Source organism: Lolium perenne, chromosome 5, assembly GCF_019359855.2.
Source record: "Lolium perenne isolate Kyuss_39 chromosome 5, Kyuss_2.0, whole genome shotgun sequence".
Taxonomy (NCBI): Eukaryota; Viridiplantae; Streptophyta; class Magnoliopsida; order Poales; family Poaceae; genus Lolium; species Lolium perenne.
Window position 1 is genome coordinate 63,095,856 of NC_067248.2, and position 72,089 is coordinate 63,167,944.

Consider the following 72,089-nt stretch of genomic DNA (forward strand, 5'->3'; position numbering starts at 1 on the left):
CTTTACTGTTCTCCGCAAACAAACATCATCATCCACACTATACATCTAATCCTTTGTTTACAGCAAGCCGGTGAGATTGACAACCTCGCTGTTACGTTGGGGCAAAGTTCTGTGATTGTGTTGTGCAGGTTCCACGTTGGCGCCGGAATCCCTGGTGTTGCGCCGCACTACACTCCGCCACCAACAACCTTCAACGTGCTTCTTGGCTCCTACTGGTTCGATAACCTTGGTTTCTTACTGAGGGAAAACTTGCTGCTGTGCGCATCACACCTTCCTCTTGGGGTTCCCAACGGACGTGTCATCTACGCGCATCAAGACTGTTTTCTGGCGCCGTTGCCGGGGAGATCAAGACACGCTGCAAGGGGAGTCTCCACTTCCAATCTCTTTACTTTGTTTTTGTCTTGCTTTGTTTTACTTTATTTACTACTTTGTTTGCTGCACTTAAACAAAACACACAAAAAATAGTTGCTAGTTTTACTTTATTTACTGTCTTGTTCAGTTGTTCTCTATATTGAAAACACACAAAAAATTAGTTACTTGCATTTACTTTATTTAGTTTGCTTTATTTACTACTGCTAAAATGGGTACTGTTGAGAATACTAAGTTGTGTGACTTCACTAGCACAATAAATAATGATTTCTTATGCACACCTATTGCTCCACCTGCTACTACAGTAGAATTCTTTGAAATTAAACCTGCTTTACTGAATCTTGTTATGAGAGAGCAATTTTCTGGTTTTAGTTCTGATGACGCTGCTGCCCATCTTAATAATTTTGTTGAACTATGTTAAATGCAAAAGTATAAGGATGTAGATGGTGACGTTATAAAATAAAATTGTTTCCTTTCTCCTGAAGAGGAAGAGCTAAAGATTGGTTGCTATCTCTGCCTAGAAATAGTATTGATTCTTGGACTAAATGTAAGGATGCTTTTATTGGTAGATATTATCCTCCCGCTAAAATTATATCTTTGAGAAGTAGCATAATGAATTTCAAGCAATTAGATAATGAACATGTTGCTCAAGCATGGTAGAGAATGAAATCCTTGGTAAAGAATTGCCCAACCCATGGACTGACTACTTGGATGATCATCCAAACCTTTTATGCAGGATTGAATTTTTCTTCGCGGAACCTATTGGATTCAGCTGCTGGAGGTACCTTTATGTCCATCACTTTGGGGGCGGCAACAAAGCTTCTTGATGATATGATGACAAATTACTCTGAATGGCACACGGAAAGAGCTCCACAAGGTAAGAAGGTAAATTCTGTTGAAGAAACCTCCTCCTTGAGTGATAAGATTGATGCTATTATGTCTATGATTGTGAATGGTAGATCTAATGTTGATCCTAATAATGTTCCTTTAGCTTCATTGGTTTCCCAAGAAGAACATGTTGATGTGAACTTCATTAAAAATAATAATTTCAACAACAATACTTATAGGAACAATTCTAGTAACAACTATACGCCATATCCTTCTGCTAATGGTAATAGTTATGGTAATTCTTATGGGAATTCTTACAACAATAATAGGAGTGTACCCCCTGGTCTTGAAGCCATGCTTAAAGAATTTATTAGTACACAAACTGCTTTTAACAAATCTGTTGAGGAAAAGCTCGATAAAATTGATATTCTCGCTTCTAAGGTTGATAGTCTTTCCTTTGATAATGATCTTTTAAAACTGAAAGTTATGCCTAATAGGGATATTTATAATAAGATTGTTACTACAGCAAATTCCATCCAAGTTCGAATTAATGAGAATATTAGATTGATGGCCGAATTGCATGCTAGGTGGGAAAGAGAAGAAAATGAAAAACTAGCTAAAGAGAATAATGTAGCTAAAGTTTGGACTATTACCACCACTAGTAATGTTAATGATTCACATGTTGCTACACCTCCTACTATCAATGGTAAAATAATTGGTGTTGGCAATGTTTCTTCTCCTAGTGCAAAGCGTGCAAAATTGCCTGAAACTGCTAAAACTGCTGAAATTGATAAAACTGCTGAAATTTTTCAAAATATTGGGGATAATGATCCCATTGCTGTAGATCATAATGGTTTATACTTTGATGATTGTCACATCTCTGAAGTTATAAAGTTCTTACAAAAGCTTGCTAAAAGTCCCAATGCTAGTGCTATAAATTTGGCCTTCACAAAACACATTACAAATGCTCTCATAAAAGCTAGAGAAGAGAAACTAAAACTTGAAACCTCTATTCCTAGGAAGTTGGAAGATGGTTGGGAGCCCATCATTAAGATGAGGGTCAATGATTTTGATTGTAATGCTTTATGTGATCTTGGTGCAAGTATTTCTGTTATGCCTAAGAAAATTTATGATATGCTTGACTTGCCACCATTGAAGAATTGTTATTTGGATGTTAATCTTGTTGATAATGCTATAAAAAAACCTTTGGGGAGGATTGATAATGTTCGTATTATGGTTAACAATAACCTTGTCCCCGTTGATTTTGTTGTCTTGGATATTGAATGCAATGCATCTTGTCCCATTATATTGGGAAGACCTTTTCTTCGAACTGTTGGTGCCACCATTGATATGAAGGAAGGTAATATTAAATATCAATTTCCTCTCAAGAAAGGTATGGAACACTTCCCTAGAAAGAGAATGAAGTTACCTTATGATTCTATTATTAGAACAAATTATGATGTTGATGCTTCGTCTCTTGATGTTACTTGATACACACTTTCTGCGCCTAACTGAAAGACGTTAAAGAAAAGCGCTTATGGGAGACAACCCATTATTTTACTTCTGCACTTTATTTTATATTTGAGTCTTGGAAGTTGTTTAATACTGTAGCAACCTCTCCTTATCTTTATTTTATTGCATTGTTGTGCCAAGTAAAGTCTTTGATAGTAAAGCCAATACTAGATTTGGATTACTGCGTAGGAACAGATTTCTTGCTGTCACGAATTTGGGCAGTAGTCCCTGTAGAAAAATAAAAAAAATCTGCCAATTTACGTGTGTGATCCTCAGATATGTACGCAACTTTCATTCAATTTGGGCATTTTCATCTGAGCAGGTCTGGTGCCACTTTAAAATTCGTCTTTACGAACTGTTCTGTTTTGACAGATTCTGCCTTTTATTTCACATTGCCTGTTTTGCTATGTTAGATGGATTTCTTTGCTCCATTAACTTTCAGTAGCTTTGTGCAATGTTCAGAAGTGTTAAGAATGATTATGTCACCTCTGAATATATGAATTATGCACTGACACTCTAATGAGTTTGTTTCGAGTTTGGTGTGGAGGAAGTTTTCAAGGGTCAAGAGAGGAGGATGATACAATATGATCAAGAAGAGTGAAAAGTCAAAGCTTGGGGATGCCCCCGTGGTTCATCCCTGCATATTTTAAGAAGACTCAAGCATCTAAGCTTGGGGATGCCCAAGGCATCCCTTCTTCATCGACAACTTATCAGGTTCCTCTAGTGAAACTATATTTTTATTCCGTCACATCTTATGTGCTTTACTTGGAGCGTATGTATGTTTGTTTTTTTTTTGTTTGAATAAAATCGGATCCTAGCATTATTTGTTTGGAAGAGAGACACGCTCCGCTGTTTCGTATGAACACATATGTTCTTAGCTTCATCTTTAATGTTCATTGCGAAATTTGAACTACTTCGTTCATTGTTATATGGTTGGAAACGGAAAATGCCGCATGTGGTAAATGGTATAATGTCTTGAATAATGTGATACTTGGCAATTTTTGTGCTCATATAGATCATGTTTAAGCTCTTGCATCATGTACCTTGTACCCATTAATGAAGAACTACATAGAGCTTGTTAAAATTTGGTTTGCATGATTAGTTTCTCTAGAGTCTAGATATTTTCTGGTTGAGGTGTTTGAACAACAAGGAGACAATGTAAAGTCTTATAATAGTTACAATATGTTCATATGTGAGCTTTGCTGCACCTTTTATACTTGAGTTTGCTTCAAACAACCTTGCTAGCCTAGCCTTGTATTGAGAGGAATTCTTCTCGTGCATCCAAATCCTTGAGCCAATAACCATGCCATTTGTGTCCACCATACCTACCTACTACATGGTATTTCTCCGCCATTCCAAAGTACATTACTTGAGTGCTACCTTTAAATTTCTATTCTTTGCCTTTGCAGTATATAGCTCATGGGACAAATAGCTTAAAAACTATTGTGGTGAAGAATATGTACTTATGTGTCTTATTTCTTAATAAGTTGCTTGTTGAGCGGTAACTATGTTTCTGGGGACGCCATCAACTTTACCTTTGTTGAATATCATGTGAGTTGCTATGCATGTTCGTCTTGTCTGAAGTAAGAGCGATTTTCATGATCAAATGGTTTGAGTATGCATAATGTTAGAGAAGAACATTGGGCCGCTAACTAAAGCCATGAATCATGGTGGAAGTTTCAGTTTGGACAATTAATCCTCAATCTCGTATGAGAATATTAATTGTTGTTGAATGCTTATGCATTAAAGAGGAGTCCGTTATCTGTTGTCTATGTTGTCCCGGTATGGATGTCTAAGTTGAGAATAATCAAAAGCGAGAAATCCAATGTGAGCTTTCTCCTTAGATCTTTGTACAGGCGGCATAGAGGTACCCCTTTGTGACACTTGGTTGAAACATATGCTATTCAATGATAATCCGTGTTAATCCAAGCTAATTAGGACAAGGTGCGAGCACTATTAGTATACTATGCATGAGGCTTGCAACTTATAAGATATCTTACACATAACACATATGCTTTATTACTACCGTTGACAAAATTGTTTCTTGCTTTCAAAATGAAAAGCTCTAGCACAAATATAGTAATCAATGCTTCCCTCTGCGAAGGGCCTATCTTTTACTTTATTGTTGAGTCAGTTTGCCTATTCTTTCTATCCCAGAAGCAAACACTTGTATCAATTGTGTGCATTGATTCTTACATGTTTACTTATTGCACTTGTTATATTGCTTTGTGTTGACAATTATCCATGAGATATATATGTTGAAGTTGAAAGCAACCGCTGAAACTTAATCATCCTTTGTGTTGCTTCAATGCCTTTACTTTGAATCTATTGCTTTATGAGTAACTCTTATGCAAGTCTTATTGATGCTTGTCTTGAAAGTATTATTCATGAAAAGTCTTTGCTATATGATTCAATTGTTTAGTCATTATCTTTATCATTGCTTCGAATCGTTGCATTCATCTCATATGCTTTACAATTGTATGATCATGATTATGATAGCATGTCACTTCAGAAATTATCCTTGTTATCGTTTACCTACTCGAGGGCGAGTAGGAACTAAGCTTGGGGATGCTTGATACATCTCAAACGTATCTATAATTTCTTATGTTCCATGCTACTTTTATGATGATACTCACATGTTTTATACACATTATATGTCATATTTATGCGTTTTCCGGAACTAACCTATTGACGAGATGTCGAAGGGCCAGTTGCTGTTTTCTGCTGTTTTTGGTTCCAGAAATCCTAGTAAGGAAATATTCTCGGAATCGGACGAAATCAATGCCCAGCATCCTATTTTTCCACGAAGCTTCCAGAACACCCGAGAGCCACCGGAGGGGAGCCCTGGTGGGCCCAGATGATAGGGCGGCGCGACCAGGGCCTGGGCCGCGCCCCCCTGTTGTGTCATCGCCCCGTCAGCCCTCCGACTCCGCCCTTCCGCCTACTTAAAGCCTTCGTCGCGAAAACCCCAGTACCGAGAGCCACGATACGGAAAACCTTCCAGAGACGCCGCCGCCAATCCCATCTCGGGGGATCCAGGAGATCGCCTCCGGCACCCTGCCGGAGAGAGGAATCATCTCCCGGAGGTCTCTTCATCGCCATGATCGCCTCCGGATCGATGTGTGAGTAGTTCACCCCTGGACTATGGGTCCATAGCAGTAGCTAGATGGTCGTCTTCTCCTCATTGTGCTATCATGTTAGATCTTGTGAGCTGCCTATCATGATCAAGATCATCTATTTGTAATCCTACATGTTGTGTTTGTTGGGATCCGATGAATATTGAATACTGTGTCAAGTTGATTATCAATCTATCATATATGTTATTTATGTTCTTGCATGCTCTCTGTTGCTAGTAGAGGCTCTGTCCAAGTTGATACTTGTGACTCCAAGAGGGAGTATTTATGCTCGATAGTGGGTTCATGCCTCCATTAAATCTGGGACAGTGACAGAAAGTCCTAAGGTTGTGGATGTGATGTTGCCACTAGGGATAAAACATCGATGCCTTTTCTAAGGATATTTGTGTTGATTACATTACGCACCATACTTAATGCAATTGTCTGTTGTTTACAACTTAATACTGGAGGGGGTTCGGATGATAACCTGAAAGTGGACTTTTTAGGCATAGATGCATGCTGGATAGCGGTCTATGTACTTTGTCGTAATGCCCTGATTAAATCTCATAGTACTCATCATGATATATGTATGTGCATTGTTATGCCTTCTTTATTTGTCAATTGCCCAACTGTAATTTGTTCACCCAACATCTGCTATCTTATGGGAGAGACACCACTAGTGATCTGTGGACCCCGGTCCTATTCTTTACATCTGAAATACAAACTGCTGCAATTGTTCTTTACTGTTCTCCGCAAACAAACATCATCATCCACACTATACATCTAATCCTTTGTTTACAGCAAGCCGGTGAGATTGACAACCTCGCTGTTACGTTGGGGCAAAGTTCTGTGATTGTGTTGTGCAGGTTCCACGTTGGCGCCGGAATCCCTGGTGTTGCGCCGCACTACACTCCGCCACCAACAACCTTCAACATGCTTCTTGGCTCCTACTGGTTCGATAACCTTGGTTTCTTACTGAGGGAAAACTTGCTGCTGTGCGCATCACACCTTCCTCTTGGAGTTCCCAACGGACGTGTCATCTACGCGCATCAGGCCCTCACCACAGGGTGGCGCGCCCCCCTTGCTGGCCGCACCGGCACATAGGGTGCAGCCCTGGGGTGCCCCACTGGTCAGCCCCAGGCACTCCCAGGTTGCAATTTGAAAAATAGGACCAGTGATATAATTTTTTAAATTTTTGAAAACTTCAAAAAATGCACATTTCTGGGTGTTAAAATAACTGTTTCAGGGCAGAAAAAGATTTTCAAACTTCTAAACAACTAAAGCATCTTGCAAAACAAGTAGTACTACAACAAGTAAAACAAGTGGAAAAAGAAAGAAATGTTGTTTAGCTCTTCCATGCATTTAAAATATACTTGTTGACAAGGTTGATCAAGTATTGCCACCAAATAAATTTTACATGTCATAAGAAGAAATAAACCTCAAATCAATCATGTTACCTTATATTGTATTGATATGGATCCAATCACGATAGTTTGATATCCTTCTTTAGGCTCATATATAGGACAATCAATAACTCCCACTTTGATAGTTCTCAAATTAGAAATTGTATTAACTCCATATACATTATCAATCCTCTTGGGAAAATAAACAGTATGTTCCTTGTCATCAACATTGAAAGTGACTTTTCCTTTATTGCAATCAATAACAGCCCCTGCAGTGTTAAGAAAAGGTCTTCCAAGAATAATGGACATATTATCATCTTCAGGCATTTCCAACACAACAAAATCAGTTAATATTAATCAATTATGAGCAACTTGAACAGGAACATCCTCACATATACCAACAGGAACATCAGTAGATTTATCAGCCATTTGCAAAGATATATCGGTTGGTATCAACTTATCTAGATCAAGTCTCTTGTAAAGAGAAAAAGGCATAACACTAACTCCTGCTCCCAAATCACATAGAGCAGTTCTAACATAATTATTCTTGATGGAACAAGGGATAGTTGGTATACCTGGGTCTCCTAGCTTCTTTGGAACCTTGCCATTGAAAGAATAATTAGCAAGCATAGTGGAAATATCCTCATTAGGAATTTTCCTTTTGTTAGAGACAATATCTTTCATATACTTTGAATAAGGATGCAATTTAATAGCATCAGTCAAAGGGATTTGCAAAAACAAAGGTTTCATCCAATCACAAAATTTATTATAGTGTTCTTCCTCCTTTGATTTTAGTTTCTTAACAGGAAAAGGCATTTGCTTTTGAACCCAAGGTTCTCTTTCATTACCATGTTTCTTAGCAATAAAATCTTCTTTAGTGTACTTTTTATTTTTAGCATGCTTTTCAGGTTCATTTTCAATCTCTTCTTTATCAGAAACATCATTCTTATCATTATCTTTATCATGTTCATTACCACTTTCAGTTTCAGCATCAGAAATAGAAGTACTATTAGGATCATTAACAGGTTCAGAAGATTCTACAACAGTTTTATGTTTCTTCTTCTTTTTCTTAGAAGGACCACTAGTTTCTTTAGTTCGTTGAGAATCTTGTTCAACTCTTTTGGGATGCCCCTCAGGATAAAGAGGATCCTGAGTAGAAACACCACCTCTAGTTGTTACTTCATAAGCATGTTTTTCTTTATGAGCATTTTTTAACAAGTCATTTTGCACTTTAGTGAGTTGATCAATTTGAGTTTGAACCATATGAAAATGTTTAACAAGCATCTTAACATCATTGGAGGTTCTCTCCACAATATCATGAAATTTACTAATAGCTTGAGAATTTTCCATTAAATGATTCTCTACTCTCATATTAAAGTTATCTTGCTTAGCAACATAATTATCAAATTCATCTAAACATTGATCAGGAGGTTTTGAATAAGGAATGTCTCCTTTATCAAAGCGCTGAAGAGAATGTACCTCAATCGTGGATGAAGGGGGAGTTATCTTACATAAATCTTCTATGGGAGGAAAATTCTTCACATCTTCAGATTTAATACCTCTCTCTTTAAGAGATTTCTTGGCTTCCCTCATATCTTCATCATTTAATTCAATCATACCCCTCTTCTTCAATACTGGTGTTGGGGTTGGTTCAGGTGTAGTCCAATCATCATGATTTTGGCTTATTCTAGCCAACAATTCCTCAGCTTCGTCTGGAGTTCTTTTCCTGAAAACACAACTAGCACAACTATCCAGGTATGCCCTAGACTCAATGGTTAGTCCACTATAAAATATATCAAGTAAGTCATGCTTTTCCAAATCATGTCCAGGCCGAGCTCTAATAAGAGAGCAAAACCTTGCCCAAGCTTCAGGCAATTTCTCCCCATCTTCCTAGTCAAAACTATAAATTTTCTGCAAAGCAATATGTTGAGCACTAGCAGTAAAATATTTTCGAAAGAAGACATCAAGCAAACAACTTGGACTATCAATAGAATCAGGAGGCAAACTATTATACCAAATTTTAGCATCATCCTTTAATGAGAAAGGAAAAAATTTAGCAACAAAATAAGTACGCTTCTTGGTATCATCAGAAAACAAGCTACTCAAAGTAGAAAGCTCAATCATGTGCTCTACAACACTTTCTTATTCAGTACCACAAAAAGGTGTTTTCTCAACAATAGATATATGAGAAAAATCAAGAGAAAAATCATAGTCCTTATCCTTAATGTTTATAGGAGATGTGGCAAAATTAGGATCAGGAGACAGTTTATATCTAACAGCATGTTGTGCAAGAAGCTTTTTAATGTTACTTGCATCAATAGTAGCATTACATTTATCAATAAAATCATCATCAAGTTCCACAATCTTCATCAAGATCATCACTAGAGTGTTCAACAAACTCAGGTGAATTAACAGGTGTAACAGTATTTTCATTAGGAATTTCTGTATTTTCAATTTTTCTAGACCTAGCAATTGTAGCATCTAGAAAAGGACCTAATGAACCATTATCATCAAGCACAGTAGAAGCATCAAAATTATCAGAGGAATTTTCAGATTCAGCAGAAGTACCAACACGTGAAGCTTGTGTTGCTGAAACAAGTTGACTTATCACAGATGGTGAATCAAGAGCAGCAGAGGTACTCAGAGTTGTACCTTTTCTTGTAGTGGATGGTAATATGGCGACTTTAGTATCGCGAGGTTTACCCATGATGGAGGATTTGCAGCGAACAATATCAATTCAGGTGAACTTGCAAATAAAGCTATGCTCCCCGGCAACGGCGCCAGAAAATAGTCTTGATGACCCACAAGTATAGGGGATCGCAACAGTCTTCGAGGGAAGTAAAACCCAATTTATTGATTCGATACAAGGGGAGCCAAAGAATATTTGTAAGCCTTAACAGCGGAGTTGTCAATTCAGTTGCACCTGGAAACAGACTTGCTCGCAAGAATGTATCAGTAGCAACAGTTTTATAGCAGTAGCAGTAGTGAAATATAAGCAACAGTGTAATAAAGACAGCAGTAGTGATTATAGTAAACAGCAGGATTAAAATACTGTAGGCATAGGGATGGATGAACGGGCGCTGCATGGATAAGATAACTCATGTAATAATCAAGACTAGGCATTTGCAGACAATAATAAAACAGTATCCAAGTACTAAACAACCATAGGCATGTGTTCCGTATATAGTCGTACGTGCTCGCAATGAGAAACTTGCACAACATCTTTTGTCCTACCAGCCGGTGACAGCCGGGCCTCTAGGGAAACTACTGGTAATTAAGGTACTCCTTTTAATAGAGTACCGGAGTAAAGCATTAACACTCCGTGAACACATGTGATCCTCATATCACAGCCTTCCCCTCCGGTTGTCCCAATTTCTGTCACTTTGGGGCCTCGGGTTCCGGACAGCAATATGTGTATACAACTTGCAGGTAAGATCTTAAAACAATGAATATCATCATGAATCAATAACATGTTCAGATCTGAAATCATGGCACTCGGGCCCTAGTGACAAGCATTAAGCATAACAAGTTGCAACAATATCATGAAAGTACCAACAACGGATACTAGGCACTATGCCCTAACAATCTTATGGCTATTACATGAACAATCTCATCCAATCCCTACCATCCCCTTCAGCCTACAGCGGGGGAATTACTCACACATGGATGGGGGAAACATAGATGGTCGATGGAGAGGCGTCGGTGGCGATGATGGCGATGATCTCCTCCAATTTCCCGTCCCGGCAGGGTGCCAGAACGGAGTTTCTGATCCCGAGATTGGGTTTCGCGATGGCGGCGGAGTTCTGGATGTCTTCTGGAAAAGTGGTCGAACCCCCTCGTGTTATTAGGCCAAGGGCTTTAAGTAGTCCAGAGGGGAGCGTCGGGGGCTGGCCAAGGCGGCCTCACCATATGGCGGCGCGCCCTCCCTCTTGGCCGCGCTGGCCTATGGTGTGGAGCGGGCCGTGGGCCTCCCCCTGGCTTGCCCTTCTGGCTCCGTGCGTCTTCTGTAAAAATAGGCCCTTCGCAATTATTTCCGGGGATTTTCCTGAAAGTTGATTTTCTGCATAAAAATAAGACACCGGGGCAATTCTGCTGAAAACAGCGTTAGTCCGTGTTAGTTGTATCCAAAATACACAAATTAGAGGCAAAACAATAGCAAAAGTGTTCGGGAAAGTAGATACGTTTTGGACGTATCACCTCCATTGAATCTGGGACAGTGACGGAAAGTTCTAAGATTGTGGATGTGCTGTTGCCATTAGGGATAAAACATCAATGCTTTGTCTAAGGATATTTGTATTGTTTACATTACGCACCGTACTTAATGCAATTGTCTGTTGTTTGCAACTTAATACTGGAAGGGGTGCGGATGCTAACCTGAAGGTGGACTTTTAAGGCATAGATGCATGCTGGATAGCTGTCTATGTTCTTTGTCGTAATGCCCTAAGTAAATCTCATAGTAGTCATCATGATATGTATGTGCATTGTTATGCCCTCTCTATTTGTCAATTGCCCAACTGTAATTTGTTCACCCAACATGTTATTTATCTTATTGGAGAGACACCACTAGTGAACTGTGGACCCCGGTCCATTCTTTTACATCTGAAATACAACCTACTGCAATCATTGTTCTCTGTTGTTCTTTGCGAGCAAACATCATTCTCCACACCATACGGTTAATCCTTTGTTTACAGCAAGCCGGTGAGATTGACAACCTCACTGTTAAGTTGGGGCAAAGTATTTTGATTGTGTTGTGCAGGTTCTACGTTGGCGCCGGAATCTATGGTGTTGCGCCGCACTACACTCCTTCACCAACAACCTTCATGTGGCCTTCATGTCCTACTAGTTCGATAACCTTGGTTTCTTACTGAGGGAAAACTTGCTGCTGTACGCATCACACCTTCCTCTTGGGGTTCCCAACGGACGTGTGCTTCACGCGCCATCAATCATATTTTCTGGCGCCTTTGCCGGGGAGATCAAGACACGCTGCAAGGGGAGTCTCTCACACCCAATCTCTTTACTTTGTTTATTGTCTTGCTTTATTTTTATTTTCTGTCTTGTTTGCTTTCTTTATATCAAAAACACACAAAAATTAGTTACTTGTTTTACTTTATTTAATTCGGTTTTGCTTTGTTTATTTTTATTATTGCTAAAATGAGTACTCCTGAGAACACTAAGTTGTGTGACTTCACTAGTTAGGCTTAATGGAAAACAAAAAAATATTAGAGATCTTTATAGTATTTACCTTGAGTTAGGACATGAGGTGTTTGAAGAGAAAATTAAAAAACCTATGAAACTTTATATGCATGCTAATGGCAATGTTATTAGTATGAATGCTTTGAACACCATTGTTGCTAATGCTATGGAAAATTCTAAGCTTGGGGAAGCTGGTTTTGAGGAGCATGATATTTTTAGTCCCCCAAGTATTGAGGAGAAAATTTACTTTGATGATACTTTACCTCCTATATATGATGATTACAATGATGACTATCATATTTTCAGTCCACCTACTATTGAGGAGAAAATTAATTATGATTACAATATGCCTCCTATATATGATGATTATGGTGATGAGAATAATAATGATAGCTATCTTATTGAATTTGCTCCCACTACAATTAATAGTAATGACTATGCTTATGTGGAGAGTAATAATTTTATGCATGTAGCTCATGATAAGAATGTTTCATGTGATAGTTATATTGTTGAGTTTGTTCATGATGCTACTGAAAATCTTTATTAGAGAGGACAATATGGTTGTAGGGATTTTCATGTTACTAAAACATCTCTCTTTTTGCTTAAAATCTTGAAGTTGCGCTTGTCTTGTTTTCCTATGCTTATTGCATTATGCTTACATGACTTATTTATTTACAAGATTCCTTTTCATAGTAAGTGGGTTAGACTTAAAATTGTTTCTTATTTGCTTTTGATGCTCCTTTTTGCTTCAACTCTTATTTCTTGCGAGAGCATCATTAAAATTACTGAGCCCATCTTAATGGCTATAAAGAAATCACTTCTTGGGAGATAACCCATGTTTTTATTTTGCTACTGTTTTGTTGTGTCTTGGAAGTTGTTACTACTGTAGCGACCTCTCCATATCATGTTTATTTCGTTTTTGTGCCAAGTAAAGTCTTTGATAGAAAAGTTGATACTAGATTTGGATTTCTGCGCAGAATTTTTTTTTTAGCTGTCACGAATTTGAGTTGATCTCTCTGTAGGAAACTCGTAAAATACTGAAAAACTTCATGCGTGATCCTCAGATATGTACGCAACTTTCGTTCAACTGGAGCTTTTCCATCTGAGCCTGTTAAGTGCCTCAAAAAAATTCGTCTTTACGGATTGTTCTGTTTTGACAGATTCTGCCTTTTATTTCGCACTGCCTCTTTTACTGTGTTGAGTGGATTTCTTTGTTCCATTAACTTTCAGTTGTCTTGGGTAATGTCCAGAAGTGTTGGGAATGATTGTGTCCTCGCTGAACATGTGAATTTTTGATTATGCACTAACCCTCTAATGAGAATGCTTTGAGTTTGGTGTGAAGGAAGTTTTCAAGGATCGAGAGAGGAGGATGATATGATATGATCAAGAAGAGTGAAAAGTCTAAGCTTGGGGATGCCCCCGTGGTTCATACCTGCATATTTCAATAAGACTCAAGCATCTAAGCTTGGGGATGCCCAAGGTATCCCCTTCTTCATCAACAACTTATCAGGTCACCTCTAGTGAAACTATATTTTTATTCCGTCACATCTTATGTACTTTACTTGGAGCGTCTGTGTGCTTTTTTTTGTTTGTGTTTGAATAAAATTGGATCCTAGCATTTATTGTGTGGGAGAAAGACACGCTCCGCTTTTTCATATGAACACTGTTGTTCTTAGTTTTACTTTTAATGTTCATGGCGAAAGTTGAAAGCCGCTTCATTTATTGCTATTTGGTTGGAAACAGAAAATGCTTCATGTGGTAATTGGTATATTATCTTGAATAATTTGATACTTGGCAATTGTTTTAAGCTCTCAAGTAGATCATGTTTAAGCTCTTGCATCATGTAGTTTAAACCTATTAGTGGAGAACTACCGTAGAGCTTGTTGAAATTTGGTTTGCATGATTGGTCTCTCTAAAGTCTAGATATTTTCTGGTAAAAGTGTTTGAGCAACAAGGAAGACAGTGTAGAGTCTTATAATGCTTTGATACGTCTCCAACGTATCGATAATTTCTTGTGTTCCATGCCACATTATTGATGTTATCTACATGTTTTATGCACACTTTATGTCATATTCGTGCATTTTCTGGAACTAACCTATTAACAAGATGCCGAAGTGCCGATTCTTTGTCTGCTGTTTTTGGTTTCAGAAATCCTAGTAAGGAAATATTCTCGGAATTGGACGAAATCAAAGCCCAGGGGCCTATTTTTCCACGAAGCTTCCAGAAGTCCGAAGACGAAACGAAGAGGGGCCACGAGGCAGCCAGAGCATAGGGCGGCGCGGCCCCTGCCCTGGCCGCGCGGCCCTATGGTCTGGGCACCTCGCGCCGCCTCTTGACCTACCCCTTCGCCTACTTAAAGCCTCCGTGACGAAACCCCCAGTACCGAGAGCCACGATACGGAAAACCTTACTGAGACGCCGCCACCGCCGATCCCATCTCGGGGGATCCTGGAGATCGCCTCCGGCACCCTGCCGGAGAGGGGAATCATCTCCCGGAGGACTCTACGCCGCCATGGTCGCCTCCGGTGTGATGTGTGAGTAGTCTACCCCTGGACTATGGGTCCATAGCAGTAGCTAGATGGTTGTCTTCTCCCCATTGTGCTATCATTGTCGGATCTTGTGAGCTGCCTAACATGATCAAGATCATCTATCTGTAATTCTATATGTTGCGTTTGTTGGGATCCGATGAATAGAGAATACTTGTTATGTTGATTATCAAGACTATGTCTATGTGTTGTTTATGATCTTGCATGCTCTCCGTTATTAGTAGATGCTTTGGCCAAGTTGATGCTAGTAACTCCAAGAGGGAGTATTTATGCTCGATAGTGGGTTCATGCCTCCGTGAATCTGGAGGAGTGACAAGAACCACTAAGGTTATGGATGTGCTGTTGCCACTAGGGATAAAACATTAGTGCTATGTTCAAGGATGTAGTCACTAGTTACATTACGCGCAATACTTAATGCAATTGTCTGTTGTTAGCAACTTAATACTGGAGGGGGTTCGGATGATAACCTGAAGGTGGACTTTTTAGGCATAGATGCAGTTGGATGGCGGTCTATGTACTCTGTCGTAATGCCCAATTAAATCTCACTATACTCATCATAATATGTATGTGCATGGTCATGCTCTCTTTATTTGTCAATTGCCCAACTGTAATTTGTTCACCCAACATGCTGCTTGTCTTATGGGAGAGACACCTCTAGTGAACTGTGGACCCCGGTCCAATTCTCTTTACTGAAATACAATCTACTGCAATACTTGTTCTACTGTTTTCTGCAAACAATCATCTTCCACACAATACGGTTAATCCTTTGTTACAGCAAGCCGGTGAGATTGACAACCTCACTGTTTCGTTGGGGCAAAGTACTTTGGTTGTGTTGTGCAGGTTCCACGTTGGCGCCGGAATCCCTGGTGTTGCGCCGCACTACATCTCGCCGCCATCAACCTTCAACGTGCTTCTTGACTCCTCCTGGTTCGATAAACCTTGGTTTCTTTCTGAGGGAAAACTTGCTGCTGTGCGCATCATACCTTCCTCTTGGGGTTGCCCAACGAACGTGTGAAATACACGCCATCATGCTTGCAATATGTTCTTATGTAAGTTTTGCTGTACCGGTTCATACTTGTGTTTGCTTCAAACAACCTTGCTAGCCAAACCCTTGTACTGAGAGGGAATGCTTCTCGTGCATCCAAAACCTTGAGCCAAAACTTATGCCATTTGTGTCCACCATAACTACCTACTATGTGGTATTTTTTTGCCATTCCAAAGTAAATTGCTTGCGTGCTACCTTTAAAAAAATTTCATTCCTTGTCTTTGCAATACATAGCTCATGGGAAAGTAGCCTAAAAAACTATTGTGGTAATGAATATGTCGCTTATGTATCTTAGTTCTTATAAGTTGCTTATTGAGCGGTAACCATGTTTCTGGGGACGCCATCAACCTGTTACACCTTTGTTGAATATCATGTGAGTTGCTATGCATGTTCGTCTTGTCTGAAGTAAGGGAGATTTCTCATGATTAAATGGTTTGAGTATGCATATTGTTAGAGAAGAACATTGGGCCGCCAACCAAAGCCATGTATCATGGTGGAAGTTTCAGCTTGGACATTAATCCTCAAATCTCTTATGAGAATATTATCTGCTGTTGAATGGTTAAAGCATAAAAGAGGAGTCCATTATCTGTTTTCTATGTTGTCCCGGTATGGATGTTCTCAAGTTGAGATCTATCAAAATTGAGAAATGAAATGCGATCTATCTCCTTGGACCTTTGTACAGGTGGCATAGAGGTACCCCTTTGTGACACTTGGTTGAAACATATGTAATGCAATGATAATCCATGGAAGTCCGAGCTAACTAGGACAAGGTGCGGGCACTATTAGTATTCGATGCATGAGGCTTGCAACTTATAGGAGGTTTTATGCATAACACATATGAATTATTACTACAGTTGACAAAATTGTTTCCATGTTTTCAAAATAAAAAGCTCTAGCACATGAGTAATCCCTGCTTCCCTCTGCGAAGGGCCTTTCTTTTACTTTATGTTGAGTCAGTTTACCTACTTCTTTCTATCTTAGAAGCAAACACTTGTGTCAACTGTGTGCGTTGATTCTAACATACTTGCTTATTTGCACTCATCATATTACTTTGTGTTGACAATTATCCATGAGATATACATGTTGAAAGTTGAAAGCAACTGCTGAAACTTAAATCTTCCTTGGTGTTGCTTCAAAACCTTCTATTAAGAATCTATTGCTTTATGAGTTAACTCTTATGCAAGACTTATTGATGCTTGTCTTGAAAATGGTATTCATGAAAAGTCTTTGCTATATGATTCAGTTGTTTAGTCATTGTCTATTTGTTAACAAACTATAGACCATTGCTTTGAATCACTTTATTCATCTCATATGCTTTACAATAGTATTGATCAAGATTATGATAGTAGCATGTCACTTCAGAAATTATCCTTGTTATCGTTTACCTACTCGAGGGCGAGTAGGACTAAGCTTGGGGATGCTTGATACGTCTCAAACGTATCTATAATTTCTTATGTTCCATGCTAGTTTTATGACAATACTCACATGTTTTATATACACATTACATCATTTTGATGCATTTTCCGGTACTAACCTATTAACAAGATGCCGAAGCGCCAGTTCCTGTTTTCTGCTGTTTTTGGTTTCAGAAATCCTACACAGGAAATATTCTCGGAATTGGACGAAACAAAAGCCCACGGTCTTATTTTCCACGGATCCTTCCAGAACACCGAAGAGGAGACGAAGAGGGGCAACGAGGCGGACACACCATAGGGGGGCGCGGCCCCACCCCTAGCCACGCCGTCATATGGGGTGGGCCCCTCGAGCATCCCCCGACTCTGCCCCTTCGCCTATTTATTCCTTCCGTCGCGAAAACCCTAGTACCGAGAGCCACGATACGAGAAAAGTTACTGAGACGCCGCCGCCGTCAACCCCATCTCGGGGGGTCCAGAAGATTGCCTCCGGCACCCTACCGGAGAGGGGAATCATCACCGGAGGGCTCTACATCACCATGCCCGCCTCCGGACTGATGCGTGAGTAGTTCATCCTTGGACTATGGGTCCATAGCAGTAGCTAGATGGTTGTCTTCTCCTCTTGTGCTATCATGTTTAGATCTTGTGAGCTGCCTATCATGATCAAGATCATCTATTTGTAATGCTACATGTTGTGTTTGTTGGGATCCGATAAATATGGAATACTATGTCAAGTTGATTATTGATCTATCATATATGTTATTTATGTTCTTGCATGCTCTCCATTGCTAGTAGAGGCTCTGGACAAGTTGATACTTGTGACTCCAAGAGGGAGTATTTATGCTCGGTAGTGGGTTCATGCCTCCATTGAATCTGGGACAGTGACAGAAAGTTCTAAGGTCGTGGATCTGCTGTTGCCACTAGGGATAAAACATCAATGCTTTGTCTAAGGATATTTGTATTGTTTACATTACGCACAGTACTTAATGTAATTGTCTGTTGTTTGCAACTTAATACTGGAAGGAGTGCGGATGCTAACCTGAAGGTTGACTTTTTAGGCATAGATGCATGCTGGATGGCGGTCTATGTTCTTTGTCGTAATGCCCTAAGTAAATCTCATAGTAGTCATCATGATATGTATATGCCTCTCTATTTGTCAATTGCCCAACTGTAATTTGTTCACCCAACATGTTATTTATCTTATTGGAGAGACCACTAGTGAACTGTGGACCCCGGTCCATTCTTTTACATCTGAAATACAACATACTGCAATCATTGTTCTATATTGTTCTTTGCAAGCAAACATCATTCTCCACACCATACGTTTAATCCTTTTTTTAAGGGAAGACTGTGAGGCAAAAAGCCCCAATACGTTTAATCCTTTGTTTACAGCAAGCCGGTGAGATTGACAACCTCACTGTTAAGTTGGGGCAAAGTATTTTGATTGTGTTGTGGAGGTTCCACGTTGGCGTCGAAATCCCTGGTGTTGCGCCGCACTACACTCCTTCACCAACAACATTCACGTGGCCTTCATCTCCTACTGGTTCGATAACCTTGGTTTCTTACTGAGGAAAAACTTGCTGCTGTACGCATCACACCTTCCTCTTGAGGTTCCCAACGGACGTGCTTCACGCGCCATCATGTACTTTGATGACATACTCGCTCCGTTCCATCTTATATTTACTAATTGGAGGCCCCATACGAGACACCACATTAATCCACATCATTAGAATAATTAAGACAATTAGATCTAAAATTTGTGGCTAGGATTGGCCAAGAAAATAATGATTTATAATGTCACATAAGCAGTTACGTTGACACGTTTAATTATAGACGCAATAAATACGTGAAAACCAATATATCTGACCCGAGGTCGTTTGTTTAATTGTAGACGCAATAGATACGTGGAAACAAATATATCTGACCCGAGGCTTCACATGAATATTTTGACAACCACGATGCGTCATCCCTTCACCACCATGCACGCCCGATGCCTCCCCAATTATTGGCTCCCGGCTCTTCTTTTGCCGTACAGCATTCCTCTCGCCTCACGTTTCTTGCCGTTCAAAATTCCAATCTCCATCTCAAAAAGCGACTCCCTATGAAGGCTCGAGATAATCTTGATTATCTCAAAAAGTTATCCATCCGATATGATTAAGATCAAAACGTAGTCATTGGATGAAGCAACCAGTCATCTTCTTCCATACCTTCCAAAACAACTCCAAAAAGAAAAATAGATCTCTTCTCCAGATCCTAGCGGCGACATACCGATGAGTTTCAGTCAGAAGTTGGATAGCCAGTCCCGTTCTAGATGGAAAGCAAGCGAAAACTCTTCTACATCTCCATGACCAGCAGAGTCCTCCAGCTTTTTCACGAATACATCATCATGTCGAGACAAATTGTCGGGTCAGCCTCCACCAGAATATTGCTGCATGTATGTGCTTCAGCTGATTCGGTTAAGATTAATTATCAGATGGAAGATTTGACCTTCTTCCATCCAGTCGGTCGATCGTAATTGTGGTAGACGCAAGCATGACAAACTGCTCTTGCAGAAGCACGAACAATGACAAGCAGATGGCGATTAAGAGTACAGTTATGACCGTCTAGATTATTCCTGATGGAGACCCATAGGCGTTCGGAGCTCCTACTAGGAAACAGATTGATCCTCTAACCTATGCACGGTAACATCTGAAATTATGGTGTAGCTCAATGGTGGGCGTCGCCACCATGCCGAGAAATTTGCGCTGAGTTGCTCCTATCGTTGCTGGAGTAGTATATTTGCAGGTTCTTTTCGTATCGGTCGATCGATCATGGATGCAGGTAAACAGGAAGCACGGTTAGACGGGCATAAACTTTAGCACTGAATCTGGTGCGATTGGCCGTCAAATCAAAACTAAATTTTGTTTATGGTATTCTTAAGATTGTATATATTGCTATTGCTGCATATGCTTCCCTTTATCGAAAAAAGTTACTGCCGCATGTGAGATTTAAATACAACTTTTTGTGTGTATTTTCCTAATTCTATAACGATCTGATATCCATGTATAGATCCAAGGTATCCTTAATGCATCATCGCCATTTGCTTATATTAGTAGCGCTCAAGAATACAAGGAAATTTATTTCAGGTAAGTTGTTTACGCTTTGTATTTTTTTTGAAAGAGAGTAAGTTGTGTTTTAATCAACTTTGCTTGCCAAACTATTCGTATAGCACGCTGATAGGCAGAGGAGATATATACACGTATACACACCTCAACCAAGCTCAAAGATTACATATGTACTCAAACAAAAATGCATGTTTATATCTTTATTTAAATAGCAATAGACTCAACAACAAACGACAACAATTAATATTTTTTGAATTCCATTATTTCTTATGACCTAGGGTACTTTTATTGATAAATAAATAGACAAATGTAGGAACCTATGCCGTGTATACAAATGTGATGTGAAAATATGGCATAAATTTTATATAAAACGTATGAAATATAGTTTGATATATTCAGTCATTTATCCCATAAAGTCTATACATGTAAATAGAAATAAAGATTTGTTAAGAAGAAATAAAGATTTATCAAGAATATTTATCGTTCCTGCTTATATATGTAATCATGATTTTTGTTTTCTGACCATTGTTTATCATTATAATTATAATATTAATTACAATATTTTTTACAACTAATTTCAAATAAATGCAACATTGATAACGTTTGTAAAAGGAAACTAATATACTCCCTCCGTGCGTCGCACCGGGTTAGCGACTAGTTCTATAGTGCCTATAGTTTTTTGGCACGGAAATTAGCGCAAGAGTATTTTTTACATAAGACCCCCTGGTTTAACGATTTGAGATCGGAGTAAAATGAGGGAAATCGGTAACTTACTAAATTAACATAAAAAATCCCACAAATCTCTCTGGTTGACTCTCCATATATGTGCAGCCAGGTTCTACTATTAAGAAAAGAAAAAAAATGCTTCCTAAATCTAAGAAATCATTGGGGTCATGCATTAGGAATCTCAGTTAATTGTTTCCCTAATGTATGGATTTTTTCATGCATGTCGTGTGGGAGCTGACCGGTACAAGGGGGTAATTGAAAAAAAAAGCCAAGCTACAATCTTATATTCTGAAACAAATACCAAAAATCTATAGGCATTATAAAAAGGAACGGAGGGAGTATTAATTTCGAGCCGCAATGAATCTGATCATACTATGCATATTCGACATGTTTTGCAAGTGTTGTCTGATAATAAACTCTATGGTAATTTTGAGAAGTGCACATTTTGCAAAGATAAGGTCATATTTCTGGGTTATGTTGTGTCTAAGCATGGAGTAGAGGTAGATTCATCTAAGATTGAAGCAATTCAAAATTGGCCTACTCACATGAATGTGAGTTAAGTGAGAAGTTTTCATGGTCTTGCTGGGTTTTATAGATGTTTTGTGCCTAATTTTAGTACTATTATTGCACCTTTGAATGAATAGACTAAAAAGGGTGTTGTATTTGAGTCGAGTGCAGCCCAAGATCATGCATTTGATGAGCTAAAACGTATGTTAACTTCCGTACCGTTGCTTGCACTTCCTGATTTCAATAAGCAATTTGAGATTGAATGTGATGCTAGTGGTATAATTGACGGTGTGTTGATGCAAGAGGGTCGCCCAATTGCATATTTTTCTGAGAAACTTTCTGGTGCTAAGTTGAACTATCCTATATATGATAAAGAATTGTATGCTTTAATTAGAGTTCTTGAGGTTTGGCGATATTATTTGTGGCCAAAAGAATTTAACATACATTCTGATCATGAAGCTTTGAAATATCTGAAAGCTCAATCTTGCATAGGCGTCTTGCTAAGTGGGTTCAGTTTATTGAGTCTTTTCCATATATTATTAAGCATAAGAAGGGAAAAGATAATATTGTTGTTGATGCTCTATCTGGGAAGAACATGCTATTAACTCAACTTGATGTTAAAATTCCTGGATTAGAGATTTTATGTGATTTGTATGACACTGATCATGATTTTGCTGAACCATATCGCTTGTGTGCTATTGGTAAAGCATGGGAGAAATATCACATACATGATGGGTTCTTGTTTAGAGCTAACAAACTATGTGTTCCTGAATCGTCTGTGCGTTTGCTCTTATTGCAGGAATCACATGCTGGGGGTTTGATGGGTCACTTTGGGCGTGAGAAGACGCTACTCATGCTCGCTGATCACTTTTATTGGCCAAAGATGAGGCGGGATGTGGACAGATATGTGAAGAGATGCATTACTTGCAACAAGTCCAAGTCCAAGCTAAAGCCTCACGGTTTGTATACTCCTTTACCAGCACCTACTACACCATGGGTTTTGTGTTGGGTTTGCCGCGTACTAAGAGAGGTCATGATTCTATTTTTGTGGTAGTGGATAGATTTTATAACATGTCACACTTTATTGCCTGCCACAAGAGCGACGATGTGTCGCATATTGCTAACCTGTTTTTTAGGGAGATTGTACGGTTACATGGAGTCCCGAAGACTATTGTTTCTGATCGTGACGTGAAGTTTATGAGCTACGTCTGGAAGACACTTTGGGGAAAGCTGGGGACGTAGCTACTTTTCAGCACTACTTGTCATCCCCAAACTGATGGTCAAACTGAGGTGGTGAATAGAACATTGTCACAACTGTTGAGATCCATGATTAAGAAGAACTTGAAGGAGTGGAAAGATTGTTTGACGCATGTGGAGTTTGCTTACAACAGGTCGGTACATTCTACCACCGAGCTGTGTCCGTTTGAGGTGGTGTATGGTTTTAAACCCATTACTCAACTTGACTTGTTTTGGTCGACCCATACATGAGAGAGTCAATATGGAGGCATCAAAGAGGGCAGATTTTGTATGAAAGATACATGAGAAGACTAAAGAGCTGATTGAGAAGAAAGGCAAGAACAATGCTGCAAGGATGAACAAGAAGCGCAAGAAGATGTTGTTCAAGCCTGGTGATATGATCTGGGTTCATTTTCGCAAGGACAAGTTCCTAAAGCTACGAAGTCCAAGTTGCTTCCTCGTGGTGCTGGTCCTTACAAAGTGCTTGCCAAGATCAATGATAATGCATACTCTATAGATCTTCCAACTGATGAGTTTGGTGTCAATAGCTCTTTCAATGTGGCTGATTTGACACCATATGACAGAGAAGACCTTGGAGCGTCGAGGTCGCCGCCTTTGGAGGGGGGGGGGTGATACGTCTCAAACGTATCTATAATTTCTTATGTTCCATGCTAGTTTTATGACAATACTCACATGTTTTATATACACTTTACATCATTTTGATGCATTTTCCGGTACTAACCTATTAACAAGATGCCGAAGCGCCAGTTCCTGTTTTCTGCTGTTTTTGGTTTCAGAAATCCTACACAGGAAATATTCTCGGAATTGGACGAAACAAAAGCCCACGGTCTTATTTTCCACGGATCCTTCCAGAACACCGAAGAGGAGACGAAGAGGGGCAACGAGGCGGCCACACCATAGGGGGGCGCGGCCCCACCCCTGGTCGCGCCGTCATATGGGGTGGGCCCCTCGAGCATCCCCCGACTCTGCCCCTTCGCCTATTTATTCCTTCCGTCGCGAAAACCCTAGTACCGAGAGCCACGATACGAGAAAAGTTACTGAGACGCCGCCGCCGTCAACCCCATCTCGGGGGGTCCAGAAGATTGCCTCCGGCACCCTGCCGGAGAGGGGAATCATCACCGGAGGGCTCTACATCACCATGCCCTCCTCCGGACTAATGCGTGAGTAGTTCATCCTTGGACTATGGGTCCATAGCAGTAGCTAGATGGTTGTCTTCTCCTCTTGTGCTATCATGTTTAGATCTTGTGAGCTGCCTATCATGATCAAGATCATCTATTTGTAATGCTACATGTTGTGTTTGTTTGGATCCGATGAATATGGAATACTATGTCTAGTTGATTATTGATCTATCATATATGTTATGTTCTTGCATGACCTCCATTGCTAGTAGAGGCTCCGGCCAAGTTGATACTTGTGACTCCAAGAGGGAGTATTTATGCTCGATAGTGGGTTCATGCCTCCATTGAATCTGGGACAGTGACAGAAAGTTCTAAGGTTGTGGATGTGCTGTTGCCACTAGGGATAAAACATCAATGCTTTGTCTAAGGATATTTGTATTGTTTACATTACGCTCAATACTTAATGCAATTGTCTGTTGTTTGCAACTTAATACTGGAAGGGGTGCAGATGCTAACCCGAAGGTGGACTTTTTAGGCATAGATGCATGCTGGATAGCTGTCTATGTTCTTTGTCGTAATGCCCTAAGTAAATCTCATAGTAGTCATCATGATATGTATGTGCATTGTTATGCCCTCTCTATTTGTCAATTGCCCAACTGTAATTTGTTCACCCAACATGTTATTTATCTTATTGGAGAGACACCACTAGTGAACTATGGACCCCGGTCCATTCTTTTACATCTGAAATACAACCTACTGCAATCATTGTTCTCTGTTGTTCTTTGCAAGCAAACATCATTCTCCACACCATACGTTTAATCCTTTGTTTTTTAGCAAGCCGGTGAGATTGACAACCTCACTGTTAAGTTGGGGCAAAGTATTTTGATTGTGTTGTGCAGGTTCCACGTTGGCGCCGGAATCACTGGTGTTGCGCCGCACTACACTCCTTCACCAACAACCTTCACGTGGCCTTCATCTCCTACTGGTTCGATAACCTTGGTTTCTTACTGAGGGAAAACTTGCTGCTGTACGCATCACACCTTCCTCTTGGGGTTTCCAATGGACGTGTGCTTCACGCGCCATCAGGGGGAGATGATGAGGACATTCCTACCAAACGCTGTGAAGCTCAAGTCCAATGAGAAAAAAGCCCTTGCCGCCCCAACTTCAACCTCTTCTATAGATCGGTTCCCCCTCCTTCGGCCGGCTTCGCCGACGTCGGGAGGAGTGGGAAACCCGATCTATGGGTGGAGTTTTCAATAAAAATAGTCTTTTCAGTAGCCTATGTTAGGGTTTTGGTCGCCGTTTTCTTGTTGGTTTCCCCGCAATGGAGATGGCATCGTCTGCAATAAGTGATCTTCGACCTTTCGTTCAACGACGAGATCTCCTTCCCGACGTCAATGGTGGTGTTGAAAGATTACAATTATCTAGGTATGGGTGTTCAGATCTTGCTTCGCTAGATCGATCTTGGATCTTTTCTCATGGTTGCCGCGAGGAGGATCATCCTCGCAGTTTTTGTCCCGGTTGCTACGTCCTCGACAATGGTGATTCGTACTCTCGGCTCTCCATCAACGTCAACAAGGCAGATCGGTTTTTATTCCCTGACGTACTAGTGTTGGTACTCTTGCCGATGTTGATTGACTACTTTAATGGTTGCGCGTGTGCACGCAACCTTGGCATTGCGGCTCAAACTAAAATTATGGGAGAACCTTCGTTGGTATTTACAGGTCTATGGTTTGTAATCTATCTTTGGCTGCCTCCAGAAAAGTACAAGATTATGTCTTGGAAGAAGAAAAAGTTTGAAGACCTCGAAGATTTGTTAGTATCTTTCAAACTTTATTTTGTAATCGCTGGAGATAGCTCGTGTATCTCTACCATGTACTATTTGTTATTATTATGAATATATGTGGTATTGATTGTCAAAAAAAGTCAGGATTGGACCCATTACAAGGGCTCGTGCGAAGCTACTTAAGGAGCAGGTGAATTCACTCCTAAATGGTACTTTGATCGATGAGAACTTTATATTGCCTAAGTCCTTTTACTTATGTATGATCAGGTACGAAGAGGGAGCAAGCATCGCACGAGAAGGAGAGGATCAGCTGGACATGAAGACATCCCATGGACGCGCGAGGGAGGAGAGAGAGAGGCATGCGCGAAGGAAGGAGAAGCAGTCCAGGCCGCTCCCACGCCCGGGGCAATCGACCGCCACGCCGGCCGGCCCGGCCCCACGGCCGGTCCCACCGGCCGCCACGCCGGATGAGCCTGGCGCCAGCCGGCTCCCACACGGTGCCAACCGGGCACCATCCAGTAAGCCTGGCACCCCCGCCCGATGTCAGCCCGGTCCCTGGCCCGGTCCAAACCGGACCGGCCAGCCCCTGGCCCGATCGACCGCCCCCCAGGCCGGCCGTGACCAAGTCAGTCTCGACCAGATCCCGATCTGGGTCGGTTATTATTGTATTTTCTCGACTTCTGGTCGTCCTGAACCCCTATATAAGTGCCCAGGACGTCCCCATAATAGGTTTAGATCACGTTTAAGATAAACCCTAGTTCATAGTGTGATCTACTGTTCCATTGGGAATTAGACGATTGCAATTTACTGCTTCGTGGTCGGCGGCTATGTGGGCAAGTGTGTGGAGTTGCGAATATCTTGCAGGGTTGAGGGCTGTTGCATTGGCAGCAGGAATCAATCGAGAGACTTCGTCGGCGTCATACAAGTTGTCTCCACCTCCTCATCGTGTTATCTCCGCTGTGTTCATCGTGTGTTCATCACCACCACCGTGCTTACTAAGAAGATCGGGCAACCCCTTATCAGGGGCACACGACTGCTATTTCCATACTGGTCGCGCGTGCCTTTGCCCGTCCGCTTTCAATATATTGAGCTGATGAGCGCGAATCAGCCAAAATACTAGATGCGTGTCTTATTTTCAGCACGCTGCTACTATCAGCTTAGTAGTAGCCTGCCCTTTTTTGGGCATCCTGCTACTAATCTTAGGTTTTGCCCCCTCCCCTTGTGGATAGTTTTCAAAAAGATCATAGAAAATGATAGAATAGTTAAAACTAAAATTGTTTGAGATGGCCATGTGTTATGTCAACTAGTTTTAAGGAAGTTAACAAACATTAATTTTAATATATTACATAAAATGATGTCATGTTTCGGGAAAACGAATTTTCTGGTTGCATACGACCTCCGATGAAAATAAATTTATATGAAAAAAAAAGGTTGCTGGAAACCCACTCTGGGCCTTGTTGTGGTTGTTCCACACTTTTGGGTGTTGGTTGTTGCGCTAGCGGTATTTGACGGGCCATTGGTGTTTTTTTTTTTGAGGACATGACGGGCCGTTGGTGGTAGCAAAAGCTGAAGGCGTGGCCCCAGAACTGACGGGCCGACATGCGTAGTGCAAGCAGAGGCGCCGCAACAACGGCTACATCGGATCCGCAATTTTAGCTTCGAAATTTCACGGCCGCCCCTCCCCTGATTGATCCCCTTTTCCCCAATCCCCAATCCCCTCGATCCAAGCCAACTCCATCTCCTACCTTCCCTCCAAGCTCAAAACCCTAACCGCCGCCGTGCCGCGCCGCGCCGCATGGCGACGGCGACGCCCTTCCCCACCCGCGACCCACGCCTTCTCCAGATCATAGCCAATGTGATGTATGCTCTCCCGCCAGCACCACCAGCCCACGGAGGAGCCGGGGTACTTGATCCGCAGGACGACGGCACTCAAGCGCGGCGACCAGAGATCCCTCGTCCTGGCCGTGGCGACGAGTCGCGAGGAGAGGTATCTCGTCCTGCCCGTGGCGGGGAGGCCAGGGGCGATGAGTCGCGAGTGGAGGTACCTCGCCCTGGCCGTGGCGAGGAGGCCAGGGGCGACGAGCCGCGAGGGGAGGCATCTCGTCCTGCCCGTGGCGGGGAGGCCAGGGGCGACGAGTTGCGAGGGGAGGTCCCTCGTCCTGCCCGTGGCGGGGAGGCCAGGGGCGATGAGTCGCGAGTGGAGGTACCTCGCCCTGGCCGTGGCGACGAGGTCAGGGGCTTCGCGACGCGAGAGGACCTACCTCGTCCTGGCTGTGGCGGTGATGGAAGGCGCTTCGCCTTCGCGCCGCGAGTGGAGGTACCTCGCTCTGGCCGTGGGGAGGAGGTCAGGGGCTTCGCGCCGCGACAGGACGTACCTCGTCCTGGCTGTGGCGGTGATGGAAGGCGCTTCGCTTTCGCGCCGCGAGTGGAGGTACCTCGCCCTGGCCATGGGGAGGAGGGCAGGGGCGTCGCGCCGCGACAGGACGTACCTCGTCCTGGCTGTGGCGGTGATGGAAGGCGCTTCGCCTTCGCGCCGCGTGTTGAGGTACCTCGCCCTGGCCGTGGGGAGGAGGTCAGGGGCTCCGTGCCGCGAGAGGACGTACCTCGTCCTGGCCGTGGCGGTGATGGAAGGCGCCTCGCCTTCGCGCCGCGAGCGGAGGTACCTGGCCCTGGCTGGGAGGGCAGGGGCGTCGCGCCACGAGCGGAGGTGCTTGGCCCTGGCGGGGAGGGCAGGGGCGTCGCGCCACTGCCGCAGTACTCCTCCCGCTCTGGCTCCAAGATACTGGAGGGCCTTCCCTGTCTTGGCGGTCAAGAACGCGAAGCACAAGGAGCCAAGGCGATGGGCAGCACTTCTCAGTACGACAAGGATAACAGAGTCGACATCATCACTTCAGTAGGGCTGCGGCAAGGATTCGTAAGAAGCAGTTTGGCTCCTGGAGGCTTGCTGCACGAGGAGGTCAACAAGAATCAGGGCAGCGATCTTGGAAGCATGCCGCCAGAACTGGGCTGCACTGGCTGGGCAGACTGTCAGGCTCTGCCAACTTTGGATGCCCAAGGTAAAATGACCATCATACATGATCTCCAGTTCGGATCCATCAGTAGGATTAGTGAAGCTCTGCTCAATGCAAAGGGCCCAATTTCTCTGCTTAGGCTCGATACCATTGTGTTTGACTCTGAGCAGTTAGAGAGCTTGTTCAAATTGCTTGTTGCCAGTAAAGTTGAAGAAGTAATCCTAGTCAACAGGACCTGGCCACAGAAAAGCCTTGAGTTCCCGATTAACAGTACCGATAACACTGGCATCTTGAGGTTAAGAATCTGTTTCTTCAAAATATCAGAGATTTTTGCATCCGAATTCGATAATCTGCTTCTTCTGGACATAGCGCATTGTTTGATCAAATCAGAAGACCTTAAGAATCTTGTGCTCAAATGCAAAAGACTGCGAGAGCTTCACCTAGGCTACTACCATGAAGATCTGTATCTTCGCTCGCAGACTCTGGTGATACTACAGATTTGGTATTCAGAAATTAATGTCATTGAAATCGAGCATGCTCCAGAACTTAAGAAGATCACAGTCTCGGCAGTACCAAAGAGATCGCAGAAGCTGCTTTTGGTACGTATTGACAACTCTCCAGATCTTCAAACCATGGTTGGAAACATCTCCAACCAAGCTATCAGCTTCAAATGTCACGACATTAGAAGGGTAAGCGACTGTTGATTTTCTGATGGTTTATTCGCTACAGTACATTGTTTCTTATTTATGCTTTACTGGAACAATGTTGGACTAGAAGAACTGAAAATTTTGGCCCCCCTTCCAAATGTATATGTTCTGAAAGCGCAAGAGAGTAGGAGATGCTCCTTACCTTATGAAATGGCTGTGTTATAATTTCTGAAGTATATAAAATATTGCAATATTTCGTAAGGTAAACTTTGATCTGTTATAAACTTGTTTCTGTAGATATGTCCATGCACCAAGAATTTTAATAAATAACCAGTATTTTGGTTCTGTGTGACTATGTAGGGAACTTCGTTGATGCCAAATCTGAAGAATCTTTACATTGGTGTTTGTCTATCGATGGTCAACGAGCGAAAATATCTGTTAAACGTCTTCAAATGCTTTAATCGCCTCAAGAAGCTAACACTCTGGGTAAGAGCCCGAACTTCTGAATCTGTTAATAGTCTGCTGTGGGGTTCTGCAAATCTTTTCCACTACTTCCGGATTTCAACCTCTTTAAGTGTCCTGTTCATGCTTGTTATGGATCTATTTGTGATGGCAGGTATAGCATGTAGCAGTAACTAATGGGATCTGCTCAGTTCATTTCGTGAAATCTAGTGTTGTTTTTTTACTCATAATTGGGAATATATGTGCTAAATCGTACGTGTTTAATATACGGTAAGATCTAAGATTGAGGAGCTGGACTTTATAGTCGGGATTGTTGATCAGTCTTTGGGAGGACCTTTCTGATGATCTGATCTGTTGCATCAGTATCTGCAGGATGCTGCTAGACTAATTGACTGCATCTAATAGTTGCAAACTTATTCTATGTTTGAAACTGTAGAATGCATCTTAAAAAGAACAATTTGTTACTTATGCTAGATTTTCAGTGGGCATATCAGATAAATTTAGTCCCATAGCCAAAAGCAGGATGTAGGTGAAAAAGTTCGTCCTGGTTTGTTATTTTTAGTACTACTTTTTTCCTTTATTCATTGATTGCTGTTCTTCACATTTTGAAACCTCTATGCTCATCAATCTGGCTTAGCCGATTCTACTTTTCCTGGTTCAGCAAATCCATGTAGTAATCCTCAGAACTAGATTTGAAATCACATGATTTATGTAATTACATCATGCTTTATGATTGTATTTAACATTAATATTACTGCCTTACACCATTATTTACTTACATTGAAAGGGATTAAAAGGTTTACGATTAGTGATCATGCAACATAACTTTGGCTCTTTCAATGCTTAGTTACGTAACTGTTTGTGCTTTTCTGAATAACTCGACAACAATATCAAACTGCTAGCACGGACATATCATTGATTTGCAGTTGATTTAGATCAAAACTATCCAGTGAGCAGCCATAAGACAATTTTTTTCTTATTTGCCTGCGATATGGTTTGTCGGTTGTTAATTAATTTTCAAGCATCTATTGTTTTTTTAATAGAGAATGGATGATGTACCAAGTACAGAAGCTGATAATGCCTTAGTTGATGATTGGTCTGAGGAGATCAAAGCCTGTGAAGTTGTTAATCATCTTCATTATTTGAAGATGGAAGGGTTTAAAGGAGGGGAGTACGAGCTTTCTATTGCTTCAGGTTTTCTGAAGTACTCTTCATCTCTTAGGCACCTGCTAATTGTATCCGACAAAGAAGATTCACTGCAGAGAGCGCAGAATGCTTTTGAACCCCCAGCCCATGTAACTGTGATATATCAGAAGTCCCTAGTTTCTGGAATATAAAAGTAAAGGTAAGTTTATAAAAGATAACATGTTGCCATCTATTTCTGGATGTTTAAAATAGTATCTTTTATATATCTGAAACCACACTTTGACACTAGATAGCTGTATTACCTAACTAGTACAACAAGATTACTAACCAGTAGATAAGGTACATATATATCAATCTAATGACTGCTTTGAACAATACTAGTGATTACTGGTTAGTAGGTATGTATGTGTACATCGATGACATACGATCTTTTCATTGCATAAATGCAGACGATTCAAGCTGGAAAACTGACAAAGTGAGTCTCAGAACCACCATTATGAAGTGTCCAGATACTCGTTTGGAAAGATGGACCTGTCAGCTCAATTTCTGAAACATTGACCTTTAGGGAGTCAGAATCATTGTAAATTCCACAACGATTGTACGCCTGTAAATGTTACTTTGAGGGTTTGCAGTCACTGGCTGCATCCCTGTGTTGGTGACAACGATTGTACCACTTGTAAATGTTACTTGATGATTGTTCCAGTCACTATGCATCTCTGTCTTGGAGCTTGTACAGTTGTACTAATGGCTGAAGACTCGGTAGTATTTCTTTGATCAGATTCACATTAGGAAGAAGTAAATGGATGTTTTTTGTGCATGAAGATTTGTAAAACAGGCGTTACTCCACTTTTGGTCACCTTTTATTTTACATAGAACTTGAGAGTTGGTAGCAGTGGCTTGCTGAATCTGTTGTAGGGCTACTTATTCCTACTTTTGTTTGTAGCGCATGAAACTGTCTCCTGTCGTATGTTTTGTTGCTTAACTGCTAATTGTTTCTTTTTTATTTGAGAACTTACTTCATACAGGGTCGAGGTATCCACCTTCAAGCTTTCAGAGTATGAGAGGTAAAATATTCCCAGGTTTCAGGCTTTTGATATTCTCAAGATGCATGATACTGGTGTGACATGAGTTGTTAATTGGACAACAACCATATTGTTCTTTATAAAAGAAAAATCTAGCAGAATGTTATTCAAGGCTTTGGAAGTACTGACCACTGCAATTCAATGTCGATCAGAAAGTTGTGTGCTCGTTTACTGACACACATGCTTGTGTTTCTTGAAAGCTTTATGAGATCCCTGATCTATTCCTAGTCTTTGTCAGGAAGGAAACAAAAATACAGTCTTTGTCAGTTGGAGTAGGCGTATACGCTTGTAGGAAATGAAAAAGCATGAAAGCAAGAATACGTAGTAGCTCCCAGTCCAATATTTTGCTACACCTAAGGATGCTTTACGGAATTTGTACGCCCTGACTAGAATCGCTGAGGCGCTGAAGGAAAGAAATTAAAGGAAAATGGAGGACGTGCCGCTAACTACGGAAGGGGAATCTGGAGGCAACTCCACTTGCCGTCGTTCAGAGATCGACCACGCCGCCGACCTGCTTCCATCCCAAATCTTCGTGAACGGCCGGGCCGTGCCATGCGCAGGTCGTTCAACTTCTTCTCAACTTCTGTATATTGAAGATTGCTCTGATAATGTTGAAGAACACAACTAGCTTCTGCAGCTCTTAGGCACCGATGAACTAAACAGACGTCTGCTCTGAATCAGTGTTCCACCGAAAAAAAGACAAGAAACAACATAAGGAATTTTAGATCCGTCAATTATTCATGATCACAACAAACGTGATGTTACAAGATGCGTTTCAAGAGGTGCATGAAGAGCTTGTTTCTCCGTTTAGGAAAAAATAGGTCCGAGTTGAAGTTTTCAATATGTAAAAAAAAAAACTTCAGTTTTTGAGATACTCCAGTTTTCAAAATCACCGTATTACTTGGAACCAAATGCCTTAATGTATACAATACTTCGTACTTTTACAAAGCGAAGTATTCCTAGAAAAAAAACTGAGCTCACAAACGGATCCTCACGTTCAGCGGGGGCTCAAGGGAAACTACAGGTAATTAAGGTACTCCTTTTAATAGAGCACTGAACCAAAGCATTAACATTCCGTAAACACACGTGATCCTCACATCATAGCCATCCCCTCCGGTTGTCCCAATTTCTGTCACTTTGGGCTCGGGTTCCGGACAACAATATATGTATACAACTTGCAGGTATGATAAAAAACAATAATTATCATCATGAATCAATAACATGTTCAGATCTGAGATCATGTTACTCGGGCCCAAAGCGACAAGCATTAAGCATATCAAGTTGCAACAATGTTAAAAATACTAACACCGGATACTAGGCACTATGCCCATAACAATCTTATAGCTATTACATGACCAATATCATACAATCCCTACCATCCCCTACAGCCTACAACGGGGAATTACTCACACATGGATGGGGGAATCATGAATGGTTGATGGAGAGGTGTCGGTGATTGGAGTTTCTGGTGGCGGCGGAGCAGCGGAACTCTTTCTGGAAAAACGTCGAACCCCCGGTATTTTGAGGTCAGGGGCTTTATATAGTATGAAGGAGAGGTCGAGGGGGTGGCCGAGGCGGCCAGAACACCCCTAGGCGCGGTCAAGCCTGGCCCGCGCCTAGGGCAGGTGTGGGCCCCTCGTGGCCCCCTCTGTCTCGTCTTCTGGCTCTGTGAGTCTTCGGGTGAAATATGAGTTTTGCGATATTTTCCGGGAATTTTTCTGAAAGTTGGATTTCTGCACAAAAACGAGAGTCTAGAGCAATTCTGCTGAAAACAACGTTAGTCCGTGTTAGTTGCATTTAAAACACACAAGATAGAGGGCAAACAACAACAAAAGTGTTCAGGAAAGTAGATACGTTTTGGACGTATCAACTCCCCCCAAGCTTAGCTTATTCCTTATCCTCAAGCAATTCAATGACAACTGTGCGATAAACGAAACTTTCACGAACCTATTATTGATTTCGTACATATATATTCTCATTACATGATCAAATACTTAGACAAGTCATAATAAGAATCATGCAACTGCAGTTACTCGATAGTTATGCAAGCTATGGAAAGATACCAACACAATATTAAACAACATGAAACATAAGTGTCTGCAAGATTGCAATGTTCATAACATGATATGATAAAGTGTTATTTCGCTTGCTCTTATTTGTGGAGCAAAACATAAATGCCAGGACACCTCTGAAGTTCAAGAGAAGACTAGAAGTAAAAATATCAAAAGATTCAAGCATCACAGTTATACCACAACTAATCTTATTCTGGGACAAGCACATTAAACTAAGAATGACAGCTATGCTTTCAAGAAGGTGCTCGAGGAAAGGATGGTAACTCAACATTAAAGTATAAGATTTGCCCTACGCAAAGGAAAGCAAGATTACTCATGTGCTACACCTTTTCATTTTGAATGCGATAGGAATGTTGATTTTTTTTTATTTTGAGAGGTATGCATGTCTATGTCAACGACTGATATTAAATGATTTATCATCCCTTCATATAGTGACATTGATATGTCTCAAACATATCTATAATATTTGATGATACATACTTATTTTACACCAATACATATATGTTTTGCTCATACTTCGTTGCACTTTTATATATTTTCCGACACCAACCTATTAACAAGATGCCACAGTGCCAGTTTTTTCTGCTGTTTTTGTATTTCAGAAAAGTTCCCGCCAAAATCCGCATAATATCGATTTTAGAAGACGCACCTCCTCCTGTGCTTCCGGTCCCTGCTCCGCCGAGTATCTCACCACCTTCTACTCCTTCTTCACCCACCAGACCCCTCTCTCCTCCCTCACCTCCTTCTCCACCCTCCCCATCTTCCTCTCCCATGTCCCCTTCCTCGCCTACGGTGCTCCCTCCCTACCCTTTTCACTACTCCCGTCGTCCACGTGAGGATGATGATGCTCCTACTGATATGCCCTCCACCTCTGGTGTGATGCCCTCTCCGTCTGAGCCGACTCATCATCTTCGTGCCCGTCCTCATCCTCCTCATGATCGCTATTCTCCCACTCACTACGGTCTCTCTGCTATCCTTGAACCAACCTCTTATCGGGATGCTGTTGCTCATCCCGAATGACAGCTAGCGATGACTGAGGAGATTGCTGCTCTTGAGCGTACTGGCACCTGGGATGTTGTCACTCCTCCTCCCTCTATTCGTCCCATCACCTGCAAGTGGGTCTATAAGATCAAGACTCGCTCCGATGGTTCTCTTGAGCGCTACAAGGCTCGTCTTGTGGCTCGCGGCTTTCAACAGGAGCATGTCCGTGACTATGATGAGACCTTTGCTCCAGTGGCTCACATGACCATTGTTCGTACTCTTCTTACCGTTGCTTCTGTTCGTCACTGGTCTGTCTCTCAGCTTGATGTGCAGAATGCTTTTCTTAACGGTGAGTTACGTGAGGAGGTATACATGCAGCCACCTCCTGGGTACTCTATTCCCGATGGCATGGTCTGTCGTCTCCAACGCTCTCTCTATGGCCTTAAGAAAACCCCTCGTGCCTGGTTTCAGCGTTTCGCCTCTGTGGTGACCTCTGCTGGTTTTGTCCCCAGCGCGCATGACCCTGCGCTCTTTTTCCACACCTCTTCTCGTGGTCGGACTCTCCTTCTTCTTTATGTCGATGACATGATCATCACAAGTGACGACCCTGAGTACATTGCCTTTGTCAATGCACGTCTTCGTGATCAGTTTCTCATGACTGATCTTGGTCTTCTTCGCTACTTTCTTGGGATTGAGATTTCTTCTACCTCTGATGGCTTCTATATCTCCCAGAAGAAGTATATTCAGGACCTTCTCACTCGTGCCGCTCTTGGTGATGAGCGCACTGTTCAGACTCCTATGGAGGTCAATGTCCATCTTCGTTCCACTGATGGTGATCCTCTTCCGGATCCGACTCGCTATCGTCACTTGGTTGGGAGACTTGTCTACCTTGCTGTCACCCGTCCTAACATCTCCTACCCGGTCCACCTGAGTCAGTTCATGTCTGATCCCACTAGTGTCCACTATAGTCATCTCCTTCGTGTCCTCCGTTATCTTCGTGGTACTATCTCCTGTCGTCTCTTGTTTCCTCATTCCAGCTCCTTACAGCTCCAGACCTACTCAGATGCTACCTGGGCTAGTGATCCATCGGATCGCAAGTCTCTTTTTGTCTACTGTGTCTTTCTTGGTGGTTCTCTCATTGTTTGGAAGACCAAGAAGCAGATTGTAGTCTCTCGTTCGAGTGTCGAGGCTGAGTTACGAGCGATGACTCTCTTGACGGCAGAGGTGAATTGGTTACGCTAGTTATTGTAGGACTTTGATGTTTCTGCTGACGCACCGACTCCTCTCTTATCTGACAGTACTGGTGCCATCAATATTGCGCGTGATTCGGTGAAGCACGAGCTCACCAAACACATTGGCGTTGATGCCTTCTTTGTGCGTAATGTTGTGCCGGATCAAGTTATGGCTCTACAGTATGTGCCTTCCTAGCTACAGCTTGCTGATTTCTTCACGAATTCCCAGACTAGAGCACAACATGGGTTCTTTCTCTCCAAACTCAGTGTTGTATAGACTCCTTTACTGTATATTCCCAGTGTATGAGGGACTTCCCTGTATATTGTAACTCATGTACATGTATTGGCCTTTGGCCCCCCTGTGAATACTAGTTGTCCATTCTCAACAGCCTTCTCTTTTATACATCCAGGTTCATGCTTATCGCCCCTATTGTTATGTTGTACTCAATACTCTTTTTTTTTTTGCTGCTGCTGGTGTAATGTATATAATCAGAGGTTAAGCCAAGTTAGATTTACTGACGTTAAAATGGTTAAGACAGCTTGTTTATGACTGATTTAGGGACCTTATCTCTTAATTTATTGAACAAAGTGAAAACCCATTCCACACAAATTGACAAAATCATCTCAATTTAAATTGCAGCCTCATATCCTAATGTAAAATTATTGTATAAGTGTTATTCGTTCTACATATTACTTGTTATACAAAAAAAAACTCTCAGTGGGTGCTGATTTAAAAAATAATCTCCTTGAAAGTGTGAAGCATTGCTGTACTGTTAATTTACATTTTTTCTTAGAGATGACGGGCGCAGCAAAGCGCGCTTCATGTTCTAGTGTAACACAATACAGAGAGAGATTGTCGCAATACACTTGTGTCAAAATTATCTGTTATTTTGTTATTCTTTATAAGATCACACCAATGGACACTGAAGTGTTTGCATGTCATCTCCCAAGGCGGCAGTACATACCTTGCTGAAGAGAAAATTCAGAAAATTCGGGAGAGCAATTTGTACCCTTGAGAAGGGGGTGCTAAGCTCGTCATTGAGGTTGCTAGGTTTGCCGTGGAGCCGTCTCATAGAGAGCTCTGCAACCAGATCGAGCCCGTAAGCATGATGGACTTGCGGCTATTCCCACTTCATGAATCCCAAAAACAAATCAGCTTAGAGCATCTCCAGCCGCGTCCCCCAAGCGTCCCCTAAATCGCGCCGAATCGAGCGTTTCGGGGACATGTTTTGTTCGTGCCGCGTTTGGGGGACGTCGCTTCCCAGCCGCGTCCCCCAAACGCCTCCCCCAAATAAATATTGGTGCATGAAAATAAAAGTTTTCATTCAATTTTGATTATATATTACAAAGTTTGAATGAAAACGGCTAGATTTCATCTAAACCTAGCCTACTGACCGCCCGGCGGTGCGTTCGACGGCCCCGCCCCGGCGTCGCCTGCCCTCCGCCGCAGCTCTTGCTGCGCGCGCCGCCTCTTCGTGCGTAGGGCGGTGGCCAGACGCCGCTGCTCCAGCACCGCGTCGACGTCCGCCCTCCCCTGCTGCACCGCCTGGAGGAAGAGCTTGACGGCACGACGAATCTGCGCCTCTTCGCGGGCACGTGCGTCGTCCTGGAGCTTCTTCTCCGACTCGAACGACTCGACGAGCGCCCTGCTGATCGGCCGTCTCGTCCGGGTGTGGCCCGTCGTCGTCGGACCACTCGAACTCGTCGTCGTCGTCGTCGTCGTCGTCCTCCACCTCGGTCTCCTCCTCCTCCGCCTCGGCCTCCTCCTCCTCCACATCCGTTGGCGCCTCCATCATCGCCGCCGCCAACGCGTCGGCCTCCGCCGCCAACTCGTCCGCCCGCCTCGCCAAGGCCGCCTTCGTTGCCGCCAGCACCGCCTCCCGCTGCCGACGCTCCTCCGCCGCCAGCTGCTACTGGCGCTCGATCGAGTCCCGCCGCCGGCGCTCGATCGCCTCCCGCCATTCACGGTACAACGTGTCCTGCTCCTCCTGCTGGCGGTGGAGCTCATCAGCTCACCGCTGCTCCATCACCTCCGTCTGGCGCCGTTGCGCCTCTTCTGCCGTCGAGGCGTCGAACACCGCATTGGTGTCCGCCGTCGTCTGCTCGTGCCACGCTGCTGCCGCTGCGGCCTCCTCAGCTGCGGAGGCAGGGGCGTAGAACGCCGCGTGCGCCGCCTCACGCCGCTGGCGGGCCTCCTCCTCGAGTACCTTCCGCCGCTGCTGACGAGAGCCAGGCCAAAGCAGCATCCCTCGCCGCCGCTCATCCCGGGCGGCGGGGTCGATGTCGACCTGCGAATCCAGGACTGGAAGTGGAGGATACGGTGGTGGAGGGAACTGGCCAGCGTCGGGGAGGTTCACCATTGCCACTGGTGGTGGAGGAGACGGCGGTGGAGCGACGAGGGCTGTGTTTGTTGCCGTCGGCTACTAATTACGCCGGGAGGCCTTTTATAGACGCTGGCGTCGGGAAGAAAGCGCGGGAAGAGAGCGCGGGAAGAGGCGAGAAGAGGCGGGAAGATCGCGCGGGAACGGGCGGTGGCGTGCGAACGCCGGCGACGCGTGGAGTCTGCGCAGCACCGACGGGATGTCTCGCCTGCCCCTCCGTCGCCATTAAGGCAAAGATGCCGTCGCGCGATTAACTTCCGCCGCGAGGTAGGCGACGGTTAGGTCCAAACTTGAATGAGTCGCTGACGGGTCGGCCCCGCCACTCCCTGCCTCGCTTTTCGTTGTGTCCGGCTGATACGTCTCCGACGTATCGATAATTTCTTATGTTCCATGCCACATTATTGATGATATCCACATGTTTTATGCATACTTTATGTCGTATTTATGCATTTTCCGGCACTAATCTATTAACGAGATGCCGAAGAGCCAGTTGTTGTTTTCTGCTGTTTTTGGTTTCAGAAATCCTACAAAGGAAATATTCTCGGAATTGGACGAAATCAACGCCCAGGGTCCTATTTTTGCACGAAGCTTCCAGAAGACCGAGGGGGAAAGGAAGTGGGGCCACGAGGCGCCGCCACAACAGGGCGGCGCGGCCCAGCCCCTGGCCGCGCGGCCCTGGTGTGTGGGGCCCTCGTGTGGCCCCCCGCGTTGCCCTTCCGCCTACTTAAAGCCTTCGTCGCGAAACCCCCAGTACCGAGAGCCACGATACGGAAAACCTTACTAAGACGCCGCCGCCGCCAATCCCATCTCGGGGGATTCTGGAGATCGCCTCCGGCACCCTGCCGGAGAGGGGAATCATCTCCCGGAGGACTCTTCACCGCCATGGTCGCCTCCGGAGTGATGAGTGAGTAGTTCACCCCTGGACTATGGGTCCATAACAGTAGCTAGATGGTTGTCTTCTCCTCATGTGCTTCATTGTCGGATCTTGTGAGCTGCCTAACATGATCAAGATCATCTATCTGTAATTCTATATGTTGTGTTTGTCGGGATCCGATGGATAGAGAATACTATGTTATGTTGATTATCAATCTATTAAATATGTGTTGTTTATGATCTTGCATGCTCTCCGTTATTAGTAGAGGCTCTGGCCAAGTTTTTGCTCTTAACTCCAAGAGGGAGTATTTATGCTCGATAGTGGGTTCATGCCTCCATTAAATCTGGGCAAAGGATGTAAAGTTCTAAGGTTGTGGATGTGCTGTTGCCACTAGGGATAAAACATTGATGCTATGTCCGAGGATGTAGTTATTGATTACATTACGCACCATACTTAATGCAATTGTCTGTTGTTTTGCAACTTAATACTGGAAGGGGTTCGGATGATAACCTGAAGGTGGACTTTTTAGGCATAGATGCATGCTGGATAGCGGTCTATGTACTTTGTCGTAATGCCCAATTAAATCTCACAATACTCATCATATCATGTATGTGCATGGTCATGCCCTCTCTATTTGTCAATTGCCCAACTGTAATTTGTTCACCCAACATGCTATTTATCTTATGGGAGAGACACCTCTAGTGAACTGTGGACCCCGGTCCATTCTTTACATCTGAAATACAAATCTGCTGCTATTGTTCTTTACTGTTCTTTGCAAACAATCATGATCCACACTATACATCTAATCCTTTGTTACAGCAAGCCGGTGAGATTGACAACCTCACTGTTTCGTTGGGGCAAAATACTTTGGTTGTGTTGTGCAGGTTCCACGTTGGCGCCAAAATCCCTGGTGTTGCGCCGCACTACATCTCGCCGCCATCAACCTTCAACGTGCTTCTTGGCTCCTCCTGGTTCGATAAACCTTGGTTTCTTTCTGAGCGAAAACTTGCCGCTGTACGCATCACACCTTCCTCTTGGGGTTCCCAACGGACGCGTGTTGTACGCGTATCAAGCATATTTTCTGGCGCCGTTGCCGGGGAGACCAAGACACGCTGCAAGGGGAGTCTCCACAATCCAATCTCTTTACTTTGTTTTTGTCTTGCTTTACTTTATTTACTACTTTGTTTGCTGCATTATATCAAAACACAAAAAAATTAGTTGCTAGTTTTACTTTATTTACTGTCTTGCACTCTATATCAAAAACACAAAAAAATTAGTTACTTGCATTTATTTTATCTAGTTTGCTTTATTTACTACTGCTAAAATGGCTACCCCTGAAAATACTAAGTTGTGTGACTTCACAACCACAAATAATAATGATTTCTTATGAACACCTATTGCTCCACCGCTACTACAGCAGAATTCTTTGAAATTAAACCTGCTTTACTGAATCTTGTTATGCGAGAGCAATTTTCTGGTGTTAATTCTGATGATGCTGCTGCCCATCTCAATAACTTTGTTGAATTGTGTGAAATGCAAAAGTATAAAGATGTAGATGGTGACATTATAAAATTAAAATATTTTCCTTTCTCTTTAAGAGGAAGAGCTAAAGATTGGTTGCTATCTCTGCCTAAGAATAGTATTGATTCATGGACTAAATGCAAGGATGCTTTTATTGGTAGATATTATCCCCCTACTAAAATCATATCTTTGAGAAGTAGCATAATGAATTTTAAACAATTAGATAATGAACATGTTGCCCAAGCTTGGGAAAGAATGAAATCTTTGGTTAAAAATTGCCCAACCCATGGACTAACTACTTGGATGATCATCCAAACCTTTTATGCAGGACTGAACTTTTCTTCGCGGAACCTATTGGATCCAGATGCTGGAGGTACCTTTATGTCCATCAATCTTGGTGAAGCAACAAAGCTCCTTGATAATATGATGATTAATTACTCTGAATGGCACACGAAAAGAGCTCCACAAGGTAAGAAGGTAAATTCTGTCGAAGAAACCTCTTCCTTGAGTGATAAGATTGATGCTATTATGTCTATGCTTGTGAATGGTAGGACTAATGTTGATCCTAATAATGTTTCGTTAGCTTCATTGGTTGCTCAAGAAGAACATGTTGATGTAAACTTCATTAAAAATAATAATTTCAACAACAATGCTTATCGGAACAATTCTAGTAATAACTATAGGCCATATCCTTATAATAATGGTAACGGTTATGGTAATTCATATGGGAATTCTTATAACAATAATAGGAACACACCCCCTGGACTTGAAGCTATGCTTAAAGAATTTATTAGTACACAAACTGCTTTTAACAAATCTGTTGAGGAAAAGCTCAATAAAATTGATATTCTTGCTTCTAAGGTTGATAGTCTTGCCTCTGATGTTGATCTTTTGAAATCGAAAGTTATGCCTAATAAGGATATTGAAAATAAAATTGTTACTACAGCAAATGCCATCCAAGTTAGAATTAATGAGAATATAAGATTGATGGCCGAATTGCATGCTAGGTGGGAAAGAGAAGAAAATGAAAAACTAGCTAAAGAGAATAATGTAGCTAAAGTTTGGACTATTACCACCACTAGTAATGTTAATGATTCACATGTTGCTGCACCTCCTACTATCAATGGTAAAATAATTGGTGTTGGCAATGTTACTACTTCTAGTGCAAAGCGTGCAAAATTGCCTGAAACTGCTAAAACTGCTAAAACTGCTTGTGGTAAAACTGCTGAAATTTTTTCCAACATTGGGGATGATGATCCCATTGCTTTAGATTATAATGGTTTGGATTTTGATGATTGCCACGTCTCTGAAGTTATAAAGTTCTTACAAAAACTTGCTAAGAGTCCTAATGCTAGTGCTATAAACTTGGCTTTCACAAAACATATTACAAATGCTCTCATAAAAGCTAGAGAAGTGAAACTAGAACGTGAAGCTTCTATTCCTAGAAAGCTAGAGGATGGTTGGGAGCCCATCATTAAGATGAAGGTCAATGACTTTGATTGTAATGCTTTATGTGATCTTGGTGCAAGTATTTCCGTTATGCCTAAGAAAATTTATAATATGCTTGACTTGCCACCATTGAAAAATTGTTATTTGGATGTTAATCTTGCTGATCATGCTATAAAGAAATCTTTGGGGAGAGTTGATAATGTTCGCATTACCGTTAACTATAATCTTGTCACCGTTGATTTTGTTGTCTTGGATATTGAATGCAATGCATCTTGTTCCATTATATTGGGAAGACCTTTTCTACGAACTGTTGGAGCTATCATTGATATGAAGGAAGGTAATATTAAATATCAATTTCCTCTCAAGAAAGGTATGGGACACTTCCCTAGAAAGAGAATGAAGTTACCTTTTTATTCTATTATTAGAACAAGTTATGATGTTGATACTTCGTCTCTTGATAATACTTGATATACACTTTCTGCGCCTAGCTGAAAGGCGTTAAATAAAAGCGCTTATGGGAGACAACCCATGTTTTTACTACAACACTTTTATTTTATATTTGAGTCTTGGAAGTTGTTTAATACTGTAGCAACCTCTCCTTATCTTAGTTTTGTGCATTTTTGTGCCAAGTAAAGTCGTTGATAGTAAGGTTCATACTAGATTTGGATTACTGCGCAGTAACAGATTTCTTTGCTATCACGAATTTCGACATGCCTCTCTGTAGGTAGCTCAGAAAAATATGCCAATTTACGTGCGTGTTCCTCGGATATGTACGCAACTTTCATTCAATTTGGGCATTTTCATTTGAGCAAGTCTGGTGCCTCAATAAAATCCATCTTTACGGACTGTTCTGTTTTGACAGATTCTGCCTTTTATTTCGCATTGCCTCTTTTGCTATGGTGGATGAATTTCTTTGTTCCATTAATATCCAGTAGCTTTGTGCAATGTCCAGAAGTGTTAAGAATGATTGTGTCACCTCTTAACATGTGAATTTTTATTGTGCACTAACCCTCTAATGAGTTGTTTCGAGTTTGGTGTGGAGGAAGTTTTCAAGGATCAAGAGAGGAGGATGATACAATATGATCAAGGAGAGTGAAAGCTCTAAGCTTGGGGATGCCCTGGTGGTTCACCCCTGCATATTTTAAGAAGACTCAAGCGTCTAAGCTTGGGGATGCCCAAGGCATCCCCTTCTTCATCGACAACATTATCAGGTTCCTCCCCTGAAACTATATTTTTATTCCATCATATCTTATGTGCTTTGCTTGGAGCGTCGGTTTGTTTTTGTTTTTGTTTTCGTTTGAATAAAATGGATCCTAGCATTCATTGTGTGGGAGAGAGACACGCTCCGCTGTTGCATATGGACAAATATGTCCTTAGGCTTTACTCATTGTATTCATGGCGAAGGGTGAATCTTCTTCGTTAAATTGTTATATGGTTGGAATCGGGAAATGCTACATGTAGTAATTCTAAAATGTCTTGAATAATTTGATACTTGGAAATTTTTGTGCTCATGTTTAAGCTCTTGCATCATATACTTTGCACCTATTAATGAAGAAACACCTAGAGCTTGCTAAATTTGGTTTGCATATTTGGTCTCTCTAAAGTCTAGATAATTTCTAGTATTGAGTTTTGAACAACAAGGAAGACGGTGTAGAGTCTTATAATGTTTAAAATATGTCTTTTATGTGAGTTTTTCTGCACCGGTTCATCATTGTGTTTGTTTCAAATAACCTTGCCAACCTAAACCTTGTATCGAGAGGGAATACTTCTCATGCATCCAAAATCCTTGAGCCAACCACTATGCCATTTGTGTCCACCATACCTACCTACTACATGGTATTTCTCCGCCATTCCAAAGTAAATTGCTTGAGTGCTACCTTTAAAATTTCCATTCTTTACCTTTGCAATATATAGCTCATGGGACAAATAGCTTAAAAACTATTGTGGTATTGAATATGTACTTATGCACTTTATCTCTTATTAAGTTGCTTGTTGTGCGATAACCATGTTTTCTGGGGACGCCATCAATTACTCTTTGTTGAATATCATGTGAGTTGCTATGCATGTCCGTCTTGTCTAAAGTAAGGGAGATTTACCACTTTAATGGTTAGAGCATGCATATTGTTAGAGAAGAACATTGGGCCGCTAACTAAAGCCATGAATCATGGTGGAAGTTTCAGTTTTGGACATATATCCTCAATCTCATATGAGAACATTAATTGTTGCTACATGCTTATGCATTAAAGAGGAGTCTGTTATCTGTTGTCTATGTTGTCCCGGTATGAATGTCTAAGTTGAGAATAATCAAAAGCGAGAAATCCAAATGCGAGCTTTCTCCTTAGACCTTTGTACAGGCGGCATAGAGGTACCCCTTTGTGACACTTGGTTAAAACATGTGTATTGCGATAATCCCGGTAATCCGAGCTAATTAGGACAAGGTGCGGGCACTATTAGTATACTATGCATGAGGCTTGCAACTTATAAGATATAATTTACATGATACATATGCTTTATTACTACCGTTGACAAAATTGTTTCATGTTTTCAAAATAAAAGCTCTAGCACAAATATAGCAATCGATGCTTTCCTCTTTGAGGGACCTTTCTTTTACTTTTATTGTTGAGTCAGTTCACCTATCTCTCTCCACCTCAAGAAGCAAACACTTGTGTGAACTGTGCATTGATTCCTACATACTTGCATATTGCACTTGTTATATTACTCTATGTTGACAATATCCATGAGATATACATGTTATAAGTTGAAAGCAACCGCTGAAACTTAATCTTCCTTTGTGTTGCTTCAATACCTTTACTTTAATTTATTGCTTTATGAGTTAACTCTTATGCAAGACTTATTGATGCTTGTCTTGAAGTACTATTCATGAAAAGTCTTTGCTTTATGATTCAGTTGTTTACTCATGTCATTACCATTGTTTTGATCGCTGCATTCATTACATATGCTTACAATAGTATGATCAAGGTTATGATGGCATGTCACTCCAGAAATTATCTTTGTTATCGTTTACCTGCTCGGGACGAGCAGGAACTAAGCTTGGGGATGCTGATACGTCTCCGACGTATCGATAATTTCTTATGTTCCATGCCACATTATTGATGATATCTACATGTTTTATGCATACTTTATGTCGTATTTATGCATTTTCCGGCACTAACCTATTAACGAGATGCCGAAGAGCCAGTTGCTATTTTCTGCTGTTTTTGGTTTCAGAAATCCTACAAAGGAAATATTCTCGGAATTGGACGAAATCAACGCCCAGGGTCCTATTTTTGCACGAAGCTTCCAGAAGACCGAAGGGAAAGGAAGTGGGGCCACGAGGCGCCGCCACAACAGGGCGGCGCGGCCTAGCCCCTGGCCGCGCGGCCCTGGTGTGTGGGGCCCTCGTGTGGCCCCCCGCGTTGCCCTTCTGCCTACTTAAAGCCTTCGTCGCGAAACCCCCAGTACCGAGAGCCACGATACGGAAAACCTTACTGAGACGCCGCCGCCGCCAATCCCATCTCGGGGGATTTTGGAGATCGCCTCCGGCACCCTGCCGGAGAGGGGAATCATCTCCCGGAGGACTCTTCACCGCCATGGTCGCCTCCGGAGTGATGAGTGAGTAGTTCACCCCTGGACTATGGGTCCATAGCAGTAGCTAGATGGTTGTCTTCTCCTCATGTGCTTCATTGTCGGATCTTGTGAGCTGCCTAACATGATCAGGATCATCTATCTGTAATTCTATATGTTGTGTTTGTCGGGATCCGATGGATATAGAATACTATGTTATGTTGATTATCAATCTATTACCTATGTGTTGTTTATGATCTTACATGCTCTCCGTTATTAGTAGAGGCTCTGGCCAAGTTTTTGCTCTTAACTCCAAGAGGGAGTATTTATGCTCGATAGTGGGTTCATGCCTCCATTAAATCTGGGACAGGATGTAAAGTTCTAAGGTTGTGGATGTGCTGTTGCCACTAGGGATAAAACATTGATGCTATGTCCGAGGATGTAGTTATTGATTACATTACGCACCATACTTAATGCAATTGTCTGTTGTTTTGCAACTTAATACTGGAAGGGGTTCGGATGATAACCTGAAGGTGGACTTTTTAGGCATAGATGCATGCTGGATAGCGGTCTATGTACTTTGTCGTAATGCCCAATTAAATCTCACAATACTCATCATATCATGTATGTGCATGGTCATGCCCTCTCTATTTGTCAATTGCCCGACTGTAATTTGTTCACCCAACATGCTATTTATCTTATGGGAGAGACACCTCTAGTGAACTGTGGACCCCGGTCCATTCTTTACATCTGAAATACAAATCTGCTGCTATTGTTCTTTACTGTTCTTTGCAAACAATCATCATCCACACTATACATCTAATCCTTTGTTACACCAAGCCGGTGAGATTGACAACCTCACTGTTTCGTTGGGGCAAAGTACTTTGGTTGTGTTGTGCAGGTTCGACGTTGGCGCCGGAATCCCTGGTGTTGCGCCGCACTACATCTCGCCGCCATCAACCTTCAACGTGCTTCTTGGCTCCTCCTGGTTCGATAAACCTTGGTTTCTTTCTGAGGGAAAACTTGCCGCTGTACGCATCACACCTTCCTCTTGGGGTTCCCAACGGACGCGTGCTGTACGCGTATCACCGGCGTGCCCGGAGCGTCCCCTGTGGGACGGGGACGGGCTCGGGGCACCGGACACCGAGCCGCGCCGGACAAAAATGGGCTTTGGGGGACGCGGCTGGAACGGATTTTTGGTCCGGCGCGCCCCAAATTGCTTTGGGGACGCTTTGGGGGACGCGACTTGAGATGCTCTTAATCTGGGCCTTTTAGTTGAACATGTGCTCTTGAGTACTCTCTCCGTCCTAGTTTGTAAGTCACAATTTTTGAATATCTTTGCCCAAGGTACTAGCTGATTGGGTCTCATTTTTTCTCTCTTTTTGTTGAACATGTGCTCTTGAGTACTACTTTCATATGTGAATTGCCATTCACTACTAAAGTTTCCTATTATAGTACATAATTAAGTTGAAGAATGGCCATTCAACAAAGGAAAATTCTTAGTATCACCCGGGGGATGAGTCCTCCCGATCCCCCGCTTTCTTTGCCCGCCGCGTGTCCACGCACGTGGAGAGATAACAAGGGGGGCCACCTTCTCGTTCTGCCCGGAGTAGTCTCCCAGCGCTCGTCAGCGGCTTCTGCGCGCACTGGAAAACTGCTCCCAGTTCTCGTCCCCTTCGACGCGCCTCCCTCTCAGACCTCCTCTCTGCTCGCGTAGCTCCGTTCACCGGCCGCCGCGCTGTTACTGAACCACCCCGCTGCTCGACGCCCTCCTCTACTCGCGAGATTGCCGCCGCTCCCAGCCGGAGCCATGCGCTGGCCGCAGCTCCGCCCGCCGCCTCGTGGCCAAGCAGGGTCGTAGCCAGGACGACGACGAGATCCACCTCCTTGAGGTCTAGATCGACGCCGGCAAGTCCATACCGGAGGCCCACTGCGCTACACGTCCGTCGAGGCACCCCCGCTGCTACTAGCAGCGCACCCCATTGGGCGTTGCTACAATCGGCCGGCGATTCTGCTACAACCACTCGCCGGCTCTGCTACAACCCGTCGGCGTCTCTACTACAACCCGACGCCGGCTCTGCTACAACCGTCCGACGGCTCTGCTACAACCTGTCGGCACCTCTGCTACAAGCCGCTGCCGGGTCTTCTACAACCCGTCGATGTCCCTGCTACAACCACTCGCCGGCGTCGCTACGACCTGTCGGCACTCTGCTACAACCTGCCACCGGCTCTGCTACGACCCGCCGCTGTCCCTGCTACAACCACTCGCTAGCGCCGCTGCTCGCCGCCGGTCGCCGTCACTCAGCGGTGTGAACCGGCAACGGCCGTGCTACGACCAAGGACGATGCTGCTGCGAACTTCGACGACATTTGCTGTCAAGGGCGGCACCGGCGATAGAAGCTTCTCTGCGTGAGTGGAGGCGACCAGGAGCGGCGATGCTACCGGGAGCCTCCACGTCGCCGGCGTTGCTTCAAGCAGGAGTCGCGGGTCTGTTCCTTAGGGGTTGGGAGGAGGGAGGAGGTAGACGATCCGCATTTTGTTTTTGCACCTGAGCCCGTTGAACCGGATCTGACGGTTAGCCCCGTTTCTACCGGACGGCTCCCGCACCGGGGGATCGGAGGATTTGATCCCCCGGGGACGCTCAGCGCTTTCCTTCAACAAAATGACCCATCATATTTTATTTCAATAATAATACGGAAGCGGTGTTTTGGAACATGGGAGCATATGCTCCCTATATTTTGAAATGCATCTTACACATATTTTAAATTTCAAAAAAAATGAAACAAAAAATGTGCACGTACATTTTAATGTGCTACATGCTCACAAAGTCGTTTCATAAAAAATGAAATTATCATGTGACGTGTGTAAAAAAGACAAAATTCAGTGCTGAAAACAATGCTTTTCACAGGATAAGTTTTCTCTTTTTTACATAGGCCACAAAAAATATTATTTTTTCGTGAAACTTGACCCATACACATATATTATGGAGATGTACCTGTAGAATTTTTTGTCAAAAATTTTCCACACTTCGAAATATGTTTTGTTGGTAGAGGGAGCATACGCACCCGGGAGCCGAATTGAATTTCCGATACACCTGTCTATGTGATTGCTTTCATTTTCACCTACTCACTATTTGGTCCAGCAAAGAGATTCCATTTAGTGCAGCCCAAGTATTGATTTCGTACATATATGTTTCGCCCAAGATCAAAAACCTTGTGCCGGTAAGGATTTAATCACATCATGCAAGCAAAAAAATAAAAACATGTACCCTCACATATTAGAATTGGGCAACTTTTATGATACCTTCTACTGGTAATAGAGAGGCAGCAGTATGAATTGGCCCAACAGGCCCAACAAACAATATATGTTGTGCTTTTTTCCTTCTGTTAATACCTCTTCGGAACCTGCCTCTGGCCTCTCGTCCGGTCGTCCCCATCTCGGCCAGACGACAACGTCGATGCCGCCGCCGAGAGCCTATCTCGGGACTCTGGCGCGAACTCCATTCCCGACGGAGCCATGGACCGGTTCTATGGCATAGTGAGCCGCCTCTGACGTATCGGCAGCGCGATGGCGGGCCACCGCACCTCTTAGTGGACGGACAGAGAGGGCAGGAGCAGCTGGAGTTCTTGGTTGCTTGCGTGCTCGATCAGCTCTGCTGGGAAGCTAGGAGATAATAATGCAAGATGAATTGTAGAGGTAGTTAAGTGGGCGAACGAAATTTGGATCGATCGATCCTCACAACTCCCAAGTCTTTGAAACCACTATTTGTTGAGCAGACACTACACAACATCGTCATCTTCTATCGCATATCCATGACATGCGTGGAATTGGTGCTGAACGATTTGTTCTAGCTAGCTATCATCGTATATGTCCTAGCGTAGCATCAAATCTGGAGAATTCCAATTTCACCGCGCCGCACTCTACCTCAGCTCAACCTTGCCTTGCGTATGGGCAGTTCTCATGGCGGCTCGTCCTCTGCTCACTCGACCGACGGTGCGACATGCCGGCGAGGTCCCGGCAGGATTGTACTTGGTAGATGCGACACTGGTTTGCAGGTGGACAGCGGCAGCGCAATCTCCCTCGGTGAGCTTTGCAGGTGGACAGCGGCAGCGCAATCTCCGCCGGTGAGCAGAGCTGATCTGAATTTTGCACAACAGTAATAAGTTGGGTCTATCGGGCCGGGCCTATCTACGTTTTTTTTTCTGGTGCCATTTTTGGCACAAGTATAAATTGAACTGGTCATGTTTTTGACACAAGTATGAATTTTTGTGGACCTTTAGATGAACCAAAATGAAGGGCTATTATTCATTTCAGGGTACCACAAAACCCCTCTAGAATTGCATTCACTTAGTCCTGCTGATTCAGTACATCATATGTGGCGGTAGTCTGATGGGAAGGAAATCGCCGGACCGCTCGCCCACCCTCCATTACTTTTCATCCAACAGCCCTTGTTGCCTATTTTTCTTTGGAAAAACCAATCCCATTAACCCGCACGTTGCACGGCCAAATGATTTTCGACCGGTAAGAGCAACTCCACCAGCATCCTCGATAGCGGTCCCGATAGCATTTTAGGGGCCGGCAGCTAAAATGGGCTCGCATCGGTGCGCCCCAAACGGCGCCGGCCAATTTTCGAGCCCAATAGAATCGTCGGCAACCCCGTGCCGGCCCTTCGCCAAGGGCGTGAATCGGACGCGCCGGCACCTCGCGGCACGTCTGGATACGAGTGTGGGGTCCGGCCAGACACACCGATTTCCCACCTTCTACACACGCCCGAGCCGACTCCCACCCGTCTAGATCGCCACCGTCGCCGTCGCCGCTGCGCCCCCTGCTTGCAATAGACACCGCCGACTGTCTAGGAACCACTGTCCATCGACACGGCCGCCACCCCCTCGACCGGCGGTCGTAGTTTCGCCGGGAACAGAGCTCGCCGCCACCGCGATAGTATCGCCCTGCCCGCAAGGTGTTCGTCCGATTGCCGCGATGGACAGCGACGACGAGATGATGGTGCAGCTGTTCACGGAGGAGCAGAACGCTCAGGCTGTTCGGCGGCAACAGCAACAGCTGATTCTGACGAACATGCTGCTCGTTCGCCAGCCTTTCTTCGCCGTGCCTCGGCGTGGCGGCTCAAAGCCAGGCAAGAGGAGGAACATCAACCGGCATCGTGAAGCCGGCGTAATGCTGCTTGACGCCGACTACTTCAACGACGACGTGACTCATTCGCCGAAGGAATTTTGGCGCCGGTTTAGGATGAACAAGGAGCTGTTCTTGAAGATTGTCCACGGCGTCAGGGAGTACGACACGTACTTCATGGCCAAGAAATATTGCACAGGTTTGTGGGGCTTCACCTCAATTCAGAAGTGCACTGCTGCAATGCGCTGTCTTGCATACAGAGCTCCTCCAGATACAACCAATGACTACCTACGGATGGCAGAGTCGACGTGTATAGTGACTCTCTATAGGTTCTGCCGAGCCATCATAGCGTTATTTGCTAAAGATTATTTGAGATCACCAAGACAAGATGATACAGCTCGGATCCTGCAAAAGAATGCAACAAGAGGGTTTCCTGGGATGCTCGGAAGCATTGACTGTATGCATTGTGGCTGAAAGAATTACCCTTTTGCTTGGCAGGGAATCCACAAGGGGCATACTGGTGAGTGCAGTGTCATTCTTGAGGCGGTGGTAGACCATGAGTTTTGGATTTGGCATGCATATTTTGGCATGGCAGGAACAAACAATGATATCAACGTGCTGCAACGCTCTCCGGTGTTTGCCAGGCTAGCTGAGGGACAAGCTCCTGCCGTGAACTTTGAGGTAAACGGCCACGCATGCAACAAGGGGTACTATCTAGTTGATGGTATCTACGCAACGTATGCTACATTTGTGAAGATAATTCCCTCTCCATCAAACGACATGGAAGCCTATTTTGCAACATGCCAAGAAGAAGCACGCAAGGATGTTGAGCGTGCTTTTGTGGTGCTTCAGCAGCGTTTCGCCATTGTCAGGTATCCTGTTCTCACTTGGACCGAGGCACCGATGTAGGAGGTGATGAACGCATGTGTGATCATCCACAACATGATCATTGAGAGCGAGCGCGACGAACCTGTGCAGGATGATCATCCATTTGATTATCAAGGGCCACTAGCTGAGGTAGAGCATGTACCCCAAGAATTTGATATTTTTTTTCATATGCACAATGAAATTCGAGATGCAGGTGTCCATGCACAGCTGAAGGCGGATCTAGCTGCGCATTTTTGGGCGAGTAGAGGAGCAGCCAACAATGCATGATTTTATTTCTATTTATTTGCATGAACGAATAATTTAAGTACTATTTGTTTGTTGGGTTGTATGAATAATTTAAGTACTAATTGTATGAATAATTTAAGTACTATTTGTTTGATTGATTGTATGAATAATTTAATTCTATTTGTGTGATTGTATGAATAAAATGTGATTGATATGTTGTTTCAAAATATTGTAAAAAAGAAAAGAAAAATTGGAGGTCGCTGTTTGGGAGGCATCGGTGTGGGAGCACCGTCTCCAAATGGAGGATGCACCGCCAGCGCCCCCATACAGCAGTGTCGACGTCCCTGCCGGCGACTATTTGGGGGCCAGGTGGAGATGCTCTAACAACGCCATCAAATTGATCTGTTCCTCTGCGCTATTGTATCCGCCGCGATTCTGATAGCACCACCGCACCATAGCTCTCCCCGCCGCGCCACACCCTCTCATCCATGCATAGATCTGCATGCGCCTGCACCTTGATCCACTCCGGCGCCGCGGGATGTCGGTCTGCCGCGGGGAATCGATGAATCGGGGTCGGGGCATTCCTGACAGCCATCGCCTAGCGCATTAGCGTGGAGGCACCATCCTAGGGTTGTCCCGTACTCCCCTGCCCCGCCTCGAGCTCAACAGACCCTCAGTTCTCCACTGCCGCAACGCATCACACCGCCCATTCCACCGCCCTACGGCCATTGCCGAAGGCGGCGACGGTAGGTCGTACTCCACCTATCCACGTTTGGGGCACCTTCAGTGCCTTCCTGTTTCCCTAAGGTTGTGACTACAGAAATTCACTTGTAATTCCTAGTCTAAGATTACTCCGTATCATAAATCTTGAAAGAATCAATTGGGCATCCAATGTTCATGTACCTTGACATGCATCTTTATTGTCTCTCATGTACTTTGAACTAATCTGTTAGTGGGAATTTATCTGTTTCCTTTTTTATGCAAGGTCACATACTCTCCAATTAGAAAAATGAAATTGGTTTTCGATGCACAGTTTTCTCCACCCAAATCTTGCCTGCAACCATGCCAGTCTGTTAGTTTGTATTGTTAATTTCTTCTTTTCAAATTCGTATGCTTCTACATGGTACCAATTATGCTGATTGAGTAATGCTGACGCTTGCAATTGTCCATGCTTCCTGCATATTATTTAGTGTTTCTACATTAGAGATTGTTTACATATGTAAAACCATGCTTCATGATTTTCCATTTCATATTTAAAGGTTAGAACCATCTTCTTTTAAACACTTACTTTTGTTTCCTAAATTTTTTACACGGGATATGCTGCTCATGATACAAAACATTCATTGTTGTTTATGTAATTGCCAGTAGCTTTCTAATTGAACACTGCAACCACGCTTCGTACATTTGTCATTTATGTTACTTGTGACTCAAGTCGACGAATAACAAATTTGTCCATGGAAAAACTATTTTTGGTTGAAATATGACGTCCTACATTTATGCATGAGTTCTTCTTTTGTCATCCATGCTTCTTATATGCCACCACTGTCCTAATTTCTTAATGCTTCACCACTACTACTTTTTAGATTTTTTACGAAGCACCCTCTTCTTCGGCACACACACTCCGCTTCAGTAGCAATATGCCATGCGTCAACATTAAACAAATATAGCTTCATTAGTAACTTTGTCATGCTTCTACATTAACCTCCTCCGTACATACTGCATGCATGCTTCATACCGTTTTTTTAATGTAACTTCATAAGTTGCATTTTCCTACGTTGGACATTTCGGATCTCATTTTCTTACTTGCAGGATGATAACTGCTCACAAGCTGATAATGTCCCATTTGAATGTTGGGGCTCCTGCTTAGGTGGTGCAAATGAATAAGAACCTAAAATCAAAGACCAACGATACTCCGCTTCATGGGCATTACATGCTTTGTTGTGTAGATGTGGGGACAGTGTGAGTAGAAGTGTCGCTCCGCCTCTTCCGCACTAACGATAATTCGGATAAGCTTCCGATCGCTCACATCGTTTCTTGAGGCATGGTGGTGTTGGTGGAAGCACATTTAATATAGTATTTGGAAGAAACTTTTGATTTCTTGCGAAGCAGCATAATCTTGTTTGTGTTGTGCAGCGAGATGCACACTTGGTGGAAGCAGATATCTAGTTTTTTTTTGGAAGCACATGTCTTTACTTCGGAAGCAAATCCCTATATGTACTAGAATGTATATATATATATATATATATATATATATATATATATATATATATATATATATATATATATATATATATATATATATATATATATTCTTGTTTGGAAACAGTTCCTATTTATCTGAAGCAATTTTTTGATGATTTCGATGATGGAGTATTAAACATCCTACATGCGACACAATTCTAGTTACACTATTTCAAATTTCAATCGCCATGTTTATAAATACGTGGTTGTCACGCCCCGAAATCGGGCCTAGTCGTGACAACGCCACATATTTATAACCTTGCGATTATAAACATGTAAGGCTCAAAAGAACACAAATTTATAAATCTAAAACAACACTTTATTTGATATCTTTTCTATTACAAGAATCATAATACACATTTATTTCCCCCCTTCCCGTAATACTACTCCTACGCTTTGCCATCATCTCCAAGTTGTGCTGACTTCTGCAAAAGAAATGGAAGTGGCAAGGGTGAGTATGGGGGCATACTCAGCAAATAGTTACACCAAAAGAACAAGAGATGATCAACGGATTAGCGGAATAAAAGGAGATCAACAAAGTGCAGAAACTATAATTCAAGGAAATGAATATATTGACAAGATAAATGAGTTCAGCGGAACTGGAAACAGAAATGATTGGCATCACACATGACAGCAAGCTTCCCAATCCGGGAGTCACAGGGGTGAATATCCACAGTTTTACACTCTGCAGAGGGGTACTCCGACATCGACAGTCTTGACTAGGTTGCGCTAGTCAAGCAGTGCCCTTTTACCCTCTAAGACCCGAACACTCTGACCTACTGATGTCGGTCGCTCCTACGGATCCATCACCGACACGTTCCCGAACAGAGGCCGTCCCCAGCGGAGAACACATACAGTCACATACCTGAACTGTGACCGGTACAATATGTTTGCCGTCGTGATACCAATACGACAAGATCAAGGATATTCACAGGTAAGTGATACAATCACTGTCATGAGGTCAACAACCTCACGGCTCCACATGAGCTCCTGCAAATTATACGATTTAAAAGCCGGAGATGACTACCCGTCACTCTCCAACACGATGATCAAACATGACCAATAATCGAGATGCAACAATATTGCATCGGATATGTTATCACCAGAATTTGACCGGATCAGAGGTGGGCCGCGATTGAAGATGGGCTTGAAGAATATACGTAGAAGAAATACATGAATCAGCCTTATATGCAAAGTTTGGGCTAGTTTGCCCGTGTATCTGTAATATAGTAGGATACGTGTCGGTTAGATAGAGTTTGGGCTCGTGCCCGGTTGGGATTATTCCCATGTTAGAAAGTCTACGGACTATAAATATGTATCTAGGGTTTATGAAATAAAGAACAATCACGTTCACCACAAACCAATCTAGGCGCATCGCCAACTCCCTTGTCTCGAGGGTTTCTTCCGAGTAAGCATCATGCTGCCTAGATCGCATCTTGCGATCTAGGCAGTACACGTTTATTCGCTGTTCATGCGTTGCTCGTACTGAAGCCTTGTTGATGGCGAGCAACGTAGTTATCATAGATGTTTTAGGGTTAGCATTGTTTCATCGTATCATATGCTTTCGTCCATGCAACCCTTAGACATCTAGCCGCCCTTACACCTATCTTGGGTGTAAGGGCGGCACCCCGCTTGATCATTATTTAGTAGATCCGATCCGTCATGATTGTTCCTTATTCTTCAAGGATTAGTTTAATATCTGCATAGTTAGGCCTTACAAACGGGTTGAAAGATCCAGTGGCGCGTAGGGTGTAGTTTGCTAGCCCTAGACAGGATGTTCCGAGGATCAACTTCGTGTTGGTTTTTAGGCCTTGTCTAGGGTCGGTTTACGATCACCGTGCGTGGCCGCCAGGCTCAATCACGAGTAGGATGTTCCGATTATGCGGTGAAAACCCTAAATCGTAGTAGGTCGTTTTAGCTTTATTTTGATCAAGCAGGACCACCATCTGATCGTACACCTCGTACGGATCATGGGTGGATCGGCTCCTTGAGACGATTCACAGGACAACCTGAGAGCCGATCGAGGCTCGTATTTAATGTTTACGTGTATGCCATGCAGGAAACTAAGCGAGGCACATCCAACACCTTCCTGACCAGGTATAGGTCAGGTGGCACGCCCTTGCACCAGCATCGGACGTGCGTGCCGAGTCTTTGCGGGCCGTCGCTCGGAGGGACCAGGGCCAGCCGCAGTCCTGGGAGCCTCCCGGCTCTACAGTGTTGCCCGTCGCTGCTCGCCGGTGGCTTTCTGACCGCAACACATTCTGGCACGCCCGGTGGGACGATCTTCAACATCAACTGCATCGCCATCTACATCTGAGATGGCGGAAGGCACTCCAGTCACGTACGAGGACCTGACCGAGGAGCTCAAGAAGAAGTATGACGAGATCAAAGCAGTCCTCGAAGCCGACCTCATCGGCTCTTTTCACAGAACACGCTCACATGGCATCAGGTGGAAAGGGTTCTCACCTGAAGGCGCGCTCGATGGAGTGGACCTGTCCGCCCCGTCAGAAGAACGCACCAGGTCTCTGCGTCAGGAGATTAACTTCATGGTAGCTCATTCGCTGCACCGCCACTCTAAGAGCCTGGTGAACACTTTGGAGCGTGTCGCTCTTCGCGTGATCCAGGAAATCATGAGGCATCAGTACTCTCCGTCAGGACCAGCTCTGGGGACTCACCAAGGAGAGATGCCACTCCAGTCCCGTCCACCGCTGCCATTCGCGTTGGCAGCACCAGAAGTGTCGAATTCACCGACATACGTCGTCTACAAGATCGGTGGTGACCCTAGTGACTACCAGTTCTTGCATGAGGCGCCTAAGGAGATCCCTCACGGATACACGTGCACATACGTGCGCACTGCGAATCGGGCACTCACGAACCAGCCGCAACAAAGAGGACTTCTGGAACAGCAGGAGGAACTTCGGGAACAGATCTTGAGAAGCAGACGTGGCTAGCTAAGTATGCCACTCCGACAAACCTCCAGAGCTCAGCTCCTGCAGTTGGCTCAGAGCTGGAAAAGCAAGCATGGCTGGCTAAGTATGCCACCCCGGCGAATCTTCAGAGTTCGACGCCTGCAGCCATCACCGCGGATCAGATCAGTACAATCCTGAAAGACCAGTTCGGCATGATGCCGAAAAGGAGGACAATCGGCTATACCAACTCGTACCCCAATGAGTACGAGTTGATCCCGCTACCACCCAAATATCGGCTCCCTGATTTCTCCAAGTCTAATGGATCAGATGGTTCCAGCTCCATCGAGCATGTGAGCCGATATTTGGCACAGCTGGGCACGATCTCAGCATCAGATGAGCTGCGTGTGAGGTTCTTCGCACAGTCCCTCACAGGATCGGCTTTCGGGTGGTACACATCGCTGCCACCAGATTCAATCCGGACTTGGAAGCAGTTGGAAGAGCAGTTCCACATGCAGTATCACTCAGAGGCTTCCGAGGCTAGCATTGCCGATCTAGCACAAGTACGACAGAAGCGCGGAGAAACAGTGTCAGAATATGTCCAGCGCTTCAGGACCGTTAGGAACCGATGCTATTCGGCTCATGTGACTGAAAAAGAAGCAGTCGAGTTGGCGGTGGTGGGTCTCGCATCACCGATCAAGGACGTGGCCTCCCAAGCAGACTACCCTTCACTGGCGCACATGGTGCAGAAGCTGTCAGCATATGAACAGCGCCACCCTGATGTATACCAGGATAAATTCAAGCGTGCGGTGGTCCTGGTTGAGGCAGATGAAGATGAAGGCTCTGCGGGAGATCAAGAGGTAGCAGTGGCTGAATGGACTCGGGGGGCAAGCCCCGTGTCCTGTAAGTGGGTTAAGCCACAAGGTTCTCCAAGAGGGTTTGACTTCGATGTCACCAAGGCTGAGCAAATTTTCGACCTCTTACTTAAGGAGAAGCAGCTAAGGTTACCCGAAGGCCACAAGATCCCCACGGTGCAGGAGCTGAACGGAAAGCCATACTGCAAGTGGCATAACACGTTCACCCATGCCACCAACGACTGCAGGGTGTGGCGTCAGCAGGTCCAAATGGCGATAGAACAAGGGCGTCTAATTTTCAGCCAGTACGCCATGAAGGTCGACACACACCCCTTCCCCGCCGTTAACATGGTAGAGTACACTTACCCTGGAGGGTGCCAGCCAGGATTCTCGTTCAGCATCAACATGGTAGGACCTGGGTGATGTCTACGGGAGCTTCTATTCTTGTAGACAGTGTTGGGCCTCCAAGAGCAGAGGTTTGTAGAACAGCAGCAAGTTTCCCTTAAGTGGATCACCCAAGGTTTATCGATCTCAGGGAGGAAGAGGTCAAAGATATCCCTCTCATGCAACCCTGCAACCACAAAGCAAGAAGTCTCTTGTGTCCCCAACACACCTAATAGGTGCACTAGTTCGGCGAAGAGATAGTGAAATATAGGTGGTATGAATAAGTAGTAGCAACGGCACCAGAAAAGTGCTTTGCCCAGGACAGTAAACAAGCAGTAGTAATGCAGCAGTAGTAACGCAATAAAACAGTAAACAAGCAGCGATAGCAGTATTTAGGAACAAGGCCTAGGGATTACACTTTCACTAGTGGACACTCTCAACATTGATCACATAACAGAATAGATAAATGCATACTCTACACTCTTGTTGGATGATGAACACATTGCGTAGGATTACACGAACCCTCAATGCCGGAGTTAACAAGCTCCACAATAATGCTCATATTTTAGTAACCTTTAGTGTAAGATAGATCAAAAGACTAAACCAAGTACTAGCATAGCATGCACACTGTCACCTTCATGCATATGTAGGAGGAATAGATCACATCAATATTATCATAACAATAGTTAACTTCGCAATCTACAAGAGATCATGATCATAGCATAAACCAAGTACTAACACGGTGCACACACTGTCACCTTTGCACACATGCAGGAGGAATAAAACTACTTTAATAACATTGCTAGAGTAGCACATAGATAAATTGTGATACAAACACATTGCAATCATAAAGAGATATAAATAAGCACCTCACTATGCCATTCAACAGTGAATAAGTATTCTGTGGAATATAGCCTAAGAGACCCACACGGTGCACACACTGTCACCTTTACACACGTGGGACAAGGAGTCTCCGGAGATCACATAAGTAAAACTCACTTGACTAGCATAATGACATCTGGATTACAAGCATCATCATATGAATCTCAATCATGTAAGGCAGCTCATGAGATTATTGTATTGAAGCACATAGGAGAGAGATGAACCACATAGCTACCGGTACAGCCCCGAGCCTCGATGGAGAACTACTCCCTCCTCATGGGAGCAGCAGCGGTGATGAAGATGGTGGTGGAGATGGCAGCGGTGTCGATGGAGAAGCCTTCCGGGGGCACTTCCCCGCTCCGGCAGGGTGCCGGAACAGAGACTCCTGTCCCCCAGATCTTGGCTTCGCGATGGCGGCGGCTCTGGAAGGTTTTCCGTATCGTGGTTCTTCGTATCAGGGTTTTCTCGACGGAGGCTTTATATAGGCGAAGAGGCGGCGCAGGAGGTTCGAAGGGGTGGCCACACCATATGGCGGCGCGGCCAGGGCCTGGGCCGCGCCGGCCTATGGTCTGGGGGCCCAGTGCCCCCCCTCTGGTCCTTCCCGGGTGTTCTGGATGCTTCCGGTGAAAATAGGAACCTGGGTCTTCGTTTCGTCCAATTCCGAGAATATTTCGTTACTAGGATTTCTGAAACCAAAAACAGCAGAAAACAGGAACTGGCACTTCGGCATCTTGTTAATAGGTTAGTTCCAGAAAATGCACGAATATGACATAAAGTGTGCATAAAACATGTAGGTATCATCAATAATATGGCATAGAACATAAGAAATTATCGATACGTCGGAGACGTATCAAGCATCCCCAAGCTTAGTTCTGCTCGTCCCGAGCAGGTAAAACGATAACAAAGATAATTTCTGAAGTGATATGCCATCATAACCTTGATCATACTATTTGTAAACATATGTAGTGAATGCAGCGATCAAAACAATGGTAATGACATGAGTAAACAAGTGAATCATAAAGCAAAGACTATTCATGAATAGTACTTCAAGACAAGTATTAATAAGTCTTGCATAAGAGTTAACTCATAAAGCAATAAATCAAAGTAAAGGTATTGAAGCAACACAAAGGAAGATTAAGTTTCAGCGGTTGCTTTCAACTTGTAACATGTATATCTCATGGATAATTGTCAACATAGAGTAATATAACAAGTACAATATGCAAGTATGTAGGAATCAATGCACAGTTCACACAAGTGTTTGCTTCTTGAGGTGGAGAGAGATAGGTGAACTGACTCGACATAAAAGTAAAGAATGGTCCTTCAAGGAGGAAAGCATCGATTGCTATATTTGTGCTAGAGCTTTTATTTTGAAAACATGAAACAATTTTGTCAACGGTAGTAATAAAGCATATGAGTTATGAAAATTATATCTTACAGGTTGCAAGTCTCATGCATAGTATACTAATAGTGCCCGCACCTTGTCCTAATTAACTTGGACTACCGGATCTTTGCAATGCACATGTTTTGACCAAGTGTCACAATGGGGTACCTCCATGCCGCCTGTACAAAGGTCTAAGGAGAAAGCTCGCATTTTGGATTTCTCGCTTTTGATTATTCTCAACTTAGACATCCATACCGGGACAACATGGACAACAGATAATGGACTCCTCTTTAATGCATAAGCATGTGGCAACAATTATTATTCTCATATGAGATTGAGGATATATGTCCAAACTGAAACTTCCACCATGAATCATGGCTTTAGTTAGCGGCCCAAAGTTCTTCTCTAACAATATGCATGCTCCAACCATGAAGGTGGTAGATCTCTCTTGCTTCAGACAAGACGGACATGCATAGCAACTCACATGATATCCAACAAAGAATAGTTGATGGCGTCCCCAGAAGCATGGTTATCGCACAACAAGCAACTTAATAAGAGATAAAGTGCATAAGTACATATTCAATACCACAATAGTTTTTAAGCTATTTGTCCCATGAGCTATATATTGCAAAGGTGAATGATGGAATTTTAAAGGTAGCACTCAAGCAATTTACTTTGGAATAGCGGATAAATACCATGTAGTAGGTAGGTATGGTGGACACAAATGGCATAGTGGTTGGCTCAAGTATTTGGGATGCATGAGAAGTATTCCCTCTCGATACAAGGTTTAGGCTAGCAAGGTTATTTGAAACAAACACAAGGATGAACGGTACAGCAAAACTCACATAAAAGACATATGGTAAACATTATTTGACTCCATACCGTCTTCCTTGTTGTTCAAAACTCAATACTAGATGTTATCTAGACTCTAGAGAAACCAAATATGCAAACCAAATTAGCAAGCTCTAAGTATTTCTTCATTAATGGGTGCAAAGTATATGATGCAAGAGCTTAAATATGAGCACAACAATTGCCAAGTATCAAATTATCCAAGACATTTTAGAATTACTACATGTAGCATTTTCCAATTCCAACCATATAACAATTTAACGAAGAAGAAACTTCGCCATGAACACTAAAAGATAAAGCGAAGAACACATGTGTTCATATGAACCAGCAGAGCGTGTCTCTCTCCCACACAAGCATTTATTCAAACAAAAAACAAAAACAAAAACACACAAACGCTCCAAGTAAAGTACATAAGATGTGACCGAATAAAAATATAGTTTCAAGAGAAGGAACCTGATAATGTTGTCGATAAAGAAGGGGATGCCTTGGGCATCCCCAAGCTTAGACGCTTGAGTCTTCTTAGAATATGCAGGGGTGAACCACCGGGGCATCCCCAAGGTTAGAGCTTTCACTCTCCTTGATCATAGTATATCATCCTCCTCTCTTGACCCTTGAAAACTTCCTCCACACCAAACTCGAAACAAACTCATTAGAGGGTTAGTGCATAATCAAAAACTCACATGTTCATAGGTGACACAATCATTATTAACACTTCTGGACATTGCTCAAAGCTACTGGAAGGTAATGGAACAAAGAAATCCACCCAACACAGCGAAAGAAGCAATGCGAAATAAAAGGCAGAATCTGTCAAAACAGAACAGTCCGTAAAGACGAATTTTAAAAGGGCACCAGACTTGCTCAAATGAAAATTCCCAAATTGAATGAAAGTTGCGTACATATCTGAGGATCACTCACGTAAATTGACATAATTTTCTGAGTTACCTACAGAGAATTAGACCCAGATTCGTGACAGCAAAGAAATCTGGAACTGCGCAGTAATCCAAATCTAGTATTTACTTTACTATCAAAGACTTTACTTGGCACAACAAAACATAAAACTAAGATAAGGAGAGGTTGCTAAAGTAGTAAACAACTTCCAAGACACAAATATAAAACAAAGTACTGTAGCAAAATAACACATGGGTTATCTCCCAAGAAGTTCTTTTCTTTATAGCCATTAAGATGGGCTCAGCAGTTTTTATGATGCACTCGCAAGAAATAGTATTTGAAGCAAAAAGAGAGCATCAAGAGGCAAATTCAAAACATATTTAAGCCTAACATGCTTCCTATGAAAAGGAATCTTGTAAATAAACAAATTCATGAAGCATGATGCTACAAGCATAGAAAGATAAAACAAGTGTAACTTCAAAAATTTCAGCATATAGAGAGGTGTTTTAGTAACATGAAAATTTCTACCACCATATTTTACTCTCTCATAATAACTTTCAGTAGTGTCATGAGAAAACTCAACAATATAACCATCACATAAAGCTTTCTTATCATGAGTCTCATGCATAAAATTATTACTCTCCACATAAGCATAATCAATTTTATTAGTTGTAGTGGGAGCAAATTCAACAAAGTAGCTATCATTATTATTCTCATCAAGTGTAAGAGGCATAGTATAATCACAACAAAATTTACTCTCCATAGTAGGTGGCACCAAAAGACCACTATCATTATAATCATAAATAGGAGGCAAAGTATCATCAAAGAAAATTTTCTCCTCAATGCTTGGGGGACTAAAAAGATCATGAAAACCAGCTTCCCCAAGCTTAGAACTTTCTACATTATTATCAACAATGGTGTTCAAAGCGTTCATACTAATATTACTACCAGCATGCAAATAAGATTCCATAGGTTTTTTAATTTTCGCATCAAACAATCCATGTTTTAAATCAGGAAATAGAATAAGAAGCTCACTGTTGTCCATTATGCCAAACTAGTGTAAACAAGAAACAAAAAGATGCAATTGCAGGATCTAAAGGAAATAGCTTCGAGCACAAACACAATGGCGCCAGAAAAGTACTGTTACCTGGAACCGGAGTATGAGTGCCTTTTTACCTTTCCTCCCCGGCAACGGCGCCAGAAAAGTGCTTGATGTCTACGGGAGCTTCTATTCTTGTAGACAGTGTTGGGCCTCCAAGAGCAGAGGTTTGTAGAACAGCAGCAAGTTTCCCTTAAGTGGATCACCCAAGGTTTATCGATCTCAGGGAGGAAGAGGTCAAAGATATCCCTCTCATGCAACCCTGCAACCACAAAGCAAGAAGTCTCTTGTGTCCCCAACACACCTAATAGGTGCACTAGTTCGGCGAAGAGATAGTGAATATAGGTGGTATGAATAAGTAGTAGCAACGACACCAGAAAAGTGCTTTGCCCAGGACAGTAAACAAGCAGTAGTAATGCAGCAGTAGTAACGCAATAAAATAGTAAACAAGCAGCGATAGCAGTATTTAGGAACAAGGCCTAGGGATTACAGTTTCACTAGTGGACACTCTCAACATTGATCACATAACAGAATAGATAAATGCATACTCTACACTCTTGTTGGATGATGAACACATTGCGTAGGATTACACGAACCCTCAATGCCGGAGTTAACAAGCTCCACAATAATGCTCATATTTTAGTAACCTTTAGTGTAAGATAGATCAAAAGACTAAACCAAGTACTAGCATAGCATGCACACTGTCACCTTCATGCATATGTAGGAGGAATAGATCACATCAATATTATCATAGCAATAGTTAACTTCGCAATCTACAAGAGATCATGATCATAGCATAAACCAAGTACTAACATGGTGCACACACTGTCACCTTTGCACACATGCAGGAGGAATAAAACTACTTTAATAACATTGTTAGAGTAGCACATAGATAAATTGTGATACAAACACATTGCAATCATAAAGAGATATAAATAAGCACCTCACTATGCCATTCAACAGTGAATAAGTATTCTGTGGAATATAGCCTAAGAGACCCACACGGTGCACACACTGTCACCTTTACACACGTGGGACAAGGAGTCTCCGGAGATCACATAAGTAAAACTCACTTGACTAGCATAATGACATCTAGATTACAAGCATCATCATATGAATCTCAATCATGTAAGGCAGCTCATGAGATTATTGTATTGAAGCACATAGGAGAGAGATGAACCACATAGCTACCGGTACAGCCCCGAGCCTCGATGGAGAACTACTCCCTCCTCATGGGAGCAGCAGCGGTGATGAAGATGGTGGTGGAGATGGCAGCGGTGTCGATGGAGAAGCCTTCCGGGGGCACTTCCCCGCTCCGGCAGGGTGCCGGAACAGAGACTCCTGTCCCCCAGATCTTGGCTTCGCGATGGCGGCGGCTCTGGAAGGTTTTCCGTATCGTGGTTCTTCGTATCAGGGTTTTCTCGACGGAGGCTTTATATAGGCGAAGAGGCGGCGCAGGAGGGTCGAAGGGGTGGCCACACCATATGGCGGCGCGGCCAGGGCCTGGGCCGCGCCGGCCTATGGTCTGGGGGCCCAGTGCCCCCCCTCTGGTCCTTCCCGGGTGTTCTGGATGCTTCCGGTGAAAATAGGAACCTGGGTCTTCGTTTCGTCCAATTCCGAGAATATTTCGTTACTAGGATTTCTGAAACCAAAAACAGCAGAAAACAGGAACTGGCACTTCGGCATCTTGTTAATAGGTTAGTTCCAGAAAATGCACGAATATGACATAAAGTGTGCATAAAACATGTAGGTATCATCAATAATATGGCATAGAACATAAGAAATTATCGATACGTCGGAGACGTATCACTGGGCACCACTCTGGTAAGGACGGAGACGAGGGCAGCTGCTCTCTGATGAGGACATCCCTACCTCACTACTACCTCCGTCATTAGCAAATGAAGATGAACCTGCTGTGAAGCTCAAGTCCAATGAAGTTCGGATTGGACCAATTACAAGAGCTCGTGCGAAGCTACTTAAACAACAGGTGAACTTGTTTCTAAACGGTACTTTGATTGATGAGAACTTTATACTGCGTAAGTCCTATTACTTATGTATCATCAGGTATCAAGAGGAGACATGCATCGCACGAGGAGAGGAGCAGCTGGACGTGAAGACGGACATCAAGAAGGCCGTGAAGCTGGACATGGAGCTGGACATGAAGATATCTCATGGACGCGCGAGGGAGGAGCGGGAGGAATGCGCGAGAGGAGAAGAAGAAGTCCAGGCCGGTCCAGAACCCGGTCTGACCGGCCACCTGACCGGACCGCCCGGTCCCTGGCCCGGTCGACCGGTCGTAAACCGGCCACCAACCGGAGGAAATTTATCGTACCGGAGCGAGACCGGAAACTTCGCAGTTTTCCCGGTTTCCGACCGGTCGACCGGACCCCCGACCGGACCGCCCGGTCCACAGCCCGGTTGACCGGACCACAGACCGGATCGCCCGGTCCACAGCCCGGTCGACCGGATTCCAGACCGGACCAGTCCGAGTCTGTCTCGACCAGATCTATTCTGGGTCGGTTATTTTTGTATCTTTTCGACCAGAACTCGTCCCGGACACCTATATAAGTGCCCAGGACGCCCCCCTAGCTGCTTCAGACCACGTTTAAGATAAACCCTAGTTCTTAGTTGTTTGCTCTGCAAAACTATTGAATTCCCTACACCATATTGCTTGGATATTGTGTAGATCCTGTTTAAGTCTTGTGTGATCTGCTGTTCCATTGGGAATTAGACGGTTGCAACTTACCGCTTCGTGGTCGGCGGCTACGTGCGCAAGTGTGTGGAGTTGCGAATATCTTGCAGGGTTGAGAGCTGTTGCATTGGCGACAGGGACCAATCGAGAGATCTCGTTGCGTCATACAAGTTATCATCCACTACATCGTCGTGTTCCTCCACTGCCATCACCCCGTGATCATCATCACCACCGTTGCTTACTGAGAAGATCGGGCCACCCCATATCATCTTGGTATCAGATTTCCAGTTTTCCTCGGTAAGCCATCCACAATCCACCCCATAGTTGAGTTGTGAGTGTTTTCCTATCCAGAAAAAGCCATAAAAAAAATTAGGGTTAGGGTTTGCCATAGCCTTAGATTGCACTAATTTCGAGTTTTAGTTGCTTTTCGTAGTTGTTTTTGCGTATCTTTATCTTTCTTCTAGTAGAATTGTTAGGGTTTGCGTTTCCCTATCATCTTGTGTCTAGTTTCTTATAGTGTGTCAGTTTTGTTATTCCGAGTCCACATAGCGTACAGTGTGCTTGTTTCCAACCATAGACACAGCCTATCGATATACGTGACTAGGAACTTCCCCAGAAGAGACTAGTTTTACCGCTCGACAGGCTGCTCGTTAGGGTTTTGGTGCTTTGCAATTTCTGTTGGCCGTGTTATCAAGGAGTTGAGTCAAAAAAAAAAAAGCAAAAAGAGCTACATAGCTGCGTGTGTTATACAAAAAGAAAAATAAAAAAGAAAAGTGTTGTGCTAGTTGAATCAAGTGAAGGCCTAAGTTACTTTACTGCACCCGTAGTTGAGCAATCTTGTGCCTGTCTCATTGAGCTTTGCTAGCGTCTCTCTAGTGCATTGCAACCTTTCCCACATATAGTTGCATTGCCCCATTATATCGCCTTGTGTGAGTATCTTTGGTTGTCTACGGTCAGCGCTAGAGCTTGTTATTGGTGCAAATAGGTAGCCTACCTACAGCCCCACATATATCCTGCTTTGTCGTGTGATTGTTCTTATACCCTTGATATTCGCTTCGCTACATCCGTGCACTAGTTGTTCCTACAAGTGGTAAGCAACACTAATTTACTTTGGAACGGTAAGATTTCCTTTTCTTATCAGTTTTGAGTGAGTTGTGAGAGTACCACCATATATTTTTGATTTAGTGCACTAACCTACTAATCATGTCTGCTAGTGATAATAAGATTGTTAACCAGGAAAACAAGAATTCGGCAGATATCGTCACATGGAGGGAGTATGAAGCTCTTCGTAACGAGATGCGACGTGAATTCCGCACTACGGATGATGAGCTTAAGGATACAGTTGACGAGATCAAACAGACGCTGGATGCTACTAATATCACCGTCACTGGATTGGCTGATCAAATGACCGATATACAGCGCACTCTTGCCGATATGCGCCTTACTATTGAGAATTTGACTACACAACAACAACAAGACGATGATGAAGATCCTGAGCTTGAAGATGACGCACACAATGCTCGTGGTGCGCCTCATGGTCATCGTCCGCGTGGTCGGGCTCCACTTGGCCGTAATGGTCGTGGGCAAGATGAAGAAGATGGATTGGGTAAGCCCAAGTTTTCCATACCCAAGTTTGAAGGGGGAGCTGATGTTGAAGAATATCTCACTTGGGAGCTCAAGATTGAGAAGTTATGGAGCTTACATCCCCACTACTCTGAAGATAAGAAGATCAAGCTTGCTTCTTCTGAATTTGATGGTTATGCATTACGTTGGTGGGATTCTTTGATTCGTAACCGCGACGAAGATGGTGCACAACCTATCCGTACATGGCGTGCTATGAAGGAGGTTATGACTTCTCGTTTTGTGCCTACAAATTACATGCGGAATATATTTGATAAGCTAACACTATTGAGGCAAGGTGTGAAGACTGTTGATGAGTACTACATGGAGATGGAGATGCTTATGCAGCGTGGTCGTGTCCGTGAGTCTCTAGAGATGACAATGCAGCGTTTTCTCAATGGATTGAAGTATGATGTTAAAGGCATTGTTCGTCATTACACCTACACCGATATGAATCAATTGTTACATCATGCAAGAGAAGCTGAATCACAGTTGGCTGAAGAAGCAAAGGTTAAAGGACGTGCTACGGGAGCTGGGCGTTTTACACCCCGCGCGCCCTCTACGGCGCCGGCACCGTCGACGCGCTCCGTTCCTTACTCTACTCCGCCTAGCAAACCGGTCTCCAATGTATCTAATGCAAAGAAGTCCGAATCTGCGGCAAGTACGAGTGGTTCTAGTGTGTCTACAACGCGCAACCGCGATATGCTTTGCCATACATGTGGTGGCAAGGGTCACTTCAAGAGAGATTGTCCTAACCGCAAAGTCATGTTTATCAATGAGGACAATGAGTATGAGACTGGAGATGATGTTGATCCAAATGCTCCAGACGATGATGACTATGACACTGATGGTGAAGATGCATATCCTTCTGATGCTCGTACCATTGTTGTGTCGCAGCGTGCTCTTAATGTGTTGCCTAGTGCATCTACTCAGCGCTGCAATTTGTTCCAAACCAAAGCTTTGGTTGGTCCTGACAAGGCTTGCAAGGTCATTATTGATGGCGGGAGTTGCCGCAATTTAGCAAGCAAGGAGTTATGTACCAAGCTGAAGTTGAAGTACCTACCGCACCCGCATCCATATTATATTCAGTGGTTGAGCGACAGTGGTGAGATGAAGGTAAACCATATGGTGCGTGTTGAGTTTGAGATTGGATCGTATAAGGATTGCATTGATTTTGATGTGGTTCCTATGACGGTTTGTCACCTCTTATTGGGTCGGCCTTGGCTCTATGACCGTTCTGTGCAACACAATGGCCGCGCCAATACATATCACTTGGAGTACAAGGGCAAGAAAATTAACTTACAGCCTATGTCACCACAACAGATTGTCAATGAGTCTCGTCAGAAGATTGAAGTGAATTTGGAGGATGCATCTCTAGATAGGCGAGAGAATTGTAATGTCGTGAGTGATATAACGAAAAGTGAGAGAGTGAATTCCTTAGTTTCATTAGCCACCAAAGAAGACATGAGAGAATTTAGTGAGGATCCTACGGCCATGCCTCTTGTGCTTTTGTACAGGGGTACGGTTTTGGTTTCTAACGACATGACCCCTCTTCCTCTTGGTGTTTCTAGTGTTTTGCAGGAATTCGGCGACGTGTTTCCGGAGGAGGTACCCGCAGGACTACCACCATTGCGAGGTATTGAGCATCAAATTGACTTGATTCCCGGAGCATCGCTGCCCAATAGGGCGCCATATCGCACTAATCCCGAAGAGACGAAGGAGATACAGAAGCAAGTACAAGCGCTACTCGACAAAGGTTATATCCGCATAAGCCTTAGTCCTTGTGCTGTTCCTGTTATTCTAGTTCCTAAGAAAGATGGTACTTGGCGTATGTGCGTAGATTGTAGAGCTATAAACAACATTACTATTCGATATCGTCATCCTATTCCCCGTTTAGAGGATATGCTAGATGAATTGAGTGGTGCTGCTGTGTTCTCTAAAATTGATTTGCGTAGTGGTTATCATCAAATTAGGATGAAAGAAGGGGATGAGTGGAAAACCGCCTTTAAAACAAAATTTGGTTTATATGAGTGGTTAGTAATGCCTTTTGGGTTAACTAATGCACCTAGCACTTTCATGAGATTAATGAACCATGTTTTGCGTGAATTTATTGGCAAATTTGTGGTTGTATACTTTGATGACATATTAATCTACAGCCGCAATGAATCTGATCATACTATACATATTCGACATGTTTTGCAAGTGTTGCGTGATAATCAACTCTATGGTAATCTTGAGAAGTGCACATTTTGCAAAGATAAGGTCATATTTCTGGGTTATGTTGTCTCTAAGCATGGAGTAGAAGTAGATGTGTCTAAAATTGAAGCTATTCAAAATTGGCCTACTCCCATGAATGTGAGTCAAGTTAGAAGTTTTCATGGTCTAGCTGGGTTTTATCGCCGTTTTGTGCCCAATTTTTCTACTATTGCTGCACCTTTGAATGAATTGACTAAAAAGGGTGTTGTCTTTGAGTGGGGCGTTGCCCAAGATCATGCTTTTGATGGACTGAAACGATTGTTAACTTCTGCACCGTTGCTTGCACTTCCTGATTTCAATAAGCAATTTGAGATTGAATGTGATGCTAGTGGTATTGGAATTGGTGGTGTGTTGATGCAAGAGGGTCGCCCAATTGCATATTTTTCTGAGAAATTATCTGGTGCTAAGTTGAACTATCCTATATATGATAAAGAATTGTATGCTTTAATTAGAGTTCTTGAGGTTTGGCAACATTATTTGTGGCCAAAAGAATTTATCATACATTCTGATCATGAAGCTTTAAAATACCTGAAAGCTCAATCTACTTTGCATAAGCGTCTAGCTAAGTGGGTTGAGTTCATTGAGTCTTTTCCATACATCATTAAACATAAGAAGGGAAAAGATAACATTGTTGCTGATGCTCTATCTAGGAAGAATATGCTATTAACTCAACTTGATGTTAAAATTCCTGGTTTAGAGATACTATGTGATTTGTATGCTACTGATCATGATTTTGCTGAACCATATCGCTTATGTGCTCTTGGTAAAGCATGGGAAAAATATCACATACATGATGGGTTCTTGTTTAGAGCTAACAAACTATGTGTTCCAGAATCGTCTGTGCGTTTGCTCTTATTGCAGGAATCACATGCTGGAGGTTTGATGGGTCACTTTGGGCGTGAGAAGACGCTACTCATGCTAGCTGACCACTTTTATTGGCCAAAGATGAGGCGGGACGTGGATAGATATGTGAGGAGATGCATTACTTGCAACAAGTCCAAGTCCAAGCTGAAGCCTCACGGTTTGTATACTCCGTTACCGGCACCTACTACGCCTTGGGAGGATATAAGTATGGATTTTGTGTTGGGTTTGCCGCGTACTAAAAGAGGCCATGATTCTATATTTGTGGTAGTGGACAGATTTTCTAAAATGTCACACTTTATTGCCTGCCACAAAAGCGACGATGCGTCGCATATTGCTAACCTGTTTTTCAGGGAGATTGTTCGACTACATGGAGTCCCGAAGACTATTGTTTCTGATCGTGATGTGAAGTTCATGAGCTACTTCTGGAAGACACTTTGGTGAAAGCTGGGGACAAAGCTACTATTCAGTACTACTTGTCATCCTCAAACTGATGGTCAAACTGAGGTGGTGAATCGAACCTTGTCACAACTGTTGAGATCCATGATCAAGAAGAACCTGAAGGAGTGGGAAGAGTGTTTGCCGCATGTGGA

The 72,089-nt window shown here is 43.4% G+C and overlaps 2 protein-coding genes across 2 annotated transcripts; both read left to right on the forward strand.

Moving 5' to 3' along the window:
- Nucleotides 1–27,601: 27,601 nt before the first annotated feature.
- On the forward strand, nt 27,602–32,082 carry LOC127299349 (uncharacterized). The gene is made up of 4 exons (XM_051329301.2): nt 27,602–29,618; nt 29,937–30,062; nt 31,082–31,383; nt 31,634–32,082. Exons 1-3 carry the CDS (start codon nt 27,714–27,716, stop codon nt 31,373–31,375), a joined length of 2,325 nt encoding a protein of 774 aa, XP_051185261.1. The 5' UTR covers nt 27,602–27,713; the 3' UTR covers nt 31,376–31,383; nt 31,634–32,082.
- Nucleotides 32,083–51,341: 19,259 nt separating this feature from the next.
- Nucleotides 51,342–51,994, forward strand: LOC139831501 (uncharacterized). The gene is made up of 2 exons (XM_071820792.1): nt 51,342–51,927; nt 51,969–51,994. Exons 1-2 carry the CDS (start codon nt 51,342–51,344, stop codon nt 51,992–51,994), a joined length of 612 nt encoding a protein of 203 aa, XP_071676893.1.
- Nucleotides 51,995–72,089: the final 20,095 nt, after the last annotated feature.

Excerpts from the sequence above, each read along its gene's own strand:
- LOC127299349 (XM_051329301.2), top strand. The coding sequence starts at position 27,714 with ATGGCGACGGCGACGCCCTTCCCCACCCGCGACCCACGCCTTCTCCAG. Across the intron at positions 29,619-29,936 it reads AATGTCACGACATTAGAAGG|GGAACTTCGTTGATGCCAAA; the intron begins GTAAGCGACTGT and ends GTGACTATGTAG. Across the intron at positions 30,063-31,081 it reads TCAAGAAGCTAACACTCTGG|AGAATGGATGATGTACCAAG; the intron begins GTAAGAGCCCGA and ends TTTTTTTAATAG.
- LOC139831501 (XM_071820792.1), top strand. The coding sequence starts at position 51,342 with ATGGTGCAGCTGTTCACGGAGGAGCAGAACGCTCAGGCTGTTCGGCGG. Across the intron at positions 51,928-51,968 it reads GATGCTCGGAAGCATTGACT|GGAATCCACAAGGGGCATAC; the intron begins GTATGCATTGTG and ends TTTGCTTGGCAG.